Source organism: Mytilus galloprovincialis, chromosome 4 (genome assembly GCF_965363235.1).
Source record: "Mytilus galloprovincialis chromosome 4, xbMytGall1.hap1.1, whole genome shotgun sequence".
Lineage (NCBI taxonomy): Eukaryota > Metazoa > Mollusca > Bivalvia > Mytilida > Mytilidae > Mytilus > Mytilus galloprovincialis.
Window position 1 is genome coordinate 48921863 of NC_134841.1, and position 72089 is coordinate 48993951.

Below are 72089 nucleotides of genomic sequence, written 5' to 3' on the forward strand. Positions count from 1 at the left end.
TTAAATAATAGTAAAACATCATACTGAATGAGTGAGACTATTTTCCATTGTAAAAATGAAAAAAAAATCACGTCTACTTGAGAGGGACTGATTTTTCAGAGAAGAATTAAGCGGTATGATATTTAAAGCAGACTGAGTGTAGATATTTTGCTTTTGAAAGGCCTAGGACATGACTACGACTATATTGGTAAGGAAACTGTGCAAATCGTATAATACATGTATAAATATTTTTCTAAGTTTTCTCTCCATGGTTTTATTGCACTTGAAATGATTTCAAACTAAATGACATATCGTAAAGATAAGATAAAACATTATTATGATTATTCGTTTGTAGACCGTTGTCGGAAGAAATAGAAAAAGATTGATTGAATACATTCTGAACAAAAAAAATCTTATGAAATCATTCAGATAATACAGGTTTTAAAAACAATATGCACCGTTTTTCAACTTTAAAACATTTAAATTTAAAAAAAAATACGCTGGAATGTTCTTTGTTTATTATGTTTGGAACAATTAAATTGTCACTCACTGAGTTCATTTTTCATTTAACTTAAAGATATTTATAAATAAACATTACCAAAAATTATCAATACAAAGGTTATGTTTTGTCAATGTTAAATATAATGGGTCTTAACGTGTTTGCTTTTCATTGGACGCTTAACTGCTAAATAGTCTTAACTGGCCACCCTCTGTTTGATACTTCGACACAAACATAGATAGGCTCGAAACAACTACAGGGGTCCAGCTTACTATATAGTCTGGTTAGTCAAAACATATCAAAGGTAAGTTTTGATATCTTCATCAAAATTTTGTTATCATTACAGGTGTTTTTGCAAACCGGTAATTATCTGATTTGTAGGGATTTGGTATGCAATGCTATCCATAAAGATTCGGTATCTACGACGGAATACTTTATAAACCGTGTTTTATATAAATATTGATGAAATGAACATTCCAAGAGTACCCCCAAAAAACATCCAAGAATAGATGCAACCTCATAAGCGATTAATATCCATACTTAAATATTCGTATTGAATTCATTTCATGTGCCCTACGCGCTTTATTGGATGATTTAAAAAAGAAATCAATACTATTCATTTATTGGGTTATTGTGTTACATTTTCTGTCCATTCAAGAGAAATATAGGCGAGATAAATGTCAACTTTACTTAAAATTACATATTGCAGCTTTCTTATACATGTACTTATACATGAACTGATACATGTACTTATACATGTACTTTCGAATAAACACAAAAGTCAAACATTTTGTAGCCTATATACACCAGGTCTGTAAACTGTACGTGCTACATGCATACTAATCAGTTTATGTGCATTTCTATATTTTCGATGTTTGATGATCGATAATGATATTGAAAATGTAACCTAGTACTATGGGTTGTACTTCCAATTCTGTCAATATAAAAAAAAATATGAACAACTGTCATACAAGTGGGAGGTTTTACTCACTACACAACTAGAAACAAAGAAAGACACACTATAAAATATCAATTGAAATGGCTTAACTCAATCGAAAGACATTTTATTACAACTGTAAATAAGAAAATCAATAAATTAAGGGATGAATAATTTAAGTAATTGTATTATTTTGCTGTGAAATGTTAAACAATTTCAGAAAAAAACAAAAATAAACCGCCATTGCAATAATATTATACACAGGTACATGTAAATGAGAATAATTTTGTTGTTGGGTATACAGTTTATCAGGGGAAAGGAAATATTTTTACAAAAATAATATTATTAAAAGAATATGTCACTAAAAGTTATCTTGCATAGGTCTTACTTACTTGATAAATATGCAGAAGGTAAATGTATAACTGTTTAAATAATCTTTCAGGTTCATTATTTCAAAATGGCAAAGAAAATTCCCATGTGTGTGTGTATCTTGCTGTTAACTACTCCAGTTTGTCATGGTATGTTCAATTAGATTTTTAAAAAAGAAGACATTGGTATATAAATGGTCGTCATGCAAAGTATGTTTGGGCAAATCTGAATAAATCGTATGTAACTCACTTTCGATTTTACTATCAATTTCCGGCTAGTCGTTGCAGATCTCTGAGTTCAGATATTTGAACGTCAGATTTCAGGCAATTCTTATTTTTCGCTCACACGTTTGATTTTATCATTAGGAAGGGTCCTTAGGGGACTTTCTGTTTTCAATTTTTCCTTTGAGTTCGATATTTTTGTTATTTTCTTTTTCACCTAATTATGCCAGGATCGATTTCTTGAAAGTTGACAGTGTTTTTTTTTTAAATATGTAGAAGGCCTGTCAGTCTTGTGCAGCTACTTTTTTTTTTTTTATTATTGACAGTTTTGAAATCTATTTCATTGTATAACATTTTTTGGAATAACTCAAAATGCGGTATATGGATTTGTGAATTTCAAGGCCTATTAAGCTCATAAATGGAGATACATGTATACAATTGGACATTGAAATATAAAACCCGATTTTCAGATCAAGTATTTTTTAGTATAACCTTCAGCAGATAATATCGAGAATAAAATTATGGAATGCTTGATCATCAACGGTTGAAAGTAAAATCACAAAAATACTGAACTTAGAGGAAGATCAATTGGGAAAGTCCATAATCACATGGCAAAATCAAATAACAAAACGCATCAAAAACGAAAGCATAAAAAGAACAGCCGGAACTGATCACAATACAATAGCATTATTCTTTGGTCTTCGGTCGAAAGTTATTTTTTGTTACAATAAGCATCAATACATTTACTGTAAACCAACTTATTTTCGCGTATACTTTATTTCGCGCTTACCTCTTATGATACCATTTTGCGATTTTTGTTTGTTTGATGTCGTTAAAAAGGAAAGGTCCTAGTTTAAAATACTTTTATTCGCGACGATATATAAATTCGCGTTATTTTTCTGATAAATTGATCGCAAAATTTAGTTGGTTTACAGTATATCTAATTCAACAGAAGCTGTTTATATCATTATGATGCCACATTTACCAAAGACCCATATTTTACTACTACTCACACTAAAAAAGAGATTTGTCAGATTTTAAACTTGTCCAATCCCTTCTTTTCACAAAATAACAACAACATGATGATATCATTTTTACATTGTAGCTTTGACCTTTGGAGAATTTTTAGCAGGAGCGGTTGGTGTGGCAGCTGCACCGTTTGTTATACCAGCGGCACCTGGAGCGGCTGGTTTTACTGCTATTGGAATTGCAGCGGGGGCTATTGGAATAGCAGGAAAGTCCATCGGAGGTTGGGCAGGTTGCGCTGCCTATCGCGCCATAAAGGATCGTAATTATCTTTTCTTATACTTTCCAATGAACGGTTCACCTGTCGCCACCGGGAGCGTTGTTGCAATTGCTCAGTCCATAGGGGCAACGGGGGCTATTGGATTGGCAGGGAAGGCCATCGGTGGTGGGGCAGCTTACGCTGCCTATCGCACCACAAGGGATCGTGATTAACTTTTATTATACTTTCCAATCAACCAGTTTATTTTATTGATTTGTATATAAAGTGTAGTTACCACTCTTTCGGTCAGTGTTATTGTGAATGGTTTATGAAGTAACTTTTACGGCTGATAATTTTGTTGTTGTTTGTAATTCATTTATTTGGTAACTTTTGTCACTGATTTGTATCGGTGTAGTTGAGTAGCATAGCGACCGTAGATTCAGATTGAATGGTTGTGGTTGATTTGTATACGTAGCTTCCACTGAATCAGTTGACAAATAACAAGATGAGAATTCATAAATCTATTAATCTATTAATAAACGAAAGCATTTTTTTTATGTTTTTGTTATCATTATTATTGTTCATCCTCTTGGTTTTTTTTTTTCAAAACGCCATCTGGTTTGTGGTTGCCTAGCTGCCAGTGTAAATTTTGATTCGATTGTTATAAACACATATTACATTTTTTTTCCAGAGATAGAAAGAATGGTGTTACATTCTACTGACAGTAAATGTTTAATATTCAATTTCATGAAAATACCGTAACGGTCTAGTTTAATTCAGTTATGTAGTGTACGAATGTGTCACTTCAATCAGAATTGCATATTGAGCATACCAAAATCAAAAGATGAAAACATACCAAGTTTATAAATTGCATATTCAAAAGTTAAAAAATATTAGTAGACGCCAAAAAGAATGAGAAATAACAAGCACATGAAATTCAAATAGGCACACCATCTTCATTTTTTTTATTTTGCTTACCAATGAAGCGGATATATAATATGTGTATACTGAAATCATCTTCGCTCGAGGAACTCGAGGAACATTCAAAATGGAAAGACTAATCAAATCTCTAAATGATACTCGCAGTATAATAGTTGGAACCAGTGCGTCCGTCCGTAACCACTTTGTTGTCGCCATGCTAGTGACTTCGCTATTTTTCGAATTAAATAAGGTACACATAGGGAAAAATAATAAAATTGACACTCATAGTTTTAACCACCCTCCCTCCTTTGCTTTTCACAACAACTGTTTTTTCCGACGTAGTCGGTATAGTTTCGGTTTGTGCCCTTTGAACTTAAGGACGCTTAACTATGGCAACACAATACGCATGCTCGAAAATCCTTTCTGTGATTGGACAAAATGCTGTCATGGTGGGTGATTTGGTTGTGTATGATAAAACGTCTCGTTAAGTATACGGTGATGGAAAGCAAATGAAAAACTATAAATATTTGAACTAGAACTAACAAAGATTTATATTTTTATTAAAATAATTGTTTCTTATAGTTCTTTGCATCCGTGACAGCTGTTTATTCGGGACAATTATATAATTTTTAATGTAAACTTTGTTGTACGAACGTAGATGACTTTTAGAACGCACCTACGCATGTGAGATTTCCGCGGGGTTTTAGTGAATGTAGACCGAGAATACTGAACACAAACAGAGAAAACGTTATTTAAATGGTATCTTTGTGCTTCTGAAGGTTATCTAAATGATAGTTTTAAACATCATTTATACTCAAATTTAAATACGTCGGATATCTTTTTTAAAGATAGTTCTTGTTTTTAAATAAATGTGTTTAGTTCCGATGCAAAGACCCTATAAGTGAATCAATATTAAATTATTTGGATATATAAACACCATAAGATGGTTACAAGGGAACGTCACCATCTAAAAATGGATAATTAATGATAGGAAATATACATAAATACATATATATATATATGAAATACTCAGGTTCACGTTGAGATTCACTAGGCTTCAATAATTACTTGTAAAACAAAGACATAACATGCTTCATCACGTAATAACTGTAAGATTTTCTGTCGGGACTGTATTCAATTCAAAAAAGGGCAACGTACACTTTCGATAAGGTCATTTTTGCTGCCTTGTCTTTGACCCAAATCACGTATTTCGTGATCAAATAATTAAATGTTATTAAATACTTGTTGTCCTCGAGTCTGATTGAAATTGAAATATACCATAACTCGCTTCCTCTTATGAATAAACTCATTAAAGATTTAAGAAGAATAACGAAATACGAGATATATATTTCACTTGGATTGCTTGTTTTTATTTGATTGTTTGATTTAATGGACTCAAAATTTGTTCAATGATGCGACAAAATCTAATAATCGAACTAGAGATAAAGAATACAACAGATACAGTTAAGTCGACCTCCTATCTTGACTTACATCTAGAAATTGACAACGAGGGTCTGTTGAAAACAAAACTTTACGACAAAAGAGATGATTTCAGCTTTCCAATTGTGTACTTTCTATTTCTGAGTAGCATCATTCCAGCAGCACATGCATACGGGTATATATCTCCCATTTGATACGATATTCTCGTGCTTGCATTTCTTATCATGATTTTCTTGATAGAGGGTTGCTGCTCCGTGGAAGCTATTAAACAAAGAGTTCCAAATGGTAAAGTTGAAATCATCCCTTTGTAAATTTTAAGGACGCCATCACGAGTTGGTTGACCGTTATAGAATAACCGTTTCACAAATGATATCGGATATGTTCCTTACGTCGTAACTACAATTCCCTTCCCTTTCATGAATGTGACCTACCGTAAAGTTTTGTTTTCAACCGACCCTCATTGTCAATTTCTAGATATAAGTCAAAATACGAGGTAGACTTAACTGCATCTGTATTATCCTTTATCTCTAGTTCGATGGGATAGATGCGTTCCACATAGTCACCAAATTTTGAATTATTTAGTAAAAGAACATCATCTATAAAGCGGAAAGTACAGTTAAAGAATATCGCTTACGTCTTATCTTTCTTCCTAAGAAGTTCCTGAATGAAGTCAGCCTCATAATAATAAAGAAACAAGTCGGCAAGTAGAGAGGCACAATTTGTTCCCATTGGAATGCCGACAATCTGTTGAAAATCATGTCCTTAGTTTGGAATGTGGAATACTTGTGTAAAGAGTAGAAAAGTCAAATGTTTTAATACTATCACAAGATGAAAGAGAGTTAGATTGTATCTCTAAAAGATCTTTGGATTTTTTAAGTATCCAGATCTGATTCACGCCACCTCTAGAATAGGCAGTTGCACAATAAGCCCGTCTTTGATTGCTGATAAAATAGATGTTAATAATTTAGAAAGAGGTTTCGTGGTGTACTTGGAAGACCCAGCAATATACCGTTGTTTGTAAGGACACTTATGTAGTTTAGGTATCCAATACAGTGATGGAAGATCCAGTTCTTCATCTTTGGTTGAAATTTCAAAGGAAACAAACCTATGATTATCCAGGATTTCCTCTTTGGTAAGTGTCGTGAGGGTATGTGTTTCCAAGTGAATTGTCAATACCTAATTCGTTTATCAAGCAGTTAATGTAATGAATTTTACATACAAAAACGAAGTTGTTTGGGGCTTAATCTGTGGGGACAACAACTTATTTGTCATGGAGGTAGGATAAGTGTTTTGCAACATTTGGGTCTTTAAATATTGCCGTGGCATGGGCATTGATAGACCCATTCAGTTTCTTAACTCTGATTTGTATCAACGACCTCTCTACCTTAATCAATTCGTAAAGAGTGTCTACGACTTTCTTCTTGCGCATAGCCCATTGCCTGGCATAATCCTCGACTGAATCCATCAGAATTTTAAAGTTGTATTTCCAATTGATGGATTAGGCTCACGATATTTCGGACCTTTCGATAACACATTTCGTAGAGAAGTGTTATTAACAATGTCGAGTTCACCGGTAATAACGTGGCCAGCAGGATTATATGTGAATTGGGAACTAGCACAAGTGTATTCAGGAGGTTTAGACTTGAAGTCGTTAATATCGAGATCCTGCAAAACGTGTTTGTAATTGAAAGAGGAAGGGCCAATATGCCGTGAATTTTTTTCACAGAAGGACCAATTTCAAAAAGTGCCGACAGAATAGAATTTACTATAAAAACAAAAAATGAAAATGTTTTTGATCAATATCTCGATTTACACACATTATGATATGTGTGATAAATAGTTAATTCAACCCTCAAAAAGGATGAAAGTCCAATATGCGGAATTTAGTGTGTTTTTAGGTTGGAAAAACAGGAAATCCCCCCAGAAGGACATTTCAAACCAAAAAAAGTTATGCTTTTTGTGACTGTTGTAATTTATACTACTCTTTACCTCAAAAATGAAATTGGTTTGGTATGTCCTTATTACATAAAATACAACATTTTAATGAAAAAATTGTAACATCGCTAAATTGTACCAATATAGCTCCTTAATAAGAACGTATAGTCAAGCGTCCCGTGGCTCCATCACTAAAGCACAGAACTACTAATCAAAGATTGGTTTGAAGATAAGGTTCGAATCTCGCTCATTTTTTGTGTTGTTATATTAAATTTTAATGTTTCTATCATGTTTTGTTGGATGTTGAGTCAATCTGATTCATTTTGACTATATAGTATACTAGTATATCATTTTATTAAAGAAAAAATAATGTATCCCTTATTGTGTGCATTCCTATGACTGTCCATACTCTTGACTTACTTTCTATAAATGTGTTGACATTTATTACATATATGCTAGGAACAACTGCCGTCAAACTAATGTAGGTGTCTGTACATTATAACCAATAACACGGGAATTTATTATATTGCAATGAAGCCCAAATGCTGCGTGTGTAATATACACATAACTTAAAATGAGGCCATTGTATACAAGTTTCAAAACAACACAAACATTTTTTCGAAATCTTTTTCGAACATGGTAGTATATGTATCAAATGCAGTCAACAGCAATTTTGTCGCAAATTCACTAACTGTGTAGATACTAGTACTGACATTTTTACAACCGTCCCTGCACCGGTACCTAAGTCATCATAAAATAAACAACACCACAGAACAAATCAATTACACTACAAATCGTGATTGTAGGTAAAGCACCAAGAAGCTTTTGCATCTGTTTCACAACAAAGGACCCATTTGTTAAAATGCCAGAAAAGGCCATGTCACATGTGTTAGTAACACAAGGTGTTCGATGACCAACTGATGCAAGATGTTCTCCGGCTAAAACATATATTATCTTACCTTATAGACGATAAAACATTAAAAGACCAGGCCAAATACAGATATACATAATATATTCAAAATGAAAAAACAGCATCCCATTTGAATTTGTTCGATATTATTTAGCTTGTTGGACAAATTACGTGGTACCTTATGCGCATACAGGGAGTTAACAATTAAACAAAGTTAACATAAAAAAATCAATAGTCTTGGCTTTGTTTTTTGTAGGACTACCTGTTCAAGGTATAGAAATAAATAATGTGACGTATGTTCATGTACTATAATTAGCATCGATCTGGCTATTTAAAACATGATTTACCTATGTTATCGAATTAAAGTATTTACGGGGAAATGGCTCTCCCTCTTTGAGTTGCAATAGGTTTGATATAGGTATAAGAAATGATTGGTACAGACTGGTCTTTGAAATAAAGAGGTATTTTCAACTGAACTAATTTATGATAAAGGATATTGCCTAAGTTGACGCCATCGAGACTTTTGTTGGCAAAGGAAAGATTAAGGAAATATCTTTTCTCTTTTTCATCTATTTCAATGCGGACTGGCTTGAAAAGTCTGTGATTTGCAATATCCGAAATTATAGCTTCAAGTTTGTATTGGTTTGAAGAAGGGTTTGTAACAGTGGATTTCAAACATAAATTGAACAGAGAATAAAGTTTTGAAAGGGATAACGAATAAAGTTTCGTACGAATGTGACGAATACCTAACGGCTTTTGTATAAAAGTCATTTATAGAGACATCATGCAGAGAAGGTGATGTATAATGACGATGACCATGACTGCGTCTACGTCGATGAGTTGAAAATATTCATCACATTCACCGGGTAACACGAAGGACTAGATAGAATACCTATACCATCAATTTTGTCATTGCAACCGTAAGGTGTCGCAGTTCCCAGTTGTCCAGTAGTCCTCTTTTTGTCTACGGAGAGTCTTTGAAAGATGAGTATTGTTAGAGCTATGGTATATCTTTTAGATAATGCGAACTGTCATAGAAACAATGGAATGATCGGGCTGATTGAAATGCTGGTATAGAATGTCGTTAGCATTGAGGTTAATGTCTGATCTATGACCGCACATCCGTTTGTTTAGCCTTCCTTTCGTTTCACCGACGTATACCAATCCGCAAAGTTTGCACTCTAGTCCGTAGACGACATTTATCGATTTACAATTCAGATCACGGTAAATTCTGGTATATTATGACTTTTTGGTCAAATTGCTAGTGAATTCAGCATCTGTAATTTTACAAGTTTTGCAGCCTTTGGTCTCACATTTCGAAATGCGACAGTGTTGTACTGTGTCATCAAAATCCAGAATGTCTTTAAGGAGAACTGAACATAGCTGTATATTTGTAATATTGCATTGTCACTAGGACGATGATCTGATTGAGTCATGGTTGAGATATTTGTCATGTCTAGTGATACAAGATACCAAAGGGACAGTCAAACTCTTAAATCGAAAATAAACTGACAACGCCATGGCTAAAAATGAAAAAGACAAACAGCCAAACAATAGTACACATGAAACAACATAGAAAACTAAAGAATAAACAACACGAACCCCACCAAAAACTAGGGGTGATCTCAGGTGCTCCGGAAGGGTAAGCAGATCCTGCTCCACATGTGGCACACATTGGGTTGCTTATGTGATAACAGATCCGGTAAATAGTCTAATTCGGTAGGTCACATTCATGAAAGGGAAGAGGATTGTAGTTACGACGTAAGGAACATATGCGATAACATTCGTGAAACGGTTACTCCATAACGGACAACCAACTCGTAATGGCGTCCGTAAAATTTACGAAAGGATGATTTCAACTTTACCATTTGGAACTCTTGGTTTAATAGCTTCCATGTGAGCAGCAACCCTCTATCAAGAAAATCATGATAGTAAATGCAAGCACGGGAATATCGTATCTATTTGGAGATATATACCTCGTATGCAGGTGCTGCTGGTGACCCTAAAGCGTATTTTATTGAATTCGGCTTTAATTCCATATTTCGAACGATATGTTGGGCCTTAAACAAAGCTTACCCAAGAAATTCTTTATCCTCCCGATGTAGTACGATATAATAGCTATTCATTGAATCAGAGCATATAATCCCTAGCCATTAAAAAATATCAAGCAATTGGTTGGAAATTTGGTGACCATAAAGTGTATTTTATCGAGTTTGGCTTTAGTTCCGTATTTCAAACGATATTTTTGGCCTTTTAGAAAGCTTACCCCAGAATTTTTTTTCCCTCCCAATGTAGTTCTATATAATGGCTATTCAGTGAAGCAGAGGCTATAAACCCTAGCCATCAAGAACTACCAAGACAATTGTCTTGAAAGGGTGTGACACAGAGCGTATTTTATCGAATTTGGCTTTAATTCCGTGTAACGAAAGATATTTTTGGCCTTTTAGAAAGCTAAACCCAAACATTCTTTACCCTCCCGATGTACTACTATATAATACCTATTCTGTGAAGCAGTGTCTATACACACTAGCCATTAAGAACTATCCAGACTATTGGTTACAAAGTGGGTAACCCTAGAGCTTATTCTATCAAATTTGGCTTTATTCTCGTTTTTCGAACGGCCTTTTAAAAAGCATACCCCAGAAATTCTTTACTCTCCCGAAGTAGTACAATAGAATAGCTATTCATTGAATCAGAGCATACAATCCTTAGCCATTAAGAACTATTGTTATGATATTGTAATTATTGTATTTATCATGTTGGCCTGATTTGTGTTGTGTGGCCTGATAGTTGTTTAAAGAATGATCTTAGAACTGTGCAGTTTAGAAATCAGTGGAACAATCACAGAATGATTTGAACTTTCCATTTGACTTACATAATGATTCCAGAATGATCCTAATAAAAGATGCGTTATATAAACTTCTTCATTTTACTAGAAACTTCCGTTGTAACTTTCTAGGACGTTCCATTCTAAAGTGTTATAGAATTTTCCGTGACAACTATATATATACAGACTCTAATGTTAAACTCTCACACTTAGACTTAAACATCGATAGACATTAGTATTCACAGCATTTTGATTGACACTTTTATTCTACAAACAACATCATACTGGATTGTGACCTTAGTAGTGAACGTAATATTCAGATTGGATTCCGACAGATTTCCGGATACAGAAAAAGATAAAAGATTGGACTCATATTTTGACAGTTAAGTTGACAGTAATATTTGTGTAATACTTTTTGTAAACTTTTGTATAATAAGTATTGTTAGATTTTATTATTGATTTGTGTCTTTTTTGTTGGCTACAATTTAAAGGTAATTTCTGGCCGTAACACTATCCAGACTTTTGGTTGGGAAGTTGGTGACCCTAAGGCTTATTCTATCGAATTTGGCTTTCTTTCCGTGTTTAGAACGATATTTTGGGCTTACCTCAAAAATTCTTTACCATCTCGATGTAGTACTATATAATAGCTATACATTGAAGCAGTGTCTATAATCCCTTGCCATTAAGAACTTCCCAGACAATTGGTTTGAAAGTTGGTGACCCAATAGCGTATTTGATAGATTTTGACTTTATGTCCATGTTTCGGTTGAAATTTTTGGCATTTAAGAATGCTTACCCCAGAAATTCTTTACACTCCCGTTGTAGTACTATCCAATGGCTATTTATATGTGCAGTCTATAATCCTTAGCCATAGAGAACTACCGAAACAAAAGGGTCGGAAAGTAGGAACCCCGTGTATTTTTTTTAGAATTTGGCTTTTCCGTGTTTAAACGAAATGATGGGCCTTCATGAAACCTTTCCCAAAAAATTCTTTACCATCCCGATGTCTTACTATATTATATAAAAGCATTGAATAAGAGTCTATAATTCCTAGCCAAAAAGAACTACATAGACAATTGGTTAAAAGTTCGTGACCCCAGAGTGTATTTTATACAATTTGGCTTTATCTCCAAGTTTCGGACGAATTTTCGGCCTTTAAGAATGCTTACCCAAGAAATGCTTTACCCTCCCGTTGTAGTGCTATCCAGTACCTGCTTATTAGAGCAGAGTTACTAGTCCCGAGCAATACAAAATATAAAGAACTACCTAAACAATGCCGGGGTCGGAAAGTGGGTACCCCAATTTATTTTATGTGTATTTTATAGAATTTGTTTTTTATGTGTTTCAAACGAAATCTTGGGCCTTTAAGAAAGCTTACCCAAGAAATTGTTTAACATGCATAAATACGAATCATACTTGGGACTTCACAAATATATAACTCTATGTGAATGGTCATGATTTTTCTAATTGTAAATTCTAGTTATAAAACTGTGAAGATGACTTAGAAATTTGATAACTAAAGTTAGAAATGCGAATTGGATATAAAAAAAACTTGAAATTTGGTTTTTTTTTTCAAACAAAACAAGTCAAAAACCATGATTTTGAATAAAAATAAAATTCTCACCCCAGTAGTTTTTCCGAATGCAAGATAGCTTTATCACAAGAGAATTGCAGGATGAGAATTGCTGGATAGCTTGACACTAGTACCGCAAAGTATATGTATTGTAATAATTTTACCGATTATATATCTAATTTTAACTACTTAATTCTAATATAAAATGTAGATATATTTTTTGACTTTTGATTCAAAGAGTTTAAATGTACAATTATAATATCAAAATTATTTATTACCCTTTTATTTAAAACTGATAATTATTTTATAACAATTAAATCGTTTTTGAAATTAAACTTGTTGGTGAAAATTGATACAATATTTCATTTTTCGTTTCGATACATCTTTTAGGCAATAGACTTACTGCCTAGGCGTTAGCTTATTGCCTAGGATTTAAGCTTAATGCCTAATTTTTGAACATTACCAATTTTCGTCCACCGTACATAATATCAAATCAAAAAGATATACACATGTACATGTAGTAAACTCCTAACATTTGATCTAACTCTTAATGCAACGCTTGTAGCAGTGTGAACTATATATGAACAATATTCCTACTTTCGAGGTTAACCCAAAGTTCATTGCGACACCATGGATTCAGTTTTCATTCCGTACCAATACTTTGAACTTATATCAATGATTATCGCAATATATGATCGTCATGCAATCGATAAAAAAAAAAGACAACACGTTTAAACCAGAGAGCATTTGTAGATTTACATTCATCATGAACGACCAAAAGCCGATTTTTTAAAAGGGAAATGGTTAATAAAAACTACCATAGCTGATTAAAAATTAAAGATGATTGTTCAAAGTTGTACGTTTAATAATTTCATCTGCCAACATAAAAGCAAGTATGAGGGAATACACGTGTATTCAACAATTTGATGCCTTAACATGCAGTAAAAAATATATCAATACTCAACCCTAACATACTATTTGGCTTAATGCGAGTTGATTAGTTTTCACTGTTACTCCTAAATGATGGTCGTTTGGAATACATCATAACTGTGTTTGTTTAATATTTCTTTAACTTCATTTCGTCATACCCCATATCAGAGTAACAATTAATATTGATTGTAGTAAACCATATATGACAACTGAGTTTATTAACATAGTTATGTGCATAGTACTTTTAACACATTACAATTTATATACTCTGATGCTTTTTTTCGAACGTATATTGTTGTATTCTTTACAAATGTACCATTTAATGTTCTTTGTACTAATGTTATTTGGTTTATTACTGGGGCTTGAAAGTATTTGTTTCCACGACTTGTATATTCAATTTTAACATAAAAAATATGCAGTGAATTAGGTATTTTATTATTATATCTTTCTTGTAATTAGAAACTTCAGTGGACACGGTAATCGAATTTACCGAAACAATTGCAGAGGCAGGAAAATTTAAAATTAAAAGAGATATTAATCGAAAATCGAATATTGTTGTTGAACATATTTTGTCTCAATCAGAATCAGACATTTTTACTGCTAGTCTTCTTAAAAACAGATAGCACACACCACGTTTATTGTCCAACATGAAATTCCTACAGCTCTGCAAAATATTTTTAAGCCATACAAGGTCAGAAATTGATATGTTTGTCCTGATCTGTAAAAGAGGGACGAAAGATGCCAGAGGGACAGCCAAACTCATAGATTGAAAATAAACTGACAAAGCCATGACTAAAAATAAAAAGACAAACAGATAAATAATAATAGAGAAGACACACCATAGAAAACCCAAAGACTAAGGAACACGAACCCCACCAAAAAAACTGGGGATTAACTCAAGTACGCCGGAAGCGTAAGCAGATCCTGCCCCACCTGTGGCACCTGTCGTGTTGCTCATTTTATACAAACCCGGTAAATAGTCTCATTCGGTAGGTCACATTTATGAAAAAAGAAGAGCATTGTAGTTACGACAAAAGGAACATATCCAATATCATCTGTTAAACGGCTATTCCATAACGGTGAACCAACTGGTGATGGCGTCAGTAAATTTTACGAAGGAATGATTTCAACTTCACCATTTGGAACTCTTGGTTCAATAGCTTCCTTGTGAGCAGGAACCCTCTATCAAGGAAATCATGATGATAGGAAACACAAGCCGAACCTCATTGTCAATTTCTAGATGAAAGTCAAGATATGAGGCAGACTTAACTGTATCTGGTGTATCCTTTATCTCTAGTTCGATGGGATACATGCGTTCAACATAGTCACCAAATTTTGAATTATTTAGTTAAATAACATCTTTATAGCGTAAAATAAAGATAAAGGATATTGCTAACTTCTTATATCGCATCATAAGAAGTTCCTGTATTAAGTCAGCCTCATAATAATAAAAAACCAAGTCGGCAATGAGAGGGGCACAATTGGTTTAGATAGGAATGCCGACATTCTGTTGAAAAACACGTCCTCCAAACGTAACAAATATGTTTTTTCTATCAAGAAATCAAGCCTCTTGCTAATGTCAGTTTCAGAGAAATTTTTGTTTGAATCAGAGTGATCCTATACAAAGTACGATTTATCTCTCCCTAAGACAAGATACTTGTATCTACGTTGACCATTCTTTTTTCTGAATTAAAGCAATACCAACTCTTTCAATTTGTCTTTTAGTTTGGAATGGGGAATACTTGTGTAAAGTGTAGAAAAATCAAATGTTTTAATACTATTGCACTATGTATAAGTCTAAGATTGTATGTATTCTAAAAGATCTTTAGAATTTATTAGCATCTTCATCTGGTTCTCGCCACCTCTAGAATAGGCAGTTTCAGAATAACTTTAAAAACCGGCTTTGATTGCTGATAGATGTTAATACTAGTAATCAAGAAAGAGGTTTCGTAGAGCACTTGGAAGACCCAGCAATATACCGTTGTTTGTAAGGACACTGATGTAGTTTAGGCATCCAATACAGTGATGGAAGATCCAGTTCGTCATGTTTGGTTGCAATTCCAAGCTTAAGGGAACATAGAACAGGCCTATGATTATCCAGCATTTCCTCTTTGGTAAGTGTTGTGAGAGTATATGTTGAGTTTCCAAGTGAATTGTCAATACTTTATTCATTTATTAAGCAGTTTATGTAATGTGTTTTACACACAACAACGATGTTGTTTGGGGCTTTATGAACGGAGAAAACAACATATTTGTCATGGAGGTATGGCAATGAACATTAGGGTCTTCAAAGATTGACGTAGCATGGGTATTGATAGACCAATTTAGTTTCTTAATTCTGATTTGTATCAACGACCTCACAGCCTTAATTCATTCGGAAAGAGTGTCTACGTCTTCCCTCTTGCGCTTAGCCCATTGCCTAGCATAATCCTCGACTGAATCCATCAGTATTTTGAAGTTGTATTTTCATATGATGGATTTAGGTTCACGGTATTTCGGACCTCTGGATAACACCATTCGCAGAGAAGTGTTATTGACGTTGTTGATGTCATCGGTAATAATGTGACCAGCCAGATTATATGTGAATTGTGAACTTACACAAGTGCAATCAGGAGGTTTAGACTTGAAGTCGTCAATATTGAGATTCTGCAAAACGTGTTTGTAATTGATTTTTAGTAGCAGTTAGTTTGGTATAGGTATAGGTATAAGAAATGATTGGTACATGCTGATCTTTGAAATAAGGAGGTATTTTCGACTGAACTAATTTATGATAAAAAATATTGGATAAGTTGACGCCATCGAGATCTTTGTTGGTAACATTTCGGTGTTGACATGAATATCAATAATGTGGTCATTTTTATAAATTTCCTGTTTACAAAACTTAGCCGTATTTGGCACAACTTACTGGAATTTTGAATCCTCAATGCTCTTCAACTTAGTACTTGTTTGGCTTTATAAATATTTCGATATGAGCGTCACTGTCTTATGTAGACAAAACAACGCGCGTCTGGCGTACTAAATTATAATCTTGGTACTTTTGGCAAAGGAAAGTTAAAGAATTTCTTTTCTCTTTTTCATCTTTTCCAATGCGAACGGGTTTGAAAAGTCGGTGACTTGCAATATCCAAAATGATAACTGTAAGTTTGTATTAGTTTGAATGAGGTCTGTAACAGTGGTTTCCAAATATAAATTGAACATATTTTCCGCAGCGACATCCAGATTATGCGCCGAAATAAATATATTTTTTTGTGTCTATAACCACTGAATAAATCATAACATGTGATAATCAAATCACTTTATTTACTACATTAATGAGGATCACAACACCTAAAATTAACAGTTTGAGAACTGATGAATATTTTAAAATGATAATGAAAGCTCACGCTTTAAGTAATTCATAATACATAGGCATGACATTTCATATACCAAAGATAATGAATTGAAAGTTATGTAAGGGACATATAAGATAAAAAGATGGACCCTGGAGTTCAGGTTGATAAAATATTATATGCTCTAGGGAGTTCAGGAAAATATCAAAGAATCCAATTAGCATTATGTTTTCTTTTTACTTTGGAAAACTCATTTCATCTTATTGCAGCTGTTTACATTGGTGAGTGAAACCTAATTTTCGTTTAAAGATAATAATAAGTTTTAAATTCTAATTCGTGAACTCAAACGAACATAAAATATTCATCAAATAAACACAAACTCTTACATGGGAGACGCCACTTGCAGAGACAAGCGCACATTTTATTTTAAATATGAGTATAATATTGTTGAAAGTTCATATAAATACATAGCTATTAAGCAGCTTGTACTGGTTTCCACATACTTGTGGTCCACAAATCTGAATATAAATAGTATGATTAAAAATATTATTTATTTGGCAAAATGCTACTGTACACTTTGACTGCAATGGCTCGAATGACTTTAAACCACCTGAGTTCACTCGTGCATATCCCAATCGAACCGAACTATGAGACTATGAAAGAAGTCTTGATAGGAAAACTACTCTCTATTTCATCATAAAGTTTATTCTCATCTTATCTTCATGGAAAGTTTCAAGTCTTAGAAAAAGGTTTTATGACATCCTAATTTCAAAAAATAAAAAAGATACGTAAATAAAGGCAACAGTAGTATACTGCTGTTCGAACGTATCAGTTAAACGAAAATTTGCAACAGTCAAAACACAATTGACGGTGGCAACTCTTTAAATGCATTACTGTTAGCCCGATTCTAATGCATTACAAACAGAAACAATACGTAAAAAGTTTTATTTAAATGATTTTGGCACAAAGACGTCGTGGCTAATACCGGACTCACACATTGGCGTATAGACCGACGTGCAGACGGACAGAGAAAATCTACAAAGTCCGTATACTTTATGTGCACGCAAAATAACGCTAAGCAATCGTTAAACGCACGTTGCATAAGTTTCAAGTACGTGGAAATGCAAAGGTATACGATTAGTGAACACTTTAACTCCAGGAAATTTTTATGAAGCAAATTTTCATCTAGCTCTCGATCGATAGCGTTTTTAAGCGTATACCCGTTTGCTACACTCACGTAATGCATACATTACAAACGCGTTGAAAAACGCTATAAATAAGTTTGAGACACGTAAAGGGCACGTTATATAAGCCTCAAGATCGTTCGACTTTTATTCGGACTTTTACTTTGACATGACATGCTTGTAACATACGCCTGGCGTAGTTTCAGCGTTGCCTGACCTTTTAAAAGGCACTCTAGACGTATCAAACGTATTCTGACATTTAACGAAAATTGCTCTAACATTTATATAGTGGGATATGTCCATGAATTTACAAGACCATGTGTACCTAGAAAAAGCTAGTACAAACAATAAAATTGAGAATGGAAATGGGGAATATGACAAAAGACAACAACCCGACCAAAGAGCAGATAACAGCCGTATGCTACCTTTATATGGGTCTTCAATGCAGCGAGAAAATCCCGCACCCAGAGGTTGGCTTCAGTTCGTCCCTAAATAAATATGTGTTCTATTTCACTGAGTAAAACATCCCATAATTATAAAATAAAAGTACATGGGTAGGATTGCTAATGTGACAACTCTCCACAAGAGACCAAATGACACAGAAATTAACAAATGTGTATATAGGTAATCGTACGGCCTTCAACAAAACCAATACCCCGCATAGTCAGATATAAAAGGCCCCGATATCACAAATGTAAAACGATTCAAACGAGAAAACAAACGGCCTAAATAATGTACTAAAAAACGAAAAAAACAAGTATGCAACACAGAAACAAACCACAGCCACTAAAATAAAGGCTCCTGACTTGTGACAGGAAAATACATACCGATTGTGGTGGGGTTAAACATGATAGGGGGATTTCAACCCCACCCCCTAACCTAAGAACATGTGCCATTACAGGTGCCAGACACGCAAACAGCGCGGGTAATCATACCAGGTACGACCGGGACGCGTCTCATATACGTTCAGGGACATTATTCCTTCAAAGCGTGCATTTCATTTACTTTAGACAAACGCCAGACATAATACCAACACCCGTTTCCTGAACGCCCGATAAACGCGTATGTACGCTTCTCGTACGCCCTAAACACGCTTTTAAAATCTCGTTGAGCACACGATACAAATATTATTGACAAGTTGGATACGTCAAAAATAACACGTATAGTCAGCGTACGTGGTTTTTAACTAAGATACATTAATTTTGCCGTACAATTTTCTACATAAGAAAATGCCTGTACCAAGTCAGGAAAATGACAGTTGTTATTCATTAGGTTGAGCTTTGGACTTCCATTTGATAAGGGACTTTCCTTTTTGAATTTTCTTCAGAGTTCAGTATTTTTGTAATTTTACTTTTTAATGCCTGTACCAAGGCAGGAATATGATCGTTGTTTTCCATTCGTTTGGTGTGTTAAATTGAGCTTTTGGCTTTGCCATTCCATAAAGGACTCCCGTTTGAATATTCCTAGGAGTTCGGTATTTTTGTTATTTATCATTTCTTTTTTAAAATAATTACATCCATGAATAAAGATTCTTTGAAAGTTACTGACATCATGCTAAAGTTACGGACATCCCTATTGGTATAAGGAAAAAAGTTACTGACAAGTTGTTTTGAAGTTACTGACATCATAAGTGTTTTAGCAAATCGTGCTGTAATCGTTTATTTTGTAGTAACAAACCACGTTTTACATTGCAGAGTTTCCCTAAAAGATTTATATAACTTTTTAATTACTGAACATTTCTTTTGTATTCATGGTATTGTAATTATATAGGAGCAAACTTCCTAACCGAAGCCAGGCGGCTCCATCTTGGGCTGTGGGTAACTTAAGTTACCCACGGCCGTTTAAGCACAGTGGGCGTACGTCGGTGTTAAACACTGATGTGTGACGCCGGTATAAATGTGACTTCTTACAAATAAAAACTTTAAAACTTAGAGTTATTGCGTTTTCTCTTAGGTTCAAATTTGGTAATAAAATCACATCAAAACGGCGATTTTGAGGTAGGTGTTATTTCATTTCGATAATATTGTAGTAATCGAACATTTGTTGGCCCAAGTATTTCAAAATTGCAAGTCCCTAATTAGTAACGATATGTCAACTCTGGATTTATTGGTAACTTTTAGCCATTGAAAATAAAATTGTTACATATGATTGCATTGAATGTTATTTCATGGTAAACAACTTCATCCCTATTGGAATTCAGGATACAGACCATCATACCAATGTCAAGACATCAATACCACATCATATTTACAGGCACATGACCATAACAACATATCGGATATAAACGTCCAGTATGATAAATGTAAAATCAATATTTTTGTTAATTCATCGGACTATGAATACCAATACACCGAGGGTTGTCTTAATGGCTACAGCTACGATATTCCCGAGGATCGATCCACAGTAACAGAAGTAAGTACTTCATAAAGGACTTTTTACAGTAATCCCCGATTATAGCTCCAAATGTTAATAGTTATCAAAGGTACCAGGATTATAATTTGATACGCCAGACGCGCGTTCTGTCTACATAAGACTCATCAATAACGCTCAGATCAAAATTGTTATAAAGCCAAACAAGTACAAAGTTGGAGAGCATTGAAGACCCAAAATTCCCAAAAAGTTGTGCCAAATACGGCTAAGGTAATCTATTCCTTGGGATAAGAAAATCCGAAGTTTTTCGAAAATTTTAAGGTTTTGTAACGGAAAATTTATAAAGATGCCGATACAATTGATATTCATGTGAACACCGAAGTGCTGACTACTGGGCTAGCTGGTGATACCCTCGGGACGAAACGTCCACCAGCAGTGGCATCGACCTAATGGTGTAAATTGTTGTCAAAGGTACGAGGATTATAATTTAATACGCCAGACGCGCGTTTCGTCTACGTAAGATTCATTAAACCTGTATCATTTGTTATAGTTAATATAGTTAATTTGAGATAACTACTTAATATTTTTGCATACAATTATGAAAAATACTAAGAACGAACAATATAAGATATGATCAACATTATTAAATACACGGATTGGCTTGGCTAACTTATATGATGAAGAAGAAAAAAACTAGGAACATCCGAAAATCAAATAAAAAAATACTTACACCTAGACAAAAATAAAAAAGTCAAATAACCAACACAAAACCAATCATAAACCGTGGTTTAATTCATATGTCTCAACTGACAAGAAGAACGACTGGTTGATTGTGACTGAACAAAAAGGAAAATCTTAATATTTATCAAACGTAATGTTTTACTATGTCTTGATGGCAATAGACAATATACTCACATAATGTAGACTTATATTTCTTCAATATTTGCTTTCAACAACAGTTTCAACAACAAATAGAAGTGTTTAACGACCTTGACTGGGTATACAGCCCTTGCATGGTCGGCACAGTTTCAATTAAAATTGTACAGGTTTAGTACATTTTTATCAATTTACTATGATTTCACTTTTGTTTTCAAATAATGTTCACTACTATAATTTAAAATGTGATTTGTTTAAGTGGAATCTTGTTTGTTCTGGTGCAGAGAGATCTGAACTTGCTAAAACAATGATCATGCTTGGACAAGCAGTCGGTGCCGTTATTTTTTCACCTATAGCAGACAGGTTTGGTAGAAAAACTGGAAGTGTCATATCAAGAATTCTTTACTTCATAACAGCTTTAGCAACAGTTTTCACACCCAACATTGAAGTGTTCTTACTATTCAGGTTTTTGCAGGGGACATTTCAAGGGGTATGTATAGTCAAGACATAAAGTCATGGTAAAATATGTCCGGGCGGACACAAATTACTAGTACATGTATAAAAGGTCCATGGATACATGGTTTACTAGTATTTTTATTCCAATGTTGGCAATTTAGGTCCTCGGATAAATTATCCAAGGCATTCATGTCCATGTTCTTAACATTCCTAGTTGACAATTTATTGTCCTATAGTTTACAGGAACATTCTTTGTGAAGTTGACCTTAGATGTTTCTTATGTTTTTTTTATCATATAGCTATACGACTGTTTCGATTCCTATACATCCTTGATTTTCAAGTAGTTGTTATTTATACACATATTCTAATTTTCTAAAACAAGTGTAGCAATATCCATTTGAAGATTTGTAAAACGATCTTTTTAATGTATATATTCGAAGACAATAACATTATATCGTTAATGAATGTTCATAGCGATAACTGATCTTTTGTAAACGAAGTTTTCCTCTTCTAATTTCAGGAACCAGCAGTTTACAATGATCACAAAAAAATCATTTGGTAGCGCTTTGTATAGATCTGTTTCAATTATCTTTAGTGATTTCATTATATTTTAAAAATAACATTTTGTCAAGTAGGTTGTTGCCTCATATAAAATGTGTAAGGTTAGATAAGGTATACTCTGTGCATACTTGGACACTCGCTCAAAAATGTCTAAAGTTTATAATTTTCAAATTTCGTTATCAGTTTTCGTCTTTGTGTATCAAATACAGGGAAAAGTTGAAACATATCACTTTTTTATCAATGTTTCTATTCAGGGGAGTGTTATGACGAATACGATAATGTATATTGAAATTATGCCAAAGGAGTTACGCCATCGCTCAGAAGGTCTTATGTTAACTGCATGGACAACAGGTCTTGTCCTCACAACTATGATTGGATACTTATGTAGGAATATGTCATGGCGTTATATGCAGTTGATCTTGTCACTTCTAACATGTCATACGCTTTTTGATTGGCTGTAAGTATAACATAATAAACACCTTTTTGATTGGCTGTAAGTATGACATAATAAACACCCATTATCCAAATAAAACCATACCATTGATGGTGCAGAATAAGTATTAAAAAAAAACAGAAAAAGTTGAAAAAATGATTTATGAATGTTATTGGTTCCAATGACAATTTCTTCCTACAACATAACGCACACGAACTGTGGTTCACAATAAATGACAAGTTATATCAACATTGGTCCATTTTGGGAGTGTTACAGACTTGCCTTTTTTTAATCAAAGCGTTTGAAATGCTTTGGCAGTTATGTAAGTAATATCTAAGAATATATATATATATGAATTCTGATATGGGTCGGATTGACAAATGTGTTATGTTATTCCATAAATTGATATTACTTTTTAGTTTTAATTAAAGGAACTAAAGAGTCGGATGATCGGTTCCTTTAAAATATCATAAATAGATATAGAAAGATGTGGTGTGAGTGCCAATGAGACACCTCTCCATCCAAATAACAATTTATAAAAGTAAACCATTATAGGTCTATGTACGGCTTTCAACACGGAGCCTTGGGTCACACAGAACAATAAGCCATAAATGGCCCCAAAATTACTAGTGTAAAACCATATATTTGTAATTAAAACTTACATCTTAAAAAATATTACTAACTGGTTTTAATTGGGTTTTATTCTATGAAGGAACTAGACTTATCAAACCTAAATGTAAGTGTTGGTCGATTATGTAATATAGTTGAGGATGAATTGATAAACGTTTTCTAAATTATCTAAATTATCTAAAAGATTTTAGAGGAAATACTCTTAAATTAGATGATAATATACTCTTAGTATTATTTGAATGTCTCTGTTCAATGACAAATTATCTAAATTGTCTAAAAGATTTTAGAGAAAATACCCTCAAATCAGATGATGGTATACTCTTAATATTATAAAAGAATGTCTGTTCAATGACAAAAAGAATTTATTTATAAAAATGCCCTCCCCCCTAAAAAAGACTTTTATGACACTGTCACACAAGCGAGAGGCTAAGCTAGCTATAATATCAGGTTTTATTTATAATAATTATTATTTCTACACAACGAAGTACCTATACCAAGTCGAGAGTATGAGCGTTGTTTTCTATTCGTTTGATGTACATGTGAGCTTTTGGTTTTTCTATTTGATAAGGGACTTTCCGATATGAATTTTTCTTGAAGCTGGTATTTTTTGTTATTTTACTTCTTGTTACACAAAGTACGAATAATTACTATTTACGGCGTATTTTTATATCTTATTAACAGAAATAGTAATGCCAATAACTAAATATTAAATAGCATACATACACACATTTTAATGGCATTATAATTTACATACCTTCCTCAGTTTTTTAGATGAATCACTCAGATGGCTTGTAGCAAACGGTAAAAGGGACCAGACCGAAAAAGTATTGAAAAAAGCATGCAGAATGAACAATGTTTCTTACGAAAATGTAACAGAAAACGTTCTTTTATCAAAGGAAATTAACATTATTGCTCTTGAGGAGACAAACGAACTGAACCCTGGAAAAGAAAATGGACTCAAAAAGGAAAAAGTTGAGAGATACACAGTTTTTACACTTTTAAAACATAAAAGAATCCTTCTCGGATCAGTAGTATTATGGATAGCATGGTAAGTCATATCATTCCACTACTAGTGAGAAGGGTTATCGTTTTTTTTAATCGTGGTAATGTGTCATATTAATATAGGGGTATTCTTTTAATCATATTTTGAGATTTCTTCGTATTATGATTTCTTAGTAATATCTTTTAAACTCGTTCATAATTATTGAATTATATCATTTGTTATTATCAATTAGAAAATTAGGCATTATATATATATGTGCATTTTGTTTTTATTTCTTCATTCTACATATTGGCCATCCTTCTGGTAGCTCTTCTTTGCTAGTTTTTAGTGTTTTAGTTTGAACACATAAGAGGGTTTACGTAAACCTGTTTTAACTTTCCCATTTGTTGTGTCTGCACCAAGCAGTGCACTCGTTCCGTAGAAAGACAAAACATTAGACTTACTATTAAATATGTTCATTTCATATCATGTTATTCGTTGGTTAATGGAGTCTAGCTTTAATTTGACTTTGTCAGTTATTGTGGAATTCTCCGTTTAAGATATGCCAAGGAGTTCTGTATTTTTTTCCTACTTTTTTCTTATGAAAAGGATTAGATATTGTTCTCACAGGATGTTCTTTTTCTATTTTTCTCAAAGAACATTTTTAATTATGCAGGTTATTAAAATCTATTATTTTTGTTTTATTTCTTGCAGGATAACGAATACACTTACTTACTATGGTTTAATGCTGACAACATCAAAACTTTCTGGAGATAGATTTTTGAACAATGTTATAGCAAGTCTAGCAGAATATCCTGCGGTTATATTACAGCAGAGTCTCATTAACCGGTATGTTTTTACATATAAAAAATGATTTCTATACTAAACCACTAGCACATTATACGATATTTGAAAGGACACATCCAAAAAGTTAGTGCCATGTCATTATTTCAGTTGACCCAACGCGTTTGTTTGAAACATTTGAATGTGGTATAGTTGGATTGAGTGCCTACATCATTGATATGATTATCATGTTGCTGTAAATTTATTGTTTATAATATATTGAATTATAAAAAAAACGTGTTTCTTCCCAACATAAAGGTGTCCTTAGACAGATTTGACACAACTTTCCGCTATTTTAAGTTTTCAGGGTTTTACAACTACCTAGTATGTATGTTTTTTTATTCGAACGTATTTGATCAATTTTTGTCCTCGTCCGGCGCACTAAATTACAAGCCGAATATGTTTGGTGACGTTGTTCTAAATAACAAAAAGGACATTGGTAAATTAAAAATAGAAGAAAGACCAACACTAAAACATTGACAAACGTTGACAAAAGACAGGACGAATTCATTTATTCGCAATTATCTTTTGAAAAAGTAAGGTTGCAAGTTAAGAAACACTTTGCGTTCTTTTATTTAATGGACGAATAAGAATATTGTGTAGCTAATTAATCCATATCAAACATGATTTAGTCATTAGTATAAAAAAAGCATATAAAAATATACTTTAGACTAGATCCATCTATGTAGTCATATACTATACATGATATATAATACATGCATGATGTGAGCCCAACATAAATTTGTCTTTAGTTTAAACAGTATTTATTAATGAAAAATGTCAAGACAAATATTACAATGTTACATAAAGTTCAAATATGGGATTCGGAAACAAGTTTGGAAAAACTTTTATAAATCCGTCTCCCTAAAAAAAAACAAAAAAAAATCTATTTAACATACAATATTACGTGCCAACAGTATATTCATTTTATGGTAGCATATGATACATTGAATAAATAAACACACACACACACGCAAAAAAAAAAAATAATAATAAAAAAAAATACAAAAAATACAAAACAAATAAAATAAAGGAAAACAATAAAAAGTGAGGGAAAAAAAACAAAAAAAACAAAAAAAAAAACAAACGACAAAAACAGTCAACTCTTATTTACTTTTCTAGACAGTCACTGGAACCAACACACACGTTCGACCACAATCAATTACAACGGACAATCCACTCGATTTTACATCATATTTAAAAAAAAAAGTATAAATATATAATATATATACATATACTAGATTAACTTTCAAAACGTTTTGTTTTATTTATGTATTCAGAAACTTTATGAAATATTTGCATATTGTCCTCGTCAGCTTTTAGACCATCCCCATATAAGATAATCTTAAGATTAAAACAAGAGATCGTCCCGATAGTATCCCTTCGAATTTCATTATATTTTGGACATTTGAAGAAATAATGAGAAGTAGTTTCAACTCGACCACAGGAACACAGTGCGTTCTCGATTAGATTTTTTTTTAAATAGATGGTCCCTTAGAACACTACTCTGGAGCCTTATTCTTGCTAAGCATATCTGTTCTCTTCTACAGCCGAAGTGAAAATACAATGGTATTTTATTAATATTTTGAGAGAGATAAGTCTTAAAACCCGATTTTGATTGATTTAGACGGATGTCGTCAGGAATATTGTTCCAAAGGTTTACTACGGCTGGTAGAAATGACTTTTGATAATAGCTTGTTCTGCATAATACAGTTTGTAAATTTGAAGACCCCCTGGTCTTTAAAGGAGGAACAATTATTCACAATGCCATTTTTTTTTAAATTTAATTCATTGATCATCCTTATTGTGTTCAATGGCAGTTAAAAATAAAATGCCCAACTGTTTTCAGGATTGGACGAAAATCTACATTAGTTATTTTTCATGGAATTGCTGGTGTATCCTTAGTGCTAGCCACGGTTTGCACAACGTACGGAAGTGAGTAATTCAGGCCACAATAGTTTATAAAGATTCAAATCTTATAAAACGATTAGTAATAGAAAATTTTTAGGCTACAAACAGAAAGTAAGGGAATATCACACTCGGTAAACATGTCATCGAAATAGGAAAGTGGGATTGTGTACGTTGTTCCTGTACTGGATTTATTACACACACTTCAATCATCACTATAAAATTAGTTTTCTCATTATTGTAAATTATTATTAAGTTTCTAATTAGTGAACAAAGGTACCAGGATTATAATTAAATACGCCAGCCGCGCGTTTCGTCTACATAAGACTCATCAGTGACGCTCAGATCAAAAACGTTATCAAGCCAAACCAGTACAAAGTTGAAGAGCATTGAGGACACAAAATTCCAAAAAGTTGTGCCAAATACGGCTAAGGTAATCTATTCCTGTGATAAGGAAATCCTTAGTTTTTCGAAAATTCATTGTTTTGGTACAGAAAATTTATAAAAATGACCATATAATTGATATTAATTTCAACAACGAAGTGCTGACTACTGGGCTGATGATACCCTCTGGACGAAACGTACAATATACAAAAAAAAAGAGGCGAAATATATCACTTATAAAAAGTAAAATCCAAAGTTTCGTCCCCGAGGGTATCGCTTATAAAGTTTCGTTCAAACTAATTCGTCTTAAAATTAACTAACAAAACCATGGCAAAAAATGAAAAAAAAACATAAAAATACGCAACGGTAAACAAAAAACAAAAACAACATAGAAATCTAAAGACTGAGATGATCCGAGATGCTCTGGAAGGGAAAGCAAATACTGCTCCACACAAAGGACCCGTCGTGTTACTCATGTAAGTGCAAAGTCAATGATAAGTCTTATTCAGTTGGTCATTTTTAATATTGTGGTTAAGACAATTGGAACATATCCGTCGTCGTCTGTTAAACAAATATTACATAAATGACAAACAACTTGTGGTGGCGTGCGTAAACATTTCGAAGGGATGATTTCAACTTAAACAATCGGAACTCTATCTTTAACAGCTTCCTTGTGAGCAGCAACCCTCTATCAAAGAAATCCTGACAGGAAATGTTAGCTATCAACTATCGTATCAACTGGTAGATATAAACTCCGAATTTTGGCGCTACTGGCATTTTGCTTCATAGAAACGGAAAATTCACAATTGGAAAGCTGAAATTGTCTTGTTTGTCTAAAACTCTCATTGCCAGTAAAGTTAAAGATAATGAATTTGCAAGTCGGCAAAGAGAAGTGCATAATTTCAAAAGGACTGAGTTTCAATATATGTTCTGGTATTCTTAAAGCTTCAAATCGCTTCACATTGCGTTCGTATTTCAAATAAAGAAATAGACGAAAGAAAGATTTTTTTTGGAATATATGTGAAGGGATCTTTTTCTTGTTACCTATACACATATTAACATTTTCTTTCAAAATCAAGGCAATGAAGGCATTTCCTTTTAGGTCTGTTATTTCATAATTGTGACGTAGTTAACATATCTTAATCAACATAATCGACCATGAACAGCATTTCTTGTGATCAGAGGTATCCATAATAAGTTTAAGTATATCAAAAACTAATATCTGGTGATTATCTGCAGAATGTTGATTAAAGGTCCGTAACGCTTTATGCAGCATACAGCTGGCATAAATAGGCCTTGTCACACCGTAATTTTACCTCCTTGGTAAAATGTAGAGTGATTTGATCATATGAAGACAATTAACAGCTGATTTGTATCGAATTTATTGTATGAGTGGGGGTTTCTTTCCGAAATCATACATCGAATTGACATTTTGAATCATTTTACGTTTTAAGTATTGTTAACATTTAATTGTGATTTCCGTCATTGCAGGTGAATACTCGTGGCTTCCAATACTAGGTACTGTCTTCTCCTTTGTCGGTAGATTTGCTATCACGGGATCTTTTAGTACTGTATTTCTATATACACCAGAATTGTATCCAACAAATTTAAGGTATTGAACAGTGTAATTTTAGTTAATTGTTTGATTGCCGTAGATACTACACAATTTTTCTGGACAAAAACAAAACATTAATGAAGTTTGGAAATTCTAAAATATTAAATGAAAAGAAAAAACTAACTGGACATGAACAAAACGAACAAAATGTGTTGTCTATTGTCAAATATGCCAGAGATAAAACCGTAGCTCAAACGGTTTCATGTTCATGTGATCTGTCAATTTAAAAATAAGTATTTCTTGAAAATTTTCAATACCAAAGCACTGCAGTAAAATCTTATACTTTGAACCTGCTTCCCTTGTTCTTGAAGTGCATTATCAATAATTGGAAACATTTATATAGAGTTCGTTGTTTTCTATATTGCTTCAACTAACTTTAATTCCTGTAATTCAAATTGCAGATTCGTCGCAATTTCTTTTAAAAACATTTTTCTATTGATTGCCAAAAAACATGGTATCTCTTACTGCATCTGGTAAGTTAAATTGATACCATTTGTATTATAAATATTGTTACATTCGAGAGAAAAAAATGAAGGTTAGGTCTCAACATTGAATATTGACCAATTTTGTTCTATGTTGTCATTTCTTTGATGTGTACATATATCACTTGCAACACCCATATATTAGCAAAAATTACATTAATGAGTCTTGTTATTATTTATACTCTCATTCATGTGTGCTGAATCGTTTTGGATTATTATATATCATTGTAAATTCTATAGTATCATTCCGAATTTCACAACATAACTTTAAAGAGACAATTGACCATGTGTTGTAGAAATGTTGGATTGGGTATGGCTTCAACTGTTGCAAGAGCAGGATCAATGATGTCACCCTTTGCTATAACATTGGTAAGTATTTACAATATGATTAGAACGAAATATTTAGTATACGGCAATGCGATAACAATAATTAATAAACATAAAAGACATTAAGAGGGTAACATAGTCTTCATCTGTTAGAATAGAACTTGAATATCAAGCATTCGGCAATCCTCGGTAGAATCCGCTTCTCTCCTTCTATCCTCTTAGATGAGGGTACGGAATCGGCCGAGTTGTGACGAATGGAATATCAAGCTCTAGATTGTCTTGAAAATTATGCATAAATCTAACAGAACCAGTTTGAAGTCTGTCATTCAAAGCTTTTCCTCCAAAATATATAAAACCAATAAGATATGATTATTTGTCAAGGATAAGACAAATACTGATGAGAGTCCTAACTGAGGACAGGCAGTTGCAACTAAATCAGGGTTAATTAAAAACCAATTGTTCAGAGAACCATTGATGGTCTTTCCACCAGTAAGGATCTTTTTTATATAAAAATATTAAAATTCGGTTTTTTAAATGTCAATTTTAGCGTCAAATGACAGCTTATTGGACGCTGATTCCAAAAATATATGGTTTCTATACAAAAAGATATACATAAAGGATATCATTTTTTACTTCCGGTTTAAAAAATGTTATTTCCGGTATGTTTTGATAGTTTACGTGACACTGATTCCAAAAATAGATGGTTCTATATACTTTTACATTAAATTAGTACAAAAAATGGCTACTTCCGGTTTACAAAAGGTCACTTCCGGTTGGCTTTTTCAAGGTCACATTGCTTGCAACCTTTTGCCAAAATTCCCATGGCTTTATCATGTATATATAAGAGGAAAAAGCAAAGGTCAAAATCTAGAACGTTAAATTTACCTATGACCTTGAGCTCAATTTCAAGGTCATCAACCAAGGACCTCAAATCAAAAGACTGTAGGCCTCTACTTTATATTGTTAATGAGTTATATTACCATACAACTAGTATTAGATATAAAAGGGGGCAAAACTCGCATTAAATGTTACGTACCCTTTTAAGTAAAATTTACATGTTACGACATGTCGCAACTAACAATTGTGTGAAAATATTTTGTCGATATCTTGTATGATTTCTGAAAATAAGAGATAACAAGCCAAAATCAAAAACTTGAACATGACCTTGACCTTTGACCTTGACCTCATTTTCATACTTTTTGAGCAAGGGCCTCAAATCAAAAGACCCTAGGCCTCTATCACTTATGGTTTTCCAGTTACAAATTTATTTCACTTATTTCAATACAAAAGGGGAAATTACTCTCATATGGGGTCTTCGTAAAGCTTCGGTCAAAATAAAACGTAACATCCTGAGGATATAACGAGCAATTTGGAAAAATAAATTTGTCGCTTTCTTTTACGGTTGCGGAGGAGATCTGATAACAAGAAAAACAGTGTTTGGGGAGATAACTCTTACAAAGAAAAGTGTTCGGTTAAACAGGGTGAGTTTCAAAAGCGTATAGACTGTATGATCTCATATACAAAAAAACTAAGCGACATCTTTTGAGACATTTTTACACCGCAAGAAAAAAATTAGGCGGAAGAAAAAAAAAATAATCAGAACAAAATCAATAGGTCTTTCCACACGAAAGGTGGAAAGACCTAAATATAATATGTTGAAGCCACCCCTTATTAATCTCGATCATTTAATAAGACTCAACAATAGCATACAATAAAACCCAGTGAAGGAAACAATTAAAAACTCTAAAATCACGGTATGATATGTAATAAAAACACATAAAAAATAACTAATACTGCAGATTTAAAACATGAACTGGTGCAATTTCCAAATCAAAAATCAAACTATATATATCTATACAGAAAAGTACTGATTGCAAAAAACAGGAAATGCAGTGATTCATCAGTTTATCAAGTCACTGACACAGATTTGAAGGAATATTCCTTTAAGTGATGGCTTTGTAATCAATCTGGATGGTAAATAAACTCCTTGAATCATACTTCCATAATGAAACCCTCTATTGCTTTTACTGTTTTTAAAAACGTAAATTTCTTGTCTATTGAAAAGGTCTAGAAAAAGTTTTGAGCAATTTATGATATCAATAATCCTGTTGTATATATTCTTTGTAAAATAATGAAAATAATACGTAAATTATAATCCAATTGTTTACTACAAACAAACGCATATACTTGACCAAGAAAGATATAATATTTATACGAAGGAGCCAACCTGGAAAAATAACAAAGAATCCTACTGCCTTGATTAATCATAATTTTCAGTATAGATGGTACCATGTGCAATTCTTACATAGCAAGGTCTAAAAAAAACATCCGTCAAATAAGATTTAGTACGACTAATTTCAATCGAAAAGTAAGAAAAATCTAGATTATTTGCAGAAAATATATCATCTCATTGTTGCTTGTAATGCAAACTTTTTAGACCTTTTTTAACAGATTTTAAACCAGGCATGCAAAATGGTCCGACATTACTATTTCAAAAACAAATGAAATCTGTACCAGAGAGTACATACGGATAGGTAAAATGAGAACACAAAATATTGTATTATAAGTTTTATGTTTTAGGCAGAATATATATCTTGGGGACCAGCTGCAGTGTTCGCTACAATGAATGTTATTGTTACCATTTCTTTACTGACATTACCAGAGACAATGGGACGAGAACTTCCTACCACTATAACTGAATTGAAAGATTGGTATAAAGACAAGGGTGGCCATGGAACTAAAGCCAAACACTGACAACTATAATTATCTCAATTTAACTGCTAAAAAATTGTAATCAGAAGTGCCTATCATATTTTGCACAGAGAGATATTTGCATGTATGTCCTTATGTACACTACTGAGTGTGCGATTCATAAGGCGTTCTACAGATTTCAAATTGCTACTTTAATGTTTAAATTTCAGATCAGTGACAAACTGGCTTCGAGCCTACTAATCCTCTATATGAAATCATTAGTGGGTCTTGTACATTCATGTAATATTTGATCTTGTATTAAAAGTTTTACGCTTCCTCCTCTGTTTATATTTTCTCTCATTTCATCATATCTGTTAGTTTGGACATATTATGTTCTTGAGAGAGGCGAAAGATACCAAAGGGATATTCAAACTCACAAATCCAAAATTAACGGACAGCGCAATGACAACAAATAAAGGCAAATACAACCAACAATACACATAGCACAACACAAAATACCAAAGACTGAATAATTTATGAATGGACATTTGAACAGATGATCCTCAAAAGATTGGATAGCCTTATCAAATGTTTCATGTTTCTACAATGGACGGCCAATTGGTTGATAATAGCAATAAACAAGAATGTGTCCAAAGTACACGGATGCCCCACTTGCACTATTATTTTACATGTTCAATAGACCGTGAAATTGGGTGAAAAATCTAATTTGGCATTAAATTAGAAAGATCACACCATAGGGAACATGTGTACTAAGTTTCAAGTTGATTGGACTACAACTTCATCAAAAACTACCTTGACCAAAAACTTTAACCTGAAACTCACACTTTCATTTTCTATGTTCAGTGGACCGTGAAATTGGGGTCAAAAATTTAACTTGGCTGTAAAATTAGAAAGATCATATCATAAGGAACATGTGTACTAAGTTTCAAGTTGATTGGACTTCAGCTTCATCAAAAACTACCTTGACCAAAAACTTTAACCTGAAACTCACACTTTCATTTTCTATGTTCAGTGGACCGTGAAATTGGGGTCAAAAGTTTAATTTCGTTGTAAAATTAGAAAGATCATATCATAAGGAACATGTGTACTAAGTTTCAAGTTGATTGGACTTCAGCTTCATCAAAAAGTTTAAACTACCTTGACCAAAAACTTTAACCTGAAGCGGGACAGACGGACGAACGGACAGACAGACAGACGGACGGACGAACGGACGCACAGACCAGAAAACATAATGCCCCCCTACTTTCGTAGGTGGGGCATAAAAATTTGAAGAATTCTTGCAATCCGATTACATCTTTTGTTTCTGACTTGTTTTGGATTGTAGCAATACTGTGTTCCACTTTCAAATGGGGAATATGTCGACGAGATTAAACATGCGTTTCCGGGCAAGGTTCCATGATGTCACAAAAAAAACGCTTGAAGCTCTGAATCCGTTTGACGTTTCAGTTCAATAAAATTTGCCGAGAAGTTGCATGTATCAGATAGCTGTTCCCAAAGTTAAAAGAAAATTATTGATAAGTATTTGAAGGTTGTGTTTTTTTTTTATTTCTCAACAAACAATCGACATTCTCATGGGAACCAACTGTGATCCTCTTCTCGTTGACTTGTTCCTTGATTTATTCACTTTTGAGATTGGGTCTTCTGATGACGAATTACAGTATACAATAACTGTATTTTCGGCTATATATACACCCTGCCAAAAGTAAAACAACACCTGATGATTTTTCAGAATCGTTTATTACTGAATTTATAACAAATCGAAATATCGATACAATGAACTAAATTTGTGTTTTTATAAGATAACATATATAATGTTAATTGAAAAGTTAAAGTTTGGACTGTTTTCATGATTTAATTTTTTACTATTTCATTTTGAGCAAATGGTTGTAAAATGGCAAAATAAAATACAAAATAAAGTTTCAACTTATTCTGACGTTTTAGAAAAATTTTCTTTGCAATATACATAAAACTCTTTTTTTTTAAACTCGAGAGTGACAATTAATGAATACATCAAAGTAAAAGTTTAGGTCACTAGCGAGTGCATCCTCCACGCTTCCGGAAAATTTCATTTACACGTCGTCTCATGCTTTGAAGTAAGCGTCGTAATGTTCTAACAGGAATTCTTTGCCATTCTTCAATCAAGGCTGCTCGTAATTCCTGTTAATTCTTACTAGCAGGAATCCTATTGTTGATTTTTTTTAACAATATCGTCCCAGACATGCTCAATGGGATTTATATCCGATGACATGGGTGGCCAAGGAATAGTGTCAGTTACCTCCTTGTGTCGAGCCTTGTGTAAATAATCTGAAACAATGCGTGCTCTGTGTGGCTTTATAGCATTATCGTCAATGAATATTGGTCTCGTTGCAAGATTGTGATAGTCAAAATGTGGCACATCGATATCTCGGGTATGTTATCGCGATATTTTTGACACGCCATAGTCCCATCCAGAACATAAACCCTTACCACCAAACGCTGTAGTTGCAAGACTGTGCTGTTTCCTGTATGTTGTATTCCGAGGACGCCATACGCGCATGTGCTCATCAATATGATGAGCGAGGAATCTTCTCTCGTCAGACCAATGGAGTGGGACTTAACGCCACTGTCTCAAAGTCCCTTTGCGGTGACCAAGTAACCATTGATGTCGAGCTTGACTATGCCTACAAGTCAGCAATGGTCTTTTGAATGGTCTACGGGTACGTTAATTGACACAATTTAGTATGCGATTAACAGTTACATTTCATTGCACGAAACTTGCAAGGATAAAACTTGTATGTTGCTTTATAAAACAGAATTTGTACCTGAATTCTTACCTGTCGAACAACAGTAGATTAACGAAATATATGGATTAAACCTAATAGAAGAAACATTTAGGTGTTCCTTAACTTTTGGCGAGTTGGAAATATAAAAACGTCTACATATTAGTCAACGATCTTTCTTACAAGGACAATGGGTCGTTATGTGTAGTGATACATATGTACAAAATAAATAAAAAAAATATAAACGACTAAAAAGTGTGCAAAACAACACCAATATTAGATTATCTCCTAGTTAGTACGATATTTCTTGTACGATTTCCTTGATAGTTGGTAGCTGTTTATCAAGTTGTTATTAATATATTATAGTGAACGTGAGAAGTTTAGCGCTATAAAACCAGGTTCAATCCACCATTTTCTACATTTGAAAATGCCTGTACCAAGTCAGGAATATGACAGTTGTTGTCCATTCGTTTCTTATGTGTTTTGTCATTTGATTTTGCCATGTGATTAGGGACTTTCCGATTTAATTTTCCTTGGAGTTTTAGTATTTTTGTGATTTTACTTTTTACAAGAAATACCGAGAATTCCAAGTGGTGAAGATGAATTCTTCCTTTGGAAAAGTTTACAGACACCATCACGAGTCGGTTGACTGTTATGGAATACTAGTATCTGTTTTACAGATGACGAAGGATGTGTTACAATTGTTGTAACCGTCAATCTCGTCCCATCAGACCTCTTTCCTCAAATATGACCTACTGAATTGGGCTTATCACTGGGTGTGTACTTACGTAAGCAACAAGTGTGTGCTACATTTGAACGGTAGAATCTGTTTAACCTTCCAAAGCACCAGAAACCGGAGAGTTTTGGTCATTCTCAAGTTAGTTTTCAATTTTGTATTATTGCATACTGTTGTTTGTCTTTTGATGATTTTCCGTGTTTACCATTGCATTTTCAATCAAGTAGTTTTCGACTTGTGAGTTTGAATATCCTTTTGGTATCTTTTGATTCTTTTGATAATTTGATTCTACCGTGAATGTCTAGAATTACCATGATATATAAGAGTTTACAGTTCCCGGCATACCAAATCGTTGCCCTGACTTACTATGCAGGACACATCTTTTGTTTTCTGATTTTTGTTTGTATTTATTATACTGTCTTTCTATTACTAGCTGACACAGAGACGTTTTCTACCGAATTCAGTGTTGTAATATCCGCTTGCAGGATTTGTATACTGTATACGTATAGTATACAAATCCTTGGTTATATCGTCACGTAATATTATTTAAGGGCATACGATACAGTTTTGATCCCATATTGACAGTTTGTTGACAATTTGTATATAAACTATGTTGTGCCTGATTAAATCAAATATGTAAGAGAAAATATAACTTCATCTCATGAGTCATGTGCTACTTTTTGAGTAAAATGAGGTCGAAATTTTATATATTTGCTTAAAATTCGGATTTGTGGACGTATTTTCCTTTCGAAAGAAATATATTTTTTTTTGTTTTAAAACATAAACACAAGCTGTGTTTTATTAAATTATTTGTAAATTCAGTTGTGCCTGTGGGACATGAACCTTTTGTTATTTTGGATCTTTCTCGTTCTAATTTTACACCTTCGGTTTTCGGTTTTAAGCTACCTCTTCAGTTCCGTTTTTGATTTTAATATTACTATGTGTGGTTTACTTCCGTCAAAAAAATTGTCTCTCTCAATCTTCTTTGCTTTGGAAATATCTCTAAAGAGATTGTAATTCAACTTCAAAGTACCTTCATTTGGGGTTTTAAATGTCTCTCGTCGCATATTATACTTCTAGTGACAATGACAGTGAAGACGAGACGGATGTCAAACACCATAAAAACAGCACTAATGTCAATGAAACAAACCACAGTGTGGGGTCCGTCGGACAAACAACAACAAATGTTTCCTTAGAAAAAACGACGAAATCGGAAAATGAAAAACCTCACCAGACCCAAGAGATTCAAAGTTTGATACATGAAGTTGATGATTCTGTTAACTCCCTCTTAAAAAGTATGTCCATGTGTCTATCATTTTTTTTCATAATTTATTAATTTTTTCCAAATTATTCAGTGTTCTTCCCAGGCTGTCTAGCGTCGCAGTACCTAAAATGCTATATTTTTTCCAGTGAATTATTTCTGCAGTGCTATAATTATTTGAGGATGCTATTTTTCCTTGTCTCTATACATAATATACATTGCCACAAAACCAATGTTTAATTTTTAAATTTTAATCTAATTACGCTTTGTGATCATAAAACATGCATTATGTTTAAATGGCATATTTCTCAAATTTTTGTATTGTACCTTCGATATTCATTCACTTAGTTCAGACCTGCCAACTATCCCGATTTTTATCCCTCAACCCGAATCCCGATATCGGGATCGTAAAACTAGTCAAAATCCCGATTTTCACCAAATACACCCGAAAAAATTATTGTTTACCGATTTTGAAGTTTTCTGATCAATTTTTAAAAATCTATAATTTAACCTGGGGACATATTATGACAAGTAATGACCCTACGCTAATCAACAGTCACAACAGGTGTCATAATTAGTGGTTGTATGTAATCAGATTACCTAATGGGTCGTAACAGTCCTCAAAATTAATTTGTATACACAAATTTGGTCAAACAGCCTTTCAATTTTAATCAATTTAACATACAAGCACAATTTGCAACATTTGCGGTAGTTCCACAACAAAATCATAATTAATTGAAAGATGAGAACTGTAATGAACTCTCAAGAAAACATCGTTTATCTTGAAATCCGTTTAATTTTTGAAACCAGACGTCGTGTGTCTGTTGATTTAAAATCGACGCCATTTTGTATTCACTTCTACTGTGTTACTGTATAAGCCTCCGCCGGTAAGAGCACCTCTGAATACAAAGAAAGATAACTCAAATTTTATCCATTTTCTCATTGATACTGATAAGACCATAAGTAAGACTAAATCAAAATCTGTCTTCATCCTTCTAACTTTAGGACATGTAGTTTTAGGTCTTTTGAGTCAAGGTTCATAGATAAGAAGGTCTTTGGAGGGGAAAAAAGGGGGGGTGGTCTCTACTTTGAATCCTTTATTTTTAATGCCATTTTTCTCTATTCTTCAGTTATTTTGTCAATTTTATAATTTAATAGTACAAGAATCATGCAAATAAAAGAAATCAAGGCCTACAAGCTCATCATTTGTATACCAAAAGAAAAGAGAAGAGAACTTAGACTATTTTAGGAGTAAAAAACAATGCACACAGAAAAGTCGCTAAAATTGTAACCCTTAAAAATCTGGTCGCGCGCTAAATCCCCCATGGAGATTTTCAAAAGTTGGTAGGTCTGTTAGTTACATGAAATTAACTGAAACTCGAAAATCAATACGTAACATTTTCTGAAAAATCAACATGAGCTTGCCCTGCATTAGGCCACACCAATTTGATTCCTTGTTCGACGGACCCGCCCGCACCCATTTTTTTCAAAACAGAATTTTTTTATTTTTTTTATATTCCCGCTTCCCGCATCCGGAAATGTAATCATGTCCATTTCCCGCACCGTTTTTTTTTGTAAATATTATAAAAAGATATCAACATTTGTTTTTAAAATCACAGTCTTAACCTGTATATAACGATTTTAAAGCACCCCACCACACTTTGTAAATATCTGTGAGAATATTTGTTTCAGCATGAAACCTATTTATCCAAAGCGGGAGTGCTCCGATATAAATTTAAAGAACAAAAAATTGGTTACTTTCCCCCTTACTTATATTCCCTATCGAAAAAATGTTCGTTGTGTTAGAATAAAGTACAAAGAACTTCTGAAAGATTTGCCTTCAACTGCAATTATATTTTATGCTGGCAAAACAAAACTATCCATAGCCGCTGCATGTTTATGCACCTGTCCTGATTAATTGAGGGGCCTGTCGTTCAGCAGTTATCGTTTGTTGATGTTGTTCATTTGTATTTTCCCGTTTGGATATACATGATATATAAATTAGATCGTTGGTTTTCCTGTTCGAATTGTGTACGCTAATAATTTTGGGGTCCTTTATAGCCTGCTGTTTGGTCTGTATCAAAGCCCTGTGTAAAAGGCCATATTTTGACCTGTGTTTGTTATTATCAGGTTGAGAACAATCATCCCTCAGACAAGGGGTCATTTTACTGATGTAGAAAAGAAAATAGAAATACCAAGGATTTGTATAGTTCTTCTATACAAAACCTTTGAAAACTTAGAATTTTGAACTCAAAAAGAGGAGAGTTACATCATATTTTAAACAACTTTTTCTAAAAGAGGGGTCCACTTATTTTGAATAATATTAAACTGTTAAAGTAAATGTGTTAACATGGTTAAAGTCCATGAATATTACAAAATTCTTGGACATGTTTTGACCATTTAATACCAGATAGATATATAGTTCTCTGAGAAAATATGAGCCCTTTTGTACAAACAAATATATTATAACTTATATTGATCCCTCATAAAACATGTAAAAGGGATATTTATAACATTAAGGGGTTGTCCCCAAACTGATTATGACTTGGATGGAGAATTGTCTCATTGTCAGTCACACATACATAGACCAGATTTAATTATTTCTTGGTGAACAGGGAAAAAATACTTCAGAAATTAAAGAAATGTCAAAGTACAAGTGATAAATCAAGCTTTAATATTGTCAAAACCTACTATTTTATGTTTACAAAAAAAAAAATATAATCGCTCGCCTTTACTTTTCAAGCTTCGCCTCAAAAATTTGCAAATTAAATATTTTTTTATTAAAATTTTCAAATCGCTCGCTCGCCCCAAATTTTGGAGTCCAAAAATCTGTAGAACAAGAAATTAAATTGGTGTGGCCTTAGATATAACAGTATTCTTCCACACTAATTTTAAACAAATTAAGTTGTCTCGCAGGCCTCCAGAAATTAAAACAAAAATTGGTGTTCACCCCAAGAACCGGTTTGGCCATAACATTTAACAATTTCAAGTTATTTACTTTTTACAGTCATGACAGTGTGTTTATGTTAAGTATGTTTAATGAACATATGTTCCCATAGTTAAGGATTTTATTCATAATGCATGTAGGTTGAAAAATACAAAGTTTGGATGTTAATGAAGTGTCCTATACTTTGAATTTAGTGGGACCTTAAAGAGTAGTACGTGTACAGGGATCATGGCATCTTTTTCCACTTTGCTAAAAATATAAAAACCTTTTTTCTTTAAATTTAAGGATGTTTGCTAAGTACTCTTACATGTCTGATTTCAAAATTACAAGCTCTTTAAAAGACTTATAAATTAATAGTAGTTAAATATATGAACTTAAAAAGCAGACAAGAAATGGGTCTTCATGTAATGTATGTGCTTGTTGTTGAAATACATACATGTATGTATAAGCCAATTAAATTTTGGCTGGATATTATTCTTTCAAGATGTTTCATACATTTAACACTTGATTTTTTCAAGAATTTCAAAAAGAAAAGTAGGGATTAGCATACCTGTCAACCTGTGACGATGAAAATGCAGGTCATGAGCTGTATCAAGCTTAAATGTTGTGTCCATACTTGCCCCAACTGTTTAGGGTTCGACCTCTGCAGTCATATAAAGCTGCGCCCTGCAGAGCATCTGGTTTAAAATACCATTTGGTTTGATTACGTAAGAAGATTATGTGTGCCAATTTTTATGAAACATAAATAGTGCAATGTTTTTAAATTTGATAAATATACAGCAAAAAAAGACTTTTTATTTCTACATTCATATGACATTTGTGAACATTTGATGAATATGAGTTATTGGAAAGACAAATTGTACAAATTTAAAGGACATTTATATAAGAAAGATTTTACAAATAATTTAACAAAAAACTGCTTCTGTTTATCTTTTAAAACAAAAAAGTTATGTATTTCTGTTGAAAGATAAAATACGTCCATAAATCTGAATTTTTAGCAAATATATAAAATTTGGACCTCATATTACTCAAAAAGTAGCACATGAAGGTATATTATTTTATACATATTTGATTTAATCAGGCACAAAATAGCCTATATGAAAATTGTCAGCAAAATTAAAATATGGGATAAAAACTGTGTTGTATGTTCTTAAATGGTGAAAACGAAACAATGGTGTGGGGTTTATATACTATCATGACAAAGGTATTTCAAATAAATATATATATTCTTACGTATCAAGTCATAGTAGATCTCAGATGTGCAAGAGACTACAGCGCTGCTAAAAGAAATTTAGCTATACATTTGTAGGTACTTTACAAAAAGAAAAATATATGGAAGTTGGTGAAAATAGTATTGTTTTGGTGAAAGGGGTGGCTAAAAAGAAAATGAACCCAAGGGAAACAGTGATAAGAATGAACATAATTCCATAGTGACATCTTATTAGGTTTATATTAAAGACCTATACACATGTACACATAATGTTAGTTAAATACTCCCATGCTTGATTATTTTTAAATAGAAACTGAGAGAATAAATTAAACAGCAGATGCTTGTAGCCTTGTATAATGTGGATTCATTATTGATTGAATATCAATATCTGTATAAAAATTTGTCATAGTTTATTATGATTAATTGTACCTCCTTCTTTAATGTTAACAGATTTACCTGCACCAAAAACAGTGACACAATCTGATAGAAAACAAGATGATTATTTGGAAGACGCAGTCAAAGCTAAACCATCACAGATAGCAGATGCACCCAAACCTCCGTCGAAAATTAGAAAACCAGTGAAAATATCTATACCTACCATTGACTCAGTAAGATTATATCATTATATAAAAATATATTTTCAATTTAAGTTTGGAATATGCACAATGGTAAAAGAGAAAGGGGCTTTGACAGTTTTCCATGAAGAAATTTTTCAAGGCTGTAAACAGTTACTGATAGATGATTTCTAATTTTTATAAGGTTTTTATGACAATTGGATGTCATAATGAAGATTTCTTTCTTTTAAGAGGACATTCATATATGTGCATCAAACATGTATTGTGTCTTAACCAATGTGTTAAAAGAGTACATGTTAAAAATAGCCATGTACATTAGATTAATATATTAGGTATTCATAATGAGTCAGCAACCAAACAATAAAAAAGAAGCATAAAGGCATCTAGAGGTCAACCTATGGTTTTCAACAATAGGCAAGTGTCCATACGGTCAATCAAGATCTAAATTACACAAACTCTTAACATAAAGCTTCATTTTTAGTCATTACATATGGAACATTCATGTAATTTTATTACTATCACTGGGTCAATGCCTCTGCTGGTGGACTATTAGTCCCTGAGGGTATCACCAGCCCAGTAGCCAGTACTTCGGTACTGGCATGAAAATACGGATTTTTTTTTTGTTATTAAAATTTGCTGTTACAAAATGATAGGAATTATTATAAATTAAGGAATGTATCTCCCTCATGCAAAGCTCTGATTCCTTTCATGGATTTGGCTATACTTTTTGGACCTTTTGGATTATAGCTCTTCATCTTTTATATAAGATTTGGATTTCAAATATTTTGGCCAGGAGCATCACTGAAGAGACATGTATTGTCGAAATGAGCATCTGGTGCAAGAAAATTGATACCGTTAATTTTATTAGACTCTTTCTTTTTTGCCATTTACTTGTTTATCAATTTTGTTTTAAGGGCTCATAGAGATGATTACAAGTAAAGACATCTGCCTTTTGAATCAGATTTTGTCATATAGTATTTCATTGAATGTGATAAAAGTATGTATAAAGATATTTATTTTTTTAATTTTCAGGATTCAGATGATGAAAAGGAACCAAGAAAAAAGAAACAGAAAATAGGCCCTCAGAAAGTAGGTTATTGGTTTACTATGAAAGAGAGGTCGTGAGTATGTATGTCAATGGGATGGCAGTAACCAAACAATACAAAAATGAAATCCATAGACTTTGTCTAGCAAAGGGATACAAATTATGTTTGAATGTAGAAAAAGTACCATTTTAACTTGTTGCATTACCATTATTATCGGTACAAAAAAAAATCTTTCATTAAAATAATGCTGTGACATATTTATTCAAAATATGAGTTTTTATGTTTTCATTTTTTGTATATCCTACATCACTGTGTATCATCGCCACCGGAAATTGGGTACTAACGAAGCGGAGAGAAATAGAAAAAAAAGTAAACAAGTTAAGAATTCATTCAATTTAAAGCATTTCCACTCATTTGATGAGGGTGTCGCTTAAGAAATGATTTACTGATATATAATTCTTTAAATTATTAGGCCGATAAGTACAAAATTAATACAAGATTTTGTGTAATACTCCAAAACTTACCACTTAGTACCGGAAAATTATGAGGTCTATCGTCCTCTGTTGCCCCATTCTCGAGATATTGAACTGTTTTTCATTATTTTTCCAGGCACGTTTTTAGATTATTATAGTGTGGCATCATATTTACTGAAATTTGTTGTCAAAAACATGTTTTTTAAAAAATATAGACCATAAAAAATAAAGTCTAGGGTACGGCAACTTGCTCGTGTTGACAAATTTACTGTATGGCAACTTGTTTTCAACTGTATGGCAACTTGCTAAATTTTGTTAAAATTTGCAATGTTGTTAACTGTTTATTTTTGAAATTGAGATTCCTGTTATCTGTTACTTAATACTTAAAGTGTTCACTGTTTTTGACATTATTTTCTCTGTTAACTGATCTTAACAGTTATTTACAAGAATCACATTAAAATTTGCTGTCCATCTCTTTCTTTACGTTGCTTCCGCAAAGGAGTAACATAAACAGCATATATGTAACTGTACATGTCTTTAAAAAATCTTTGAGTATAGTAAATCCTTGATAAAATTGAGAATGGAAATGAGGAAAATGTCAAAGAAACAGAAGGCCGACCAAATAGAAGAAACAACCCAACGCAGCGAGAAAATTATGCACTAGGGTGGGGTGTCAATTCACAGATAGGAAAAAACTTAGAATTGACACTCATAATTTTTAAACACCCTCTTTCCCTTCCTTCCTAATAAATAAGGCTTAATATTTGAGTTATGCATGTGTATATTTATGGAAAGAGAATCGTCCATAGATTTGATTTCCAATAGTAATAATGGTGAAATATAATCTCTTTTTTTGTGTGTGACCATACCGGCAACAATCAGCATTTATTTGATACCAAATATTGCAAAATAGGGGGTTGAACATGTCACAAAGATCTCAAAAATTTGGTCCAAAGGCAAATTTAACAATCAATAAGAGTGATACCTTTCCTGAAACCATAGACATATATCTATCAAGAGGTAAAAAAAATCATATGCATTTCTGCTGTTTTTCCATAAAATTGAATTGAAAAGATCGAGCCTCAAATCTTTGTTGAAAAACAATACAAAATTTCTAATTCTATGGCGGTACGGATAGGAACGTATGGACGGTCAAACTGAAAAATGGCTTATAAAACATGCTAAAAACAATCTAAATGTTCATATAAACCCACTAGGAAGGCTATATTATTATTCAACTATCTAAAAATCAATTCAATTGTACAAAAACTTTCATAATTAGAAAATTCACCATGGCTATAATGCGAAACTAAACTTGTAACTGTGTATTGGTATACCTGAAACTGTCTCCTAAGTGAGCAATCATTTAACTACAAAAAGGGGGTAGAAGTTCAATGTTTGTTTCTTGAAACATATAAATGAACCAAAATTTAAAAAATGAAATAAATACAAGACTATATAGCAAGGGTAAGGACTCAAGTTGGGTCATGCAGATGCAACAAATGCGGCAGTGTTAAACATGTTAAGGGATATCTCATGCCCCTCTTTATATCCAAAACGTGAAAGGCCACTTGTTATCCAGCTAAAACTCTGGTCAGTCCTATGATGAAAATAATTCAGATGTATATGGAATGTTTGATAAGTTATATTGACCAAAAGTACCTGGACGGAATTTTCAAAAATAATGTACCTTTTCAATTTGCAATGCGTAAAATAGCTGAACAGTGTGGCCTGGTAGAAGAGGCCGAAAATGAGGACTTGGTTCTCAAATTGATGTCAAATTTGCTAGTCTAAGACTTCAGAAATGTAAAGAAGGACCAAGGCTTTTTTTTATATCAGCTCAGAGTTCTTAATTGGGACTTGGAGATGAAAGAGTGCTTCAACTTGTGACACCTTACATGTTACTTTCTGATTTATACACTGGTTTTGATGATTTAAAAATAAATAGTAAACCTTCGTAATTCCTTTTAATAAAATCATGTAAGCAATGAGTCGTATGAATACCCTGACTGAGATGTAACCATAATTTATGAGAGCCCCCGCCATAAAAACAATAATGTTCGCGCCCTATAGTATTCACTCATTCTATCTGTTTGTTACACTTTCCTACGCCATGACGATAACCCAAGTTTGCTACAACTGATTGCCATAAAACATTTACAAAAAAATATACATAACCAGAAGAAGCATCCCTTTTGCTGTTTGAAGCATTTTCGATTATTCATGACATAGTCCTTTTTCTTGGAGTCAATCACTCCGTCTGCTTTTCCATCCGTTCAATTGTCTGTCCATGTGTCAATAAAAAATATGGTACTTGCGTGTGTATTCTAAAAAATAGTCAGCTTTATAAAAGATTCCTTATGGAGCTTGGCATTTCTGCGACTTTGTACAGTGGTTTTCAAATTTTTGAATACATTGAAGATATGCACTTCCCCTTTTCATTGCTTTCGGCTTCGTTTGGAAAAAGGGGTAAATTAAAGTTTCTATTAACTCTTATCAGCATTTAAAATTTATTGTTACAAATTGTTAATTTTGTTAACGGACCCCCTACCCCTTCTAATTATGCATTAGATAGAAATACCATTTGCTTGACAGCATTTAAGATGTATACAAATTATATATTTTCAAAAAGAATCTGACAAGAAAATTAAATCGAAATGCAATTCACGATTTGTTTCTCCTTACTTTCGGTGAATCTTAATTTTTCTTTTTACAAATGAATCATTTCAGAAATTAATTAATTAAACAATTTTATGTGTCTGTCCGAATTTTCGATCCTGTGGTTGTCGTTCCTTCATCTCTATCTTATTTTTTGTCTTCATAAATTGTTTTGTTATGAGTTAGGCCGTTAGTTTTCTTGTGGAGTCCTTTCACATTTTTCGGTCGGTGTTTTTTATAGCCGACTATAAGGTACGAGTTTTCGTTGTTGAATGCCGTACGATAGCATATAATTGCTTACATACACTTTATTTGATCCTGATGGATAGTTATCTTATTTGCTATCATACCACATCTCCTCTGTTTTTATTTAAAAACAGCTAGCACCAACAAAAGATGAATGGACGGTTTATTTTATTGAACTTACAAAATTTCACCCTAACAACAAATAAGACAACAGTCGTTAGTAGTATAACGATCTATGGATGTATTTAGGATAATATGGTTGAAAAAAAAACTTTTTGTACAAAATCGAAAAGCGGTACGCAAAGAGGCCAACTGAACTGAATTAACGGCATATATTTAATAATATTTGATAAGTAAGACATTTTGTATATTTGTAAGCCTGTAAAGCTTTGATATCAACAAAATATCGTCACTTGATATTATCTAAACAGTGATTAATTTCCTCTTAAAATTATAATATATTGCAAGACGCCGTACAGACAAAAGTTGTTATTTTGCAATTCGCCGTACAACGTCCTGCAATTCGCCGTACAACAAACAAACAATGTTTTTGTCCATATTCTTTAAAAAAACATGTTTTTGACAACAAATTTCAGTAAATATGATGCCACACTATAATAATCTAAAAACGTGTCTGGAAAAATAATGAAAAACAGTTAAATATCTTGAGAATGGGGCGACAGAGGACGATCGACCTCGAAATTTTCCGGTACTAAGTGGTAAGTTTTGGAGTATTACACAAAATCTTGTATTAATTTTGTACTTATCCGCCTAATAATTTAAAGAATTATATATCAGAAAATCATTTCTTAAGCGGCACCATCATCAAATGAGTGGAAATGCTTTAAATTGAATGAATTCTTAACTTGTTTACTTTTTTTTCTATTTCTCTCCGCTTCGTTAGTACCCAATTTCCGGTGGCGATGATACACAGTGACATAGAAAAAACAAAACTTGACTAAGGAAAGGAGTTCTTTGGGTTTTTTGACATGCTGAATCTACCTCTGAATTTTATAAATTTTTGATTTTTGGGTTCAGTTTTCAAGTTGGTACACATAATCCAAAATTAAACTGATTTTAATTTTCTGAAAGACTGATTTCAAGGGGTTCTTTGTAAAATGAATGTATGTAAGCATGTATTTAGATTTTTGATTTTGGGCCAATTTAAAGTATTTCTTTATTGTGATCCAAAATTTAACTTCTGTGTCAGAAACCTATGCTATATAAATATTTAATCACAATCCAGAGCTGTATCAAGCTTGAGTGTAGTGTACATACTTACCCCAACTGTTCAGGGTTCAACCTCTGAGGTTGTATCAATCTACGACAGCAAAGCATTTTATTAAATTTATATTGATATGAGGATATCTTTTTAATGACATAATTAATATCATTACAGGGCAAAACAGGATTAACAGCAAGCTTACCACCTCCTATTCATTCTTCAAGAAAAGAATCTGGGAGAACATTATTACCTTATGTATTCACAAAGAAGAAACAAACAGACTCTAAGCCAGTGAAAAATAGTACTACCAATAGTGAGAAATCAACAACTGTTACTAAACCTGGTCCTACATCAGTAACAACTAAGACTTTAAATATTGCCACATATGGAAGTGAAAGTGACGATAGTGGAAATGAAGATGACTCATCAAACTTCTTTTCTTTAGGTTCAGTTGAGCAGACAGTTAAACCTGCTGAATCATTAAATTTTTTCTCATTAGATACGCAAATTCAACCCATAAGATCTGGGGTGCAACCAACTATGCATTCAACTTTACCTAAAGTAAATTTGAATCTTCCTCCTCCAATTAAATCTGTGGAAACAAAAGTGACAATAGAGACTGACCAATCAGATCTATCAGCACAACATACAAGTTTGAAGAGAGGTGTAACTGAAAATGATTCCTCAATTGTGGAAAGTCCTAATAATCAGGACAAGCCATCAAATTTGAGCTCTACCATGGAAAATGCACCTTTGACTTTTAAATCTACAATGAAAAAAGCTTATAGAAATTTTCCAAGTTTTCATACTCCAGAAAGTTCTTACCAACCTGCAAATTATGAAACAGACACAGTAGGTCCTACTATCTGTGAACAGAATGCTGAGGTAATGTTTTATTTTGATCAGTTATTTTTATTTTGGGCAAATAATTTCATAGTGCTGCAGGTGAATGGGGCAATAGATTTAATCAATTTGAACCAGAAGGGTTCATTCAACTTTGGTGAGGAAGTTGCTTCCCTTTTTTTTCTTTGCTTTATCTGACTGCCAAAAACTATAGTTAACAGTCCCTTTCGTTATCGATTATTTTATATTTTTTGGTCAGGTTGATGTAACTTCAATCTTTCATTTATAACATGTATAAGTATAGAAATTAAAAGACAGAACCAATTTATGTTTTTGTTCATCAGAAACAAAGTAAAAGCCTTGGCACTTTGTATTTTATTTGAAAGAAACAATGTTTTACGTTAACACATTTTCTGTTGTTCTTTCTGTTTTAACTACATATACCTTTATTCAGGGTTTGAAAATGTTAAAGTCCAATGAGAAAATTATTGATCTTAAAAGTTATGTAGGAGTCTCTCTTCTCATATATTTAAGTGCTTGTACAAATAATTTGTAGATGTCAATGGGGATGATTTCATTAGTATAGCTGAATACCAAAAAGCACTAAGTAAAGAATAAATGTATAACTTGAGAGAGCTCATTCACAAGAGAAAAGGTAACTTCAAATGTCTTACTGTGTTTATTTTAGGATTATATATATATGAAAGGAAGATGATTGTCACTAGATATTTTCATGTGCTGTATTTATTTATTTTAGGTTGAAGGCTATTCTAATGTAGATGACATAAATGTTTTACAGCAGGATGAAGAGGTGTGTATTTTCAAAATGAGGCTATCAAAAAAAATTGCAACCTTTGCTTTTTATGCCTGCATGTAGCAGGATTAAATTTACTGGTAAAACTGAAACTTATATGTTATATTTAATTGCAAAGGCTACAACAAAATAAATATCTGATAATTAACATGATTCACGCCTGCATTTATAATTTTTATGCCCCACCTACGATAGTAGAGGGGCATTATGTTTTCTGGTCTGTGCCTCCGTTCGTCCGTCCGGTTAAAGTTTTTGGTCGAGGTAGTTTTTGATGAAGCTGAAGTCCAATCAACTTGAAACTTAATACACATGTTCCCCATGATATGATCTTTCTAATTTAAATGCCAAATTATAGTTTTGACCCCAATTTCATGGTCCACTGAACATAGAAAATGATAGTGCAAAGTTCAGGTTAAAGTTTTTGGTCAAGGTAGTTTTTGATGAAGTTAAAGTTACATCAACTTGAAACTTAGTACACATGTTCCCTATGATATGATCTTTCTAATTTTCATTCCAAATTAAAGTTTTGACCCCAATTTCACGGTCCACTGAACATAGAAAATGATAGTGGGAGTTGGGCATCCGTGTACTATGGACACATTCTTGTTTTCTCACTTGTAAAAGTCACATTTGGTTAAAAGAAGGAATTCATTTTTTTAAATTTCTTCCTGTTAGTGATGTGTATATACAAATATAATTTACTGTTTTGTACTACAAAATAAATATCAATGACATCAATGACATTAATTGAATAAAAAAAAATTTAAATTATTATGTAAAACTTCATGAATTGGACAATATCACAATAATGCATCAATTGTACAAGGTTCCTTTGACATTTTTCACTAAAAAACTTACAAAAAAAAATTCCATTATGATTTGAACATTTTAGTTTTACTTGAAAAACAGATTTTTTAGTGAAAATAGCCACTGAAACGAAATTGAATTATAATTTATAAGGTTTTATTATGATTTATCAATTATATAAAGATATTCTGAACTTTGGAAACGAAGTATTATTTAAGAAGAAAACATTTGTACAGGAAAAAGCAGTGATCATATGTTGATTGTTTTTGTTATTTTGTAGTTTCTTAGGTTACAAGGTAAACACTCACGTGGTAAAGTTTGTTTTTGTTATTTTGTAGTTTCTTAGGTTACAAGGTAAACACTCACGTGGTAAAGAACCTATACAGTTTGTAGATGTCAATGCCGATGATTTCATTAGTACAGCTGCATACCAAATAGCACTGACTGAAGAGACAGAATACAGACCTTCACATAAAAAGGGGGATGGACCTTCTTCACAACAGAAAAGAAAACATCACATTACTTATCTAGCTCACCAGGTAAAGTATTGTAATTTTTAAACATTTGACAAATACTATTGAAGAAAAAATTATGATTGTATAAATAAACCAATTGTTCAAGACGTTTCGGCCATTGGCCTTCTTCAGTTGTTTATTATTCCTCTAAACTACATGGCTGCCATTTCTTTTTTCAATCATTGAAAAGATTAAAATTATCAGGAAAGTTTATACATATAAAGTTTATACATATAATAGACATTTTTCATATTACCGACTTTTGACCCTAAAGTATGTAAATTTTTGACAGATTACATACTTTTTGGTAGGCATTCTGGTACTCCCTCAAGTAAGAGCAATTAAATGAAGTAAAGTCAAGCTTACAATCGGTGTAATCTAAATGAAGCATAACTTTTTTGATTACTACACATAATAAAAATTACTGGAAAATAATTTTATTTTTCTCCAAACTTTATTTGTAGTCTAGACAATAAACTTAAGAAATAACCCAAGTGTATCCTGATGAAAACTATCAACATCAACAAACCATCCTTTTTCACAACTATGTCAAGCTCTATATTGTCTCAAGTCTAGAAATCTTTCAGAGAACAAGAAAGATAAAGATACAAAATTATTAAAATACTTTTTAAAATGGACAAATGCAAAATAATATAGGGTTATTGCATGAATATTGGGGAATATTGTCCCGAGTAGAATTTTATATTGCACGAGTTTGCGAGTGCAATATATGTTCTACGAGGGACAATATTCCCCAATATTCATGCAATAACCCTTTTATTGTATAGCAATATAATATTTGAAAGTAAAAACTGATTTAAACTAAGATTTTGTTGTTGATGACGTCATGAATTTTGAAGATTTATTGCACTAGTGCAATATTGGAATTTATTGCACGCTAACTTTTGGTTACTTTCTGTGGGAAATATTATATTGCTTTACAATAATACTTTTCATTTAGTACATGTATCACAAAAAATCTATAAAAAATGATATATTGTAATTTCAGGCTAAAGAAAGGGAGATTGAACTGAAAAATGCTTGGTCACAGAATGCAATGTCCAAAAGACAAACACAAGCAAAATATGGTTTCTGATAGTATATGTAAACAGAACAATTACAATACATGTGTGACAGCTTAAATTATAAATGTGTACAAATTGGAACATATTGTAGACATAAATTATGAAAGAATAAAACTGTGTCTCTTAAAAAAAGATGTTCTGACAATTTATCTATACCCCTGTAGCAAAGACTAGGCTAGTGATGTTATGTTACCATCTTGTGTTCCATTTTAATGTGCATGTGTCATTTGAACATGGTTTCTAGATTATCTCTTATTTCATCAACTTAATTCACTAATCTACATTATATCTTTATATTTTGCATTTCTAGATTATATAGAAATTTATAAATAAAAAAAAATTCAATGAAAAACATTTGGATATTGTTTATTTCAAGCAATGAAATACATGTATTCATGTTGTGGGGGAAAATCCTCTGTGAAAAATGTAGTAAAAAAGAAACCCTGCATGAAGTTGTGGTCACATCAATTTAAAACTGATATACAAAATTATGATGAAAACTTTTAAATATAAGGATTTGCAGAATTCTTGTATATTTTATGGAAAAGATAAAAAAAAACAAACTAAAATGCCTTCAATTAAGGGACAACATCAAAAGTTCAATGTAGGATAAAAACCTTAATTCACATAGTTTTTTTCACTGACCCCCCCTTTTAACTTAATTTGGGAAAAATTGATTTACCTATAGGTATATATTTAAAAATCGATTTTAGATATACAAAACTTGCAGAATTTTAACAACCCTCCCCCCCACCCCAACCCCAAACTATTTGATTTAAGTTTTTTATCCTACATCGATCTTTTGATGTCGTCCCTAAGTTATTCTTATAAACAACAATATATCATCGACAAACAACCTTACTCCATAACAAAGTTTGTCAAAAGCTACCTAATACAATAAACCTGTTTTAAGGAAACTAGTTTTTCAGGTAGATATTTGCCCAATTAAGATTTTGCCCAAAAAAAAAAATTAAGGAAGGGCCAATCAGAAATGAAAGTTAAAAAAAGACAACCATGGCAAAAGGAAAAATGTAAAAACACAAAAATTCCACAAAACACTAATATTGGTTGAGCATAACAAACGTAAATTTAAAAAATATGAGCGAATGGAACACCACCAAGAACTAAGGCAGAACAGATGTGTTTTTAAAGAGTAAGCATTTTAAACTCCACAAGTAGCACATGTCAAGTAAACATTGGGTGATCAAATAATTAAGAGCACAAAGTTCTGAATTTGGACATCTGTGACTGCTTACTTTGGTAAACCTCTGACAAATCATGTGAAATTTAATAAAAAATAGTAAGGAACTACTCAACACAGGTCCACTTTTAATTGACCAATTTCACACTTGTCTTTCTAGAGTTATGTGCCTTTATTAAATTGATGGGGTTAAATAGTAATCAGGTCATCATCTATCTGTCCTGAAATTTTCAGTTTGATTGGACAACCCGTTGTTGGGTTGCTGCCCCTGAATTGGTAATTTTAAGGAAATTTTGCTGTTTTTGGTTATTATCTTGAATGTTATTATAGATAGAGATAAACTATAAACAGCAATAATGTACAGCAAAGTAAGACCTGAAGATAAGTCAACATGACCAAAATCAGTGATATTGTTTGCCTTAAATTACCGGAGAATAAAGGCTTTTTCCACTGGAGAAAAATCCCAATTTGAAAAAAAAAATGGCTTAAAATTATTCCCCAAAAGACTACTTTTTCCAAAAAAGTGCAGTCTCAGTAGTAATTGTGGATGAATTCAAACTGAAAAACACTCTTTTAATAGATATAGGAAGATGTGGTGTGAGTGCCAATGAGACAACTCTCCATACAAATAACAATTTAAAAAGTAAACCATTATAGGTTAAAGTACGGCCTTCAACAAACATTTTTCATGCCAAAAATTACTATATGTGCAGATTTGAGCGTCTATTTATGTATCATAAGGGGTCTTATTTTAAATGAGAGTTTACATCTTGAAAGGGGGTCTGCATATTGAATTCCAGTCAAATTCATGGTACATAATAAATTTCCCAATTTGATAAAAATGGCGCATATTTTCCCAATAAAAAAGGGTAGAGGTAGTTTTGAAAAAAGCCAACAATATTACTGAATTACTATTAAACAAGAAGACCTCATTTTTAAGGCAAACAATATCACTGAGTATAGATGTCACAGTTTGACGTCGTGAAAATAACATTTTACGTTAGCAACGTCATTACCTCCCCTGTACATAGGCGTAGCATGCCCAAAAATAATGGTACGGTTTCCGGAAATGAGACATATGAGACACGAAGTGGCCCATCCAGCGAGGCATTACGACAGGGGGTTTATAGCGTTAAAATCCTGCATTCTGAGTTTCCTAGCTCTTAAAATTGTTTTTGAACAGCAGCATTTTTTACAAGACAATTTGAAAAAAAAAATGAATGTCTGTTTCTTGCAGGTTTTGTAGTTTGTTTTTATACAACCGCAAAAATTGAAAATTTTTTGGTCGTATATAGGTATCAACTTGGCGTCGTTTGCGTCGTCGTCGTCTTTATTTTCAAATTGGTCTACATTAAGGTCCAAAGGGTCCAAAATTAAACTTAGTTTGATTTTAACAAAAAATGAATCCTTGGGGTTCTTTGATATTCTGGATCTAAAAATGTACTTAGATTTTTTATTATTGGCCCAGTTTTCAAGTTGGTCCAAATCGGGGTTCAAAATTAAACTTTTTTTGATTTCATCAAAAATTGAATAATTGGGGTTTTTTGATATGCCAAATCTAACTGTGTATGTAGATTCTTAATTTTTGGTCCTGTTTTCAAATTGGTCTACATTAAAGTCCAAAGGGTCCAAAATTAAACTAAGTTTGATTTTAACAAAAATTGAATTCTTGGGCTTTTTTGATGTGCTGAATCTAAACATGTACTTAGATTTTTTATTATGGGCCCAGTTTTCAAGTTGGTTCAAATCAGGATCCAAAATTATTATACAGTCTTCCAACTAAGCCCTTCAGAGTGAAAATTTCATATCTTCTCTCAATTATAAAATGGTTAAGTAGAGGTATAAATATGTCATCCACTACTGATTAGGGGACAGATGATATTACATAAAACAGATGTTTAAAACAAAAACTGAGTGTGTAAATTTTTGATAAACCCTCAAGTAAAAAATTACAAAGTAAAAAGTAAATATTCTGATTTAGTTTTACATCTAATACCTCATCAGATATTAAAAAGAAGAAGCAAAGGCGGATCCAGGGGGGGGCCTGGGGGGCCCGGGCCCCCCCCCCCTTTCGTGGGAAAAATTTGGTTGATTATATAGGTAATCACTGAAGCATGACTGGAGTGGGCCCCCCCTTAGGTCAACCAGAGGGACCCCCCTTATGAAGAGTTCTGGATCCGCCACTGAGAAGCACAAGTTTTGAATAATGTATTATTTTTCAGTGTTTTATATGTTATATTTAAGCTTTGAATCTTTAATATGGTAAATTTCAGTAAATTTAAACAGCTTAATTAAGTTCATTACATATACATTAATTTGTTGTTACTGAAATACTATGAGAGCTCAGCCACACCCTCTTATTGCATGTATTGATAGATTGTCAAAAGATGTTAAGAAGAAAAAAAAAAGTATATAAGAAGAACAATTAGGTCTTTTCTCATCTAGTGGATATATTTATAGATCCCATTGATACTAAATGATACCTCAATATTTTTATGGTAGGGGTGTGCCATTCTGGCCTAAAAAAATGTATCAATTTTAATATACATGTAACATAACGTTCAGCACCTATAGTCAGGAGCAGATCCAGAAATTTTTGTAAAATGGGGGGGGGGGGGGGGGGGGGGCTCTGACTGACCTAATAGGGGGCCACTCTAGTCATCAGTGATTCCCTAAATAATGAACCAAATTTTTCCCATGAAAAAAGAGGGGGGGGGGGACATCTGGAACTTATTCTGAAGGTGAACATATTAATTCATATATTAGTTTAATTTAGTATATTATAATTTTAAGATTCTGAATAGCATATTCTTATATGAAATGAAGATCATACATACCCCAAATCAATATATAGTATGCAGAGGCGGATTTAGGGGGGAGCCAGGGGCCCGGACCCCCCCCCCCTTTTTGGGAAAAAATTTGGTTGCTTACATAGGGAATCACTGAAGCGTGACTGGAGCGGGCCCCCTCTTAGGTCAGTCAGTGGGCCCCCACTTATGAAAATTTCTGGATCCGCCACTGGTATGTTATAAAAAGGAGGGTCATTTTTATATAAAACCTCTCAAAAAAGGGGGAGGCAGTGTCGTGTATTTTTACTTTTAATCCATTGACTAGTATGCAACAATTACCACTTGTGGATCAGGATAAAATAACATGTGCTTCCTGTCATCTAACAAATTTTAATTGGAGTGACAGTTTAATCTGAAATTATGGTGTTTTTCTAAGTGGTGCAGATGATAAGCCCAACATCATTTTGATGTGATTTCTCAGGCTTAGTTGTATGACTGTATATTAAGTATTGTGCAATAGCAAGAAATTTTTAATTGCACGGTATTCAGCAATAGCAAGAAATCTTCAATTGCACAGTATTGTGCAATAGCAAGAAATTTTCAATTGCACAGTATTGCGCAATAGCAAGAAATCTTCAATTGCACAGTATTGTGCAATAGCAAATATTTTCAATTGCACAGTATTGCGCAATAGCAAGAAATATCTAATTGCACAATATTGTGCAATAGCAAGAAATTTTCAATTGGAGTTATCTTTCTTTGTCCAGAATAGTAGTTGAATCAACTGAAATCATTGTTTTATACAATATACAATGTATATTCACTTTTACTACCAACTGATAAATTAAAACAATCTTTTCCATTCAGTGATAACAAGCACTTTATTTTACATTTTAATATTTTATGATGTATTTAAATGAGTAGTTATTGTTGCAAACTCCATTAGAAATTTGAATTGAGATCATTTTTGAAAAAAGGGAAAGGGGGATGTGAAAAAAAAATGGGGGGGGGGGTTAAATTTTTCTCATTTCAGATTTCATAAATAAACATTTTTTTGAGAGGATTAATATTCAACAGCATAGTGAATTGCTCAAAGGCAAAAAAATATTTTAAGTTCATTAGACCACATTCATTCTGTGTCAGAAACCTATGCTGTGTCAACTATTTAATCACAATCCAAATTTAGAGCTGAATCCAGCTTGAATGTTGTGTCCATACTTGCCCCAACCGTTCAGGGTTCCACCTCTGCAGTCGTATAAAGCTGCGCCCTGCGGAGCAACTGGTTCTATTTTTGTGTCATTTACATAGCAAGATCGGTGAATGAGAACAATACTGTCATACTATACCTCGCCACAAATCATTGCGCAAAATTCATGATTTATAAGTGATTTCTGTCAGTTTATTTATTATACGATCTTAATATTATAAAATAAAATAAAAAAAATCAAAGTGCAGATAGCAATCATTGAGCTATAGTGAATAGAAAAATGAAAGAGGACCGGGAATGTGTCAAAAAAAACCCGGGAATCCTCACCTACTGCATAGGATAGGCTGCAGCCAGCACGGTAGTCCTATAATATAAGACTTCCGAGGTTCATATCATTTACATTTAACGTTTTCTGTGGATATTTTTTTTTATTAACAATGTTGAAACTGAATTCGGGTAGTATCGGACATTTTTTTTACTATCAATGTTGCACCAAAACTCGGGTTTCAACTTTGATAGTAAAAAAATATTTGATGAAAAACGTTGAGTGTAAATGATGTGAACCTCAGAAGTCTTTTTTATAGGACTGTCGGCTCAGAAACAACTTGTTTCGAGGAATGCGCACCTTTCTAGACTCCATAACATACAAAAGAACTAAATAAGAACATAACCGGTCCAATCCCCACTTTTAATGAACAATTCCGGAGTTCCGATAAAGGTAATATCCCCTTTTGCAATACGATATCTTACATTATAAAGAAAGCCCCTTCCTCTGATTTCAACTGACATTATGGTTGAAATATTTGCAACTGTACGTTAAGAAAATAAACAATCAACTGATTTTGAACTTGACTAGTGGTGGTTTTATTAAAAAAAAAAACGAGTGAAACGGTTACCTGCTAAACCTAAGGATATGGCATTGTGCAAACAATAATAATTATTACTATTTCCAATTGTTTTTGAATGCTATGAGGTTTATATCTACATCATCTGGAATCAAAACTTGCAATAATTAATCAAAAGAAAAACTGCATGCAGGGCTTCTTCGACCGTGGAAATGTTTCGAAACTGAAGCGTTAAACTTAAAGAACTAGCAACATCATGTTGAGATTTTTTTTCAAGTGGTCACTGAACCATGAAAATGAGGTCAAGGACATTGGACATGTGACTGACGGAAACTTCGTAACATGAGGTATCTATATACAAAGTATGAAGCATCCAGGTCTTTCACCTTCTAAAATATAAACCTTTTAAGAAGTTTTAACGCCGCGGCCGCCGCCGGATCACTATCCCTTTGTCGAGCTTTCTGCAACAAAAGTTGCAGGCTCGACAAAAACGGATTAATGTCATCGTTATCATACATGTCCTTGACAAGAACTGATAAACAGATATTGAAAAGAATTATCTATGTACGAAATTAACGGATTAAAATAATTATGAAATGAAATAGTTGTGTAACATAAATTAACACAATCCCTTGTATATTTTTTCTCACAGTTTTAGATTTAAAAAAATGACACACATGAAACTTAAACATCTTTAAGAATGCAAATCAAAGCAAATTGTCTGTTGACAAAGATAGATATCGTCTGAAAGATTAAACAGTAACTATGAATAATATAAGAAACAAGTCTAAATGTCCGAAATAAGAAATACATAAATTGGTCCGACTTTTTCCACGTTCACAGATTTCTCCCTCCTCGAATGAAACGCGTCCTCGCGTTTCGCAAGTATTGAAAAATTGATAATTATCTATAAAAAAGTTCTTTGGTTGTTGAAACGTCCATTTCCGGAACACTGACTTGCATGGGGACATCTGTATTTTTCCAAAGTTAACCAGTCAGAATCACCAACCAGTCAGTGGTTATCAGTCAATCTATTGGTCAGACATATGTTGGTCGCACACATTACAATTGCAGTCACAAGTAGTTCAGCAAAGCAATTCAGTCACAAATCAAACAAACACGCCAAGTTACAAGCTCAAAGACGCATGAACCAATAACAACACCCAACATTATTCCCAACAGCACCCAGACAATTCCGATGTATTAATCCTTTACTGTTACTGCTAATCAATAAACTGATTGCGGTAATACTGTGGTTACGTCACGGTTACGTACACTGTCGTGCTCAGTACTTTTAATGTTGAGTGACGTTTTTTTCCCTTTCTTGAAGAAAACAGGCAGAGGTAAATATAATACGTTTACTGTCTGGAGTGTTTGCATAATATTCTAGCATATTCTTTTTATATTTTGAATTTTTTTTTTTGTACGGTTTTCCGTACTTGCAGTAAAAATTGTTACGGTCGGAACCGTACCAACTGTACCGTGTGCTATGACGTTAAGCACGATATTGCGTCTCAAATGGTAACGTCAATTTCTTACGTTTTATGGCGATTAATGATTATTTGGGATAAGTTTTTTTTTTCGCTTGTAATTTTTGTTTTGCATATCAATATGGATACTTCTTAATGATTAGTTATACTGAATATGCATGAAATATTTCCCACTGAAAGTAACGTAAGCAACAAACAACAAAATATATCGTATTTGCGTAATGCATAAATCTATATGAAATGAGAAGATATATACGGTATGATCGATGAGTGCCAATGAGACAACTATCTACCAGAGACCAATTGACATAAAACGTAATAAAATGCAATGTTTCCCCATTTAGATCCGAAAAGGAGGAAGATATATATTTTGCTTTACTATAAAAAGTTTGTCGGGAATAACAAGTCACAGTTAAACGGGTCTTGCTTATAAAATTCAATTCACTAATAGCGGTACAATTAGATTAAGAAATGAAACGATTGTCAGAAATAAAAGGTTAATTATAATTCATCTGATGTATTTACAAGCTTTGTATGATGTGGAGAGGTATATAGCCAATGACACGCTTTAAAGGCCCAATTTAATTTTCACTTTCAAGTTCTAAAATATGAATCTTATTGCAGAGAAATAAAAAAAAATCGAAGTTTTACGCTTTCCAAATTTGAAAATTTGAAAAAGAGGATTTTTTATCCTCTCATGAAACTAACTTTTTCACAACTTAAGAACCTCATCTAAACGAACAACCCCAGAAGATCAAAATTTTTTTTTTATACTTTGTGGTCTTATTGACAGTATCTGACCATCAAGAAAATTCTGTCTTCATTCAAGATACAACTGATTATCTAAAGAAAATGGAAAGCCTCAATCCTTTACCAAGCAATACTATACTTGCATCCATGGACGTGTCTTCTTTAAATACCAACATTCCACAAGACGAAGGAATAGCAGCGTGTGAAGAGGCATGGAACACTCGTAGTGAAAAAAATCCTCCTACTGAGTGCCTTGTTACACTTCTGAAACTAGTACTTGAGAATAACAGCTTCTCTTTCAATGACAAACACTATCTCCAGATAGACGGTACTAGTATGGGCACAAAAATTGCCCCGTCATATTCCAACATATTTATGGGCCAACTTGAAAAACGCCTCTTGGCTAGTGCTCCATATCAGCCCTTATCGTGGTTCCGATTCATTGACGACATTGATTTCAAATGGACAGATTCACAAGAACATCTTAATAAAATTGAGAATGGAAATGGGGAATGTGTCTAAGAGACAACAACCCGACCAAATAAAAAACAACAGCAGAGGGTCACCAACAGGTCTTCAATGTAGCGAGAAATTCCCGCACCCGGAGGCGTCCTTCAGCTGGCCCCTTAACAAATGTACTAGTCCAGTGATAATGAATGCCATACTAATTTCCAAATTGTACACAAGAAACTAAAATTAAAATAATACAATACTAACAAAGGCCAGAGGCTCCTGACTTGGGACAGGCGCAAAAATGCGGCGGGGTTAAACATGTTTGTGAGATCTCAACCCTCCCCCTATACCTCTAACCAATGTAGAAAAGTAAACGCATAACAATACGCACATTAAAATTCAGTTCAAGAGAAGTCCGAGTCTGATGTCAGAAGATGTAACCAAAGAAAATAAACAAAATGACAATAATACATAAATAACAACAGACTACTAGCAGTTAACTGACATGCCAGCTCCAGACTTCAATTAAACTGACTGAAAGATTATGATTTCATCATATGAACATCAGGCACAATCCTTCCCGTTAGGGGTTTAGTATCATACCATCATAACATATATGAGAAGAACATAACCCGTGGCATGCCAACAACTGTTTTTAGAATAAATGTGTTTAGTTCCGATGCAAAGACCTTATCAGTGACTCAATATTAACGCCAAAATATGCAATCTTTAATGACTTGACAACAGTATCGTAATTAATCCCTTCTTAATAAGTCTATTCAAAGGTTTTGTAAGTTTCTGAGGTGAATACTGATACCTTTGTGCTTTATAAAGAATATTTCCATAAAAAATTGGATGTGAAATACCTGAACGTATTAGAAGTCTGCATGTTGAGCTATATTTACGAATGATGTCTTTATACCGATGATAAAATTTAGTAAATGTTTTGACTAGTTTGTAATATCGAAAACCCTGGTGTAATAATTTTTCAGTAATACATAAATTTCTCTCGTTAAAATCTAAAACATTGTTACATACACGAGCGAATCTTACAAGTTGAGATATATAAACACCGTAAGATGGTGACAAGGGAACGTCACCATCTAAAAACGGATAATTAACGATAGGAAATGAAAAATCATCCCTTTTATCATAAATTTTAGTATTCAGCTTTCCATTAGTGATATAGATATCAAGATCGAGAAAAGAGCAGGGGTCATTGTTAGTATTAGCTTTATTTAAAGTAAGTTCAACAGGATAAATTTCATACTGAAGTCGTCATTATTGAGAGCCAAGATATCATCCAAATATCTAAAAGTATTATTAAATTTGTTTATCAGATGTTGTTTCGATGGGTCTTTGCTTATTTTTGTCAGAAAGTGTAACTCATAACAATACAAAAACAGGTCCGCAATAAGTGGTGCACAGTTAGTCCCCATTGAAATTCCGATAATCTGACGATATACGGAATCCCCAAAGCGAACAAAAATGTTATCTAGTAAAAATTCAAGGGCATATATATAGTATGAATTTCTAGAACACTGTAACTCTTTCCACAATTCAATAAAATTTACATATGAATCATCTATGGAGAAAATAAACTTCCTCGATACTACGAGTTACATCAAGAACGGAACCATTATAACGGACCTTCATACCAAACAAACGGACAAACATCAATTCCTTTCTCCTAAAAGTTGCCATCCTAAACACTGCTCCCGTGGTATCCCATTCAGCCAGGCATTGCGAATCAAGAGAATATGCTCTACTGGAATTCCGAAAAATGCTAGACTTAGACAACTTCGTAATCATCTAGTTGTTCGAGGATACAATAACAACATCATTGATAGCGCTTTCGAAAGAGCAAACAAAACTAGTCGTCGAGTACAAAGATTAGAATAAAGCAGCTAACAGAACACCCCTTGTACTCACTTACCATCCTGATTTTAAAAATGTGTCATCCATTATTCAGAAACATTGGAAAATTATAGAAAATGATTTAAATCTAAAAAAAAGTTTTTTCATCACCACCAGTCATGGCCTTCAGAAGACCTAAAAACATCCGTGACAAATTAGTGACATCTGTATTAGCAAAGCAGCCTACTCCATCGTCCGGTTGCTACAGACAATGTGGTCGAAGGAACTGTTTATGTTGTAAAGCTGCTAATACAAGCAGTTCTTTCATCAGCTCCGTTACTAAACAAAATTATACCATCTACTCCAATTCCAACTGTAAAACGGAGAACTCAATTTATGTATTAACATGTGACACTTGTGGCATTCAGTATGTGGGAGAAACAATGGAAAAATTTAATATTCGGCTCAATAACCATCGTTTATTGTACAAAACCAACAAAAACTGTCCTCTCAACGAAACATCCTTTTGATAATGTCACTTTTCAAAATGAAATTATAGAAGTCAACACCGAGTGGGACACCACGGCGAGAAGGAGCTAGTAGTGTGTTAAAAATAGTGTGTTAAAATTACATTGTTAAGCTCTCTCTCTCTCTCTCTCTCTCTATATATAATATAATTTTTTTTTTTTTATTTGGTCTACTGATATTTAATGTGATAACATTTACAGATTAGGTCACATATTCACTTTTTAGATAATTCACAAAATGAAAAACAGACGGCAAGATTTTTGGTCTTTGACCTTGATAAATTCGCCTTTATATATCTTTAAAGTTAATTTGACTCTAATTTATTCACTGTATATTATGAGAGCAAATGAAAGATGATGTTTTTACAACTATTATCAGTTAATTCACAGAATATTTATGAACTGAAACTCTTAAGATTTAATAAGAAGTCGTGTATGAGGAACACTAGTCTTCTTGGTTGGAGTTCTATTTGAGACATCAGGTCAGATGTGGCTCTGTATATCTTTTGTATTTTTGTAATGTCCATTAATACTTGAATTGTCATTTCACATGTGAGATCTTCTGCACGCACATTCCCATTTGTGGTTAGTAGGTTCTTAATTGTTTGTAGTATTGGATCTCGCAGGTAATTCCACGCTTCACATTCTATAAGCAAATGTTCTAATGTCTCTTCTTTACAGTCACAGGCTATACAATGATCTTCAGTTCCTTCTTTGTATATCGGCTTATATCTTAAAAGGTTGTAGCATATAAGTTCCAGTTAATAGTTTGACCTTGGTAGGTACTCTCTTGCTGTCTCTTCAGTGGAGATTGGTGCTTGATTCGCAATATTGGATGTATTTTTCCTGGCATGAATATATCACTGTTAAGGTATCGAAGGCCGGTATAGAGCTTAGCTAGAGATGTTATTCGCCCAATCCAGTAGGCACTGATACCTTTTTTTAGCTTTATTTAACAGTTCATCCTTTTTCATCTGAATATCTAGCCACTCACTTGCATTTCCTAGATCGTATTTTAGCATGATTGTTTTTACTTCAATAAACCAACTGTTACTATTCATTGACTTGATGCACAATTGCCTCCTTGCTAATTGTTTTTGGGTATAAGTATATTGTTAGTGTGCCGGGAATATTTAGTGCTAATTTTACCGTGACTGTGATTGATATTATGTATATTATATATGGTCAAGGAATTGGTCAAGGAATTGTATGATTTTTAATATACAATTCCTTGATATGGTGTATATATATAGTGTATATAAATGTGGTGATGGATATTATTGAAAGAAAATTCTACTCAATTGAGATTGTCCTAACGTGGACGGAAAAAAATACCAGAAGAAGAAGATGGATCTGTGAACATATATTTGTTCCGCATAATACTTGTTCCCCCTGGAAAAAACTATGGATAATAAAAGTTCTTGGGAACAAACATTACATAACATTATTTCCACTTTCATAAGGTATTTTCCTGGAACTAAAATATCATATGGTGTCAAAATATTTGTTCCTTTAAAGAAAGAGTGTCATTTGATTTCTTTACACCTGATTAAATCTCAATTAATGTTCACCTCACATGATATTTACCTGTACATGTAGTACATACAAAGATGGAGTCGGAGGAATACAACAAAACTTTTACATGCTCTTATTCTAAGCAAGGTTACTTAGGATATATATTTTTAATATTTTATCACTGCATGCCCCACTGTGACTTAATTAACTAAAGGATCCTTTAGTCTGTACCAATGAAGAAAGATATGCTAAAACTTTAGTCAAGCATGAAGTTAGCCACCGTGTGGCAAATTTCAGGTGAAAATGTCTACTTTAAATTATTATTGGAAATTTAATTCCATACATTTGTAGCTAGAAATAATCATAATAATATTGTAGTATATATTCCTAAAACTTTGATCATACAATAAATATTTCAAGAACTTTCATTATCTAATAACCATGATAACTATTCCTGGAAAATTTATAATATAGCCAATATTCCAAATATGCCTGGAACTTTTATAATATATCAAATATTCCTAGAACTTTTATAATTTAACAAATATTCCCAGAACTTTTATAATATAACAAATATTCCTGGAACTTTCATTATAATATCATGAATATATAAAACATTGTCCATAATATTTATTCTAAGAATTTTAGCATATAACAAAAGTTCCATTGGGAACTTTCCTTATGTAATATTCTATCCTTTGTTAAGGAAATTGTCTTATAGCATTGGATAAAATATTATTTAAGTAAAGTTCCCAATGGAACTTTTGTTATATATGCTAAAAGTTACAAATATTATAGGGGAACTTATATTCTGTCACTATCTACCCTTAAGTGCCTCATCTTGCACTGATAGCCAATCAAAAAAGCTCCATTCTTTATCAAGTTAAAACGACAAAGAATACAAAATTATTAAAATATAAACTTTTACATTTTCTAAAATTAATCGTAAAATAAAACATTTCTGTAACAGTTTCAACAAAAATTAAGGTAAAATACTTTATTCTTTTAATCGACCAATGAAATCGCTAGCCTTTCGTTAACCCGAATAATCCAGTCGTTATATTCCGACTCACTATCGTTCGCTACATTAACCTCGAGAGGACATAGGCCGCTAGAGGGCGCAGAATTATTCGAGTTAGCCTTTCGTCTGAAGTAATGGCGATACATGCTGTCAACAGATACGAAGATCGACAAGTTTAAACAAAATGCATAACCTTCAGTGGGGAAAAGTAAATTCTAGAACTCGAATTTAGAAAAGAGTGTATATATGTAAGTTTGGCTGTCATTGTCCAAAACTGACAGACAGTAGATGTCTAAAGTGATCCCGAAAAAGTTTCAGATGAAAAAGGACGGGAACTTTCCACAGGCACTTGTTTCTATCCATAGGAAGGTCGACTATCCATATAAATAGTCGACCTTCTTATGGATAGAAACAAGTGCCTGTGGAACTTTCTCAAAATTAAGCAAGTCTCAAAAATCTGAATATTACAATATTCCTCATTTTCTACCCATTTGTTGGTACAAGTTAATAAACAAACACAATTATTGAAACGTTTGCAATGACTAGATAAACATAAAAATATGGAAATTCAAAGTAATATTAACAAAATCTTGATGTTTACAATTTATGCAAAAATGAAAACATTCCTGACTTGGAATACTTTATGATAATATCTCTACATAAACAATAAACAAACAGTAAAGTTCTATTATCATAGGAACTTAGCACTCATATACATGTAGAATAAATAACATCAACAATTTTAAACATATATATATCTTATCTATAAAAAGGAAAAAACATATTTACAGCAAATATAAAATCAAAGTACTGAAGTACTGATCATCAGATGACCGCAGGTTCTTGTGGATGGTCAAAAGCACATGTCACAGAAACAGATCACATGTTATACCTGAAACTGAGGTTAATTCACAGATATTTTTTTCTGATACAAGTTCGTGCTTCGAAGATGAATAAATGACAGGAAATTCATCCTCATGGTAATAACAATCATATTATAGTGATACAAACCTTGGACTATTATACTAATATAATAATAATAAAGAGAATACACTGGTTTGTTGTTATATATTATATTAATATTATGGTTGTATGTATCATGTATTTATATAATATGAGGCAGGCCTGTGTATGGGGACGAAGTCTGTATGAATTTTTTTTTTGTTACTTACATAGTTGTTAAAAAAAAAGAAACAGAAATACGGTAACTTTTCCGATTTTTATTCTGTTGTTAGAGATTTTACTTGGGACGTTGTTTAAGTTATGACGTCATGTTCAATGTTAAAAAAGAAACACAATGCATCAGGTAACATTAATTCAGTATAATCAAAGACAAAGAATTATTTAAAATGAAATATTGGTATTGTGTTCCTTGAGTTCCTATATTTTACTAGACTACTAAAAGTCTCACAACAACAAGTAGATTTCTGCATTCTGCACAAATGCAGGAATTAAAAAAGCAACAAAAATATTTATGCATGATGGAAATTTAGGCGATAGCAAGACATTGGAGTGACCTCAGGGTCAACCTCTGTAAAAATATATGCCCTGGGGGTTACTTGTCACAGTATTAAGGGGAGATGATCAATCCAAATGACTTCAATGGGGGTGAACAATAAAGATTTGTTTTATACTGTCAGGTTTGAGGTAATGGTAGGTTATACTTTGTGTATGTATGTTTTAAGGGGAGATAATCAATCCAAATGACTTCATAGGGGGTGACAATAAAGATTTGTTTTATACTGTCAGGTTTGAGGTAATGGTAGGTTATACTTTGTGTATGTATGTTTTAAGGGGAGATAATCAATCCAAATGACTTCATAGGGGGTGACAATAAAGATTTGTTTTATACTGTCAGTTTTGAGGTAATGGTAGGTTATTCTTAGTGTATAATGTTTTAAGGGGAGATAATCAATCCAAATGACTTCATAGGGGGTGACAATAAAGATTTGTTTTATATACTGTCAGTTTTGAGGTAATGGAAGGTTATACTTTTATGTATAATGTTTTAAGGGGAGATAATCAATCCAAATGACTTCATAGGGGGTGACAATAAAGATTTGTTTTATACTGTCAGTTTTGAGGTAATGGTAGGTTATACTTTGTGTATAATGTTTTAAGGGGAGATAATCAATTCAAATGACTTCATAGGGGGTGACAATAAAGATTTGTTTTATACTGTCAGTTTTGAGGTAATGGTAGGTTATACTTTGTGTATAATGTTTTAAGGGGAGATAATCAATCCAAATGACTTCATAGGGGGTGACAATAAATATTTGTTTTATACTGTCAGTTTTAAGGTAATGGTAGGTTATTCTTTGTGTATGTATAATGTTTTAAGGGGAGATAATCAATCCAAATGACTTTAGGGGGGTGACAATAAAGATTTGTTTTATACTGTCAGTTTTGAGGTAATGGTAGGTTATTCTTTGTGTATAATGTTTTAAGGGGAGATAATCAATCCAAATGACTTCATAGGAGGTGAACAATAAAGATTTGTTTTATACTTCAGTTTTGAGGTAATGGTAGGTTATACTTTATGTATAATGTTTTAAGGGGAGATAATCAATCCAAATGACTTCATAGGGGGTGACAATAAAGATTTGTTTTATACTGTCAGTTTTGAGGTAATGGTAGGTTATACTTTGTGTATAATGTTTTAAGGGGAGATAATCAATCCAAATGACTTCATAGGGGGTGACAATAAGATTTGTTTTATACTGTCAGTTTTGAGGTAATGGTAGGTTATACTTTGTGTATAATGTTTTAAGGGGAGATAATCAATCCAAATGACTTCATAGGGGGTGACAATAAAGATTTGTTTTATACTGTCAGTTTTGAGGTAATGGTAGGTTATTCTTTGTGTATGTATAATGTTTGAAGGGGAGATAATCAATCCAAATGACTTCATAGGGGGTGACAATAAAGATTTGTTTGTTACTGTCAGTTTTGAGGTAATGGTGGGTTATTCTTTGTGTATAATGTTTTAAGGGGAGATAATCAACCCAAATGACTTCATAGGGGGTGAACAATAAAGATTTGTTTTATACTGTCAGTTTTGAGGTAATGGTAGGTTATACTTTGTGTATAATGTTTTAAGGGGAGATAATCAATCCAAATGACTTCATAGGGGGTGACAATAAGATTTGTTTTATACTGTCAGTATTGAGGTAATGGTAGGTTATTCTTTGTGTATGTATACTGTTTTAAGGGGAGATAATCAATCCAAATGACTTCATAGGGGGTGACAATAAAGATTTGTTTTATACTGTTAGTTTTGAGGTAATGGAAGGTTATACCTTGTGTATAATGTTTTAAGGGGAGATAATCAATCCAAATGACTTCATAGGGGGTGACAATAAAGATTTGTTTTATACTGTCAGTTTTGAGGTAATGGTAGGTTATTCTTTGTGTATGTATAATGTTTTAAGGGGAGATAATCAATCCAAATGACTTCATAGGGGGTGACAATAAAGATTTGTTTGATACTGTCAGTTTTGAGGTAATGGTGGGTTATTCTTTGTGTATAATGTTTTAAGGGGAGATAATCAATCCAAATGACTTCATAGGGGGTGAACAATAAAGATTTGTTTTATACTGTCAGTTTTGAGGTAATGGTAGGTTATACTTTGTGTATAATGTTTTAAGGGGAGATAATCAATCCAAATGACTTCATAGGGGGTGACAATAAAGATTTGTTTTATACTGTCAGTTTTGAGGTAATGGTAGGTTATTCTTTGTGTATGTATAATGTTTTAAGGGGAGATAATCAATCCAAATGACTTCATAGGGGGTGACAATTAAATTTGTTTTATACTGTCAGTTTTGAGGTAATGGTAGGTTATACTTTATGTATAATGTTTTAAGGGGAGATAATCAATCCAAATGACTTCATAGGGGGTGACAATAAAGATTTGTTTTATACTGTCAGTTTTGAGGTAATGGTAGGTTATACTTTGTGTATAATGTTTTAAGGGGAGATAATCAATCCAAATGACTTCATAGGGGGTGACAATAAAGATTTGTTTTATACTGTCAGTTTTGTGGTAATGGTAGGTTATTCTTTGTGTATAATGTTTTAACGGGAGATAATCAATCCAAATGACTTCATAGGGGTTGACAATAAAGATTTGTTTTATACTGTCAGTTTTGAGGTAATGGTAGGTTATTCTTTGTGTATGTATAATGTTTTAAGGGGAGATAATCAATCCAAATGACTTCATAGCTAGGGGGTGACAATAAAGATTTGTTTTATACTGTCAGGTTTGAGGTAATGGTAGGTTATTCTTTGTGTATGTATAATGTTTTAAGGGGAGATAATCAATCCAAATGACTTCATAGGGGGTGACAATAAAGATTTGTTTTATACTGTCAGTTTTGAGGTAATGGTAGGTTATTCTTTGTTTATAATGTTTTAAGGGGAGATAATCAACCCAAATGACTTCATAGGGGGTGACAATAAAGATTTTTTTATACTGTCAGTTTTGTGGTAGTGGTAGGTTATTCTTTTTGTATAATGTTTTAACAGGAGATAATCAATCCAAATGACTTCATAGGGGGTGACAATAAAGATTTGTTTTATACTGTCAGTTTTGAGGTAATGGTAGGTTATACTTTGTGTATAATGTTCAGTGCTCTAGCTAGAAATCAAAAGGGGCAGGGTGCCAGTGGAGGGCAGGGCACTTTTTATGATAAGAAAAGGCACTGCTCATTTTTATACGCCCGTCAAAATTTTGACGGGACGTATTATGGTATACAAATGTCCGGTGTCCGTCCGTCTGTCCGTCTGTCCGGCGTAAACATGTCGCACCGTAACTTGAGAACGACTTATCCAAATTTCATGAAACTTTATGTAGTTGTTTCTTATGATGGTCAAATGATCTTTATACTTTTTGGTGAAAATAAGATTTAAACTTTTTGAGTTACGGCACTTTGTAACTAAAACAGGGGTGTGTTTTTTTTCACATGTCGCACCGTATCTCAAAAACGTTTCTTGATTATTGCTTAAAACTTTACACACTTCTTAGTTATATTAATCTTAATATCTGTATACTTTTTGGTGATGATTCAAAATTTCATTTTTGAGTTTTTGAGTATTTTGTAAAAAAGGGGGAGTTTTTTTTTACATGTCGCGCTGTATCTCAAAAACGATTTATGATTATTGCTTAAAACTTTACACACTTCTTTGTTATATTAATCTAAAGATCTGTATACTTTTTGGTGATGATTAAAAATTTCATTTTTGAGTTATTGAGTATTTTGTAAAAAAGGGGGAGGGGTTTTTTACATGTCGTGCCGTATCTCAAAAACGATTTATGATTATTGCTTGAAACTGTACACACTTCTTTGTTATACTAATTTAAAGATCTGTATACTTTATGGTTTGATTCAAAATTTTATTTTAGTGATATTTGTAAAAAAAAACAGGGTGGGGGGGGGGGGGGTTGGGGGGGGGATTCACATGTCCCGCCGTGTCTCAAAAACAATAAATGGTTATTGCTTAAAACTTCCACACAAGACGTCGGGCGTATCATGCGCTCATGGCGCAGCTGTTTATTTTGTCTATGTTTCTGTGTGTATCACGAGTTAACGAATCTCTTTTTTTTTTACTGTATATGTTGTTTTTTTTAAATAAAGATGCTTTTCAACTATAGTCTTTATTTCATTGTTTGTGTAGTTATGATTGATATAGTACATCTTCATCATCTTATTATGTTTTTACAGTTCAACTTCACTCTACCCATTATCAAAGAATATGTGTTTTTTTTTTTTGTTTTTTTTTTATCTATATAGGAATTATAGCTTTGTATACATCATATGATCTGAAACAGAGAGCATTACTAATTTAACAATGTTTAGAACATGGATTGCTAAAAGTATAATTATCAAGTAGAAATTGCAATATATATTTTTTAATATGTTCAAAGACAGTTAATATCCTTAAGGTAACATTATTATGTTATTATATATTCAATTGGTGATTTATTCCTTTTTTTGGTACTAGATAATATTTTTAGAGCACAAATTTGTAATAAGCTAAAACAGGGAAGTAACTCCAAAATCAATTTCCACCACGTTTGGGTTAATTAAAAACTGTGCTTGTCGCTAACAAGTTGAGATGGAGGCATAGTTTTATTTTGATGACTTAAATTCAATTCTAAAGTCATGAAAGTCTTCATTTATATACGCTCTTCCAATGTGACTTGGAGATCGAAAATGCCGACCCAAGCTAAACACACTCCACACTCGCTGACACATTCATCAAAAGTATGACAAAAAGATACATTGTCCTAATTAAATTACCTAGTTATTAACACCTTTGAAGTCTTTATCATTTAATTGATTGTAATGACATGATTAACCTGGGGGCAATCAC

At 32.8% G+C, this 72089-nt stretch overlaps 2 protein-coding genes and 1 long non-coding RNA gene across 3 annotated transcripts; all 3 read left to right on the forward strand.

Annotated features, from left to right (window-relative positions):
- The first annotated feature begins 638 nt into the window (after positions 1-638).
- LOC143072330 (uncharacterized) lies at positions 639-3786 on the forward strand. Its single transcript, XR_012977140.1, has 3 exons — positions 639-782; positions 1858-1933; positions 3111-3786. It is a non-coding gene; the product is annotated as an uncharacterized LOC143072330 (long non-coding RNA).
- Positions 3787-17221: 13435 nt separating this feature from the next.
- LOC143072331 (solute carrier family 22 member 6-A-like) lies at positions 17222-33174 on the forward strand. The gene is made up of 10 exons (XM_076247220.1): positions 17222-17376; positions 20480-20691; positions 21785-22015; positions 22797-22999; positions 24369-24653; positions 25302-25436; positions 27280-27365; positions 29214-29334; positions 30116-30188; positions 32727-33174. Exons 1-10 carry the CDS (start codon positions 17241-17243, stop codon positions 32898-32900), a joined length of 1656 nt encoding a protein of 551 aa, XP_076103335.1. The 5' UTR covers positions 17222-17240; the 3' UTR covers positions 32901-33174.
- Positions 33175-37288: 4114 nt separating this feature from the next.
- Positions 37289-52190, forward strand: LOC143072332 (proline-rich protein PRCC-like). The gene is made up of 7 exons (XM_076247221.1): positions 37289-37648; positions 42222-42379; positions 43379-43435; positions 48169-48879; positions 49595-49648; positions 50797-50997; positions 51983-52190. The coding sequence occupies exons 1-7, from the start codon at positions 37405-37407 to the stop codon at positions 52067-52069; spliced, it is 1512 nt and encodes a 503-aa protein (XP_076103336.1). The 5' UTR covers positions 37289-37404; the 3' UTR covers positions 52070-52190.
- The last annotated feature ends 19899 nt before the right edge of the window (positions 52191-72089 follow it).

Excerpts from the sequence above, each read along its gene's own strand:
- LOC143072332 (XM_076247221.1), top strand. The coding sequence starts at position 37,405 with ATGTCTCTCGTCGCATATTATACTTCTAGTGACAATGACAGTGAAGAC. Across the intron at positions 48,880-49,594 it reads TCTGTGAACAGAATGCTGAG|GTTGAAGGCTATTCTAATGT; the intron begins GTAATGTTTTAT and ends TATTTATTTTAG. Across the intron at positions 50,998-51,982 it reads TTACTTATCTAGCTCACCAG|GCTAAAGAAAGGGAGATTGA; the intron begins GTAAAGTATTGT and ends TTGTAATTTCAG.
- LOC143072331 (XM_076247220.1), top strand. The coding sequence starts at position 17,241 with ATGGACCCTGGAGTTCAGGTTGATAAAATATTATATGCTCTAGGGAGT. Across the intron at positions 23,000-24,368 it reads CATACGCTTTTTGATTGGCT|TTTTTTAGATGAATCACTCA; the intron begins GTAAGTATAACA and ends TACCTTCCTCAG. Across the intron at positions 27,366-29,213 it reads GGTTTGCACAACGTACGGAA|GTGAATACTCGTGGCTTCCA; the intron begins GTGAGTAATTCA and ends CCGTCATTGCAG.